Source organism: Cardiocondyla obscurior, unplaced genomic scaffold (assembly GCF_019399895.1).
Source record: "Cardiocondyla obscurior isolate alpha-2009 unplaced genomic scaffold, Cobs3.1 scaffold43_0_327834, whole genome shotgun sequence".
Taxonomy (NCBI): domain Eukaryota; kingdom Metazoa; phylum Arthropoda; class Insecta; order Hymenoptera; family Formicidae; genus Cardiocondyla; species Cardiocondyla obscurior.
In genome coordinates this window covers 10,483-82,571 of record NW_027228793.1, presented here as the reverse complement: position 1 = coordinate 82,571, position 72,089 = coordinate 10,483, and the positions used below count along the sequence as shown (strand labels likewise).

Below are 72,089 nucleotides of genomic sequence, written 5' to 3'. Positions count from 1 at the left end.
AATTGAAAAAAAAAGATTTTTTTTTATATTCTAGAAAGATTTCTAGAATATAAATATATATAAAATGATAGCCTAAAAAGAAAATAAAGAAATGTGAGTTCTTAGAACTAAGTATGAAACTACGAAAAAAAGAGAACTCTTTATTCTATGCAAATGTTGTGAATTAAAGCCCCAACATTTGTCTAAGTCGGGGGGTGTTACGTCTCCGACTCCGCGTCTCTTTTTTTCGACGTATATTAAAATTTTAGTTAAGGGGAAGGTAGACCGTAGTCCATTGTAATATAAAAAAAAAGGAATTTCAGAGTCTTTCAGAAAATAAATTCAATAGACGTCCACATATTCCGGGACAATTTGTTGCGTGGAAGCATAAAAAACATGTAACAAATTGCGAACGGGCGCCAACAGGATGTCAGACAAAGAATTTGTCTAGACATAACACAAAAAAAATCAAAATTTAAGAGCTCATAAATATTTCAACTTTGATAACCTGTCTGTCATAGGGAAAGAAAAATAACTTTTTCTTAAAATTGTAATTGCGTACCGATCCCGAGCTTTAGAAAAACCAAGGGCGCGAGAGACCCGAAATTACCGGAGTATGTGACGCAGGCAAAGGCAATAAAGCCAGGTAACCATATGTCATATGGAAAGTAAGAGTTACCTAACCATCTCTCGATGGAAATGATAGAAAAATTCTGGAAGGCTCGGAAGGGGTAACTCGTTGAAGCGGGGGTGCTTCGTAGGCACATTACTTCCTTAAAACCAATGGATTTCGGGAACTCCTCACCAAAATCTAGAAACTAAGGGCGAAAACTTAAAATAGAGAAGGGATGAAGTGCGAGTGCCCAATAATTTTAAGATAGGAAAAGTGGAGGAATAAGCTCTGCAAATGAGAGATTAGAATCTCAGAAAAATGAAAATTCGGGAAGAGTCCTCCCCTTTTCCGAGCTTATAAAATCTTGTGCTCAGGCTGAGCACGCTCTCTTGCATCTTAGCTACAACCGAATAAGTTTTACTAAAACCTCACGTGAGTGTCTTGAGTGTGCAAGCCAATCTGAAGAAGCAGTTTGAAGATCTCCTAAAAGTAAGTTCCAACGATTTTAATATGTATCTGGGCGAAAAACACGATTCCACTAAATGTATTTATCTTAATTAATTGTTTTCAAGTGTTGTCTGAGAGAAAGAAATGTCTGAGTCGAGGCTCCGCGGTTTTGATTTTGTGCTGATTGTTCCTGTGATCTGTTAAATGTGTGAGAATATCTGCTCCCGAACATCGGTTGAGACATGCTGTCGAAGAACTAGCGATTTTCTGTGGTCAACTCCGCGAAATATCGCTGGAACTTTGGCGACTGTTCTCGGCTAAAGAATCGGCAAGCGGTTCTCGCCAAAGATAGATTATGCGGAATCTTTCATGGGCGGATCGAGACCTTCGGAATTCGTCGATGACGAATCTCCTTCCCTCCATTGTTATTAAACATTCCAAAAATTCAATTCAGATTTAATTAAAATCAATTAATAATTTTAGTGGAATCTCTCAATAAGAAAACGTTGAGGAAGAGTCGGGCGCGGCGGAATAAGCAGATCAAAAATCTGAGGGAGTTAGTCCGCCGCTTCTTCGTACAATACCTTCTCGCGGCGGCACCAAGTGAAGAGGTTTTTGTGTCTCCCGCGCGCCACGAGGAGAGACCTTGGTCTCCTCGTCCAGGCCCACCGCCACCATCTCCTATCCGCGGCGATCCGGAGCCGTTATTCGGCTATTTCCCGGAAGAAGAGGAGTCAGTTGCAAATCCTTCCGACGACCGAAATCTTTCGTCTCAGTCCACGGAGCCTGGATCGGAATTATTCCGCCCCACGACTCCTTCTTATACTCCGAATTCTTCCCTCATCTCCGAGCCACGGTTTCCCGGAGATGAGCCAAGAGCCTGCTCCTCTCCTCTTTCACCACCTCCTTTTCCCTTCGAACCTGAGGAAGCCGACTCTCTGGGTGAAGATGACTCAATCTCTCTCCCAGGAGTAGACTTCCCCGATCAACCTCCATCTCCAGTCCCGAGTATAGAGATCCTCGAGGAGCATCCAGAACCGAGAGAGGTTATAGATCCTCTCCTGGAGCTCCTCCGCAGGGCCTGTACTCCGTGGACAGATCCTGTCCCGGAAAGGGCCTTCTCCATCGGCCCTGACCATTTTGAGCCAGAGCAGATCAGGATTCAGGCAGCTCGGTCTGATCCTGACTCTTACTTTTTCATTTATTATCCCGGGGTGGAATTTCCTTTCCTGGCTCCGATGCGATTAATTGACCTTGTTTTCCCGAGATCCACGGCGAGGGTGGTGGAAATCGAAGAGGTCACCATAGATTAATACACACACACACACACATGCACACCCTTACACTCATGTAAATATTGTAAAATACTCGACACCGCCATGTTAAAATTATATCTATTCATTCGTATATTACCGTTTTCTTACTATTTGATTTGTTCAGTAAAAACTTTTACTCTATTTTTATATTTTAAACGAACTGTATGAGTTTTTGAATTGCTTATTTGTCATCTATGGATTATTTTCGATTTTTGTAATTAAAGTCATTTATTTTTTATTAAAATGTTAATTTAGTGTTATTAAAATCGTGGGCTAATTATTTAATTACTACCCTAAACTATCCTGTCTAAGCGATCAATCACGCCCGGTTCTATCCCAGAGAATAAGGATTCATTTCCTTTCTCTAAAAAGAACCACTTACGCGCTCAAATTAAAAATCCGAATAATTATCTGCGCGTAAAATCGTGTAGATTCGAATTTCGAATCACACATAAATTCGGTGGTACGTCACCTCTCTACCCTACCGGCAAAGACCATTCCGAGGAATTCCTTCCAATTAATTAATTAAATAAAATTAATCCTCCTGACGTAACAACGTAATTAAAATATTTTTAGATTGGTCCGTATTTTTTGCCGGCAAGATTGACAGGGCTAGAGTATCGAGATTTTATTCGGACAAGTTTACCAGTTCTTCTCGAAAATGTGCCGCTCAAAACAAGAAGAAACATAATATTTCAGCACGATGGAGCACCAGCACATTCCTGTCGAGCAGTGCGAGAGGAATTAAATTTGAGATTCCCGGAGAAGTGGATAGGACGCGGAGGACCAATAGCGTGGCCAGCACGAAGCCCAGATTTAACGGTTTGCGACTTTTTTTTATGGGGGTACATCAAAAGTTTAATTGACACTCAGCGAAATGGTACCGCAAATGAGGTACGTGAATCTATTATTGCGGCCTTTGGAACCGTTTCGCCAGATACAGTGCTTTGTGCATCACGCGATGTTGTTCAAAGAGCCGAATTCTGCATACGACAGAGAGGAGGTCACTTTGAACAACTTTTGCATTAAGTACAACAAGTGGATTAGGCCTACCGGGGATACCACTAAAAAAAAAACGCACTATGCTATCTACCGCAAGGTGGTGAGGAAATGATAGCGCATCATTTTCCTAACATTGAAAAAGTGTTAAAAAAACGTTCGCGATAATCAGATAATTTTATATTAATTGTTGAAAAAAATAATAAGCAGAAACGACCATACTAAATGTTAGGTGAAACGCATTCTCAGACGCAAGCCCTCGAAAGGTTGTTTGTTTATAAACAATAAATTACCGCTGAATAATATATTAGTATTTTTCATAACGCGCGCAGTAATTTTTCTTATCACACCACGCGTTGACTCCTCCCACCCCCACCCTACACATGTCGCGCGGCGTTAATTCCTGGTTCTCTCACTAAGGCCCACCCGCTCTCACCTGCCGCGCCCGACTCATTACATGCTCCGCGCTAATTCGTCAAAATTAAATAATTTTTTACTCGGTAACGCTTACGAATTTCACAAAATGGTATTTAACTTTTTGATTTGTATTTTCCATATCTATTTACAGTTTCCGGGAAGGAAACCTTATTTCAAACACCCTGTATATATACATATATACATACATATATACATATAGAATACATTACCTTTTTATAGAATATGCTGTTAATTATTCTGGTCTCCTCACTCCAATGTGTGTACGGACTAATCGGTTATGACTGTGCTGGACAACACCTGAACATTACCACCGTATCATTATTGGGAACCAGCGAGTGCGACCTAGGACACCAAAAACCTAATTCATCCCACGTTTATGTCCAACTTCTTTAACTCTCTGAGTATAATTATGCAGAAATTTATCAATGCAAAATTGAGTTATCTAGAACGGTTCAGTATTGCGGCATGCATTCGCATATTTCTGCAGTAAGTAATGGGAGAATGGAATACCTCTTAGAAATTTCTCCATCGAAGTACTCACGTGCTATACAAGATGGCATTTTTTCTTTGGGAACTGATGGAGAAATCAACGGGTTAAAACCGAATTCCACTAACACGCACAGTTTCATGCTTGCTGATACAGTCGGATATGACGGTCGATGCGAAGGAACTCAATATTCTGATCCCTACGGCACCTGGAGTAATGTCATTGTCGACGCTTTAATTCGAATCACTCTGAAAACAGCGTATGTACTTGTAAATTTAAACTCAGGTAAAATTATGTTAAAATCCGGTACTGTATGTGACTTAACCAGAGGAACTTGCGTTGACTCTGAGAATGGGCACACATTCTGGAAGCCTATGCCTACCTCTTCTTGTAACTTCCACCAATATGATGTATTATATGAAGGGCTAACAACCAAATTAACTAGCCAAGCGGAGGACTCTACATATGCCACGATTTATTCTCTGGTGACTCAAGATCTTACCTTTGCCTTGACAGCTGCCCATCAACAGTCATTATGCGGATACACTCTGCATAACACAGAACATCCAAAATTGTTCATATTGGAAACTGTGAAGGGTAACACCTTTACCCATCGAGGATCAATTCCTGTAGGAAATTTAGACATATTTACTTATGTTAATTCTAAATTTGTCTATGTGGAAAAACATATTAAACAACAGATGACATCTCTTTACCACAACGTTATGCTGCAACGATGTGAGTTAGAGAGAGAGGTAATCAAAAATACACTCTCTTTTGCTTCCTTACAACCAGATGAATTCGCATATCGCTTGATGAAAGGACCTGGATATATGGCAGTAAGTGCTGGAGAAGCTATCTATGTGATAAAGTGCATCCCAGTAACCACCACTATTCGACGAGTCAAGGAATGTCATCTTGAACTTTCTGTAACCATAAGGAATAATTCATATTTCCTAACTCCAAAATCAAGAATATTAGTTAAAAGCAGTACCGTACGAGAATGCAGTTATGAATTACCTACCTTGTACTTCATAGAAGACACTTGGGTACAATTTACTCCAGAGGCACATGTGCGTGAAACAACACCTCAACAATTACAACCTATGACTTCTCTTACTTGGAAGTATCTCACGCCTGGAACATTAGCAACTAGTGGAATATACTCCCAAGCTGACATCGACAAGCTTCGCAATCACATCATGCTTCCCGCCGAGAAGCCTGCGCTTCTTAACACTACGGCACGTGGAATGACCAGTCAAAATATTGATGGTGAATCAGTATCATTGTACCATCTCCTCGATGAAGCATCACTAAAGAAAATAGCTGATAATACAGCTGCCCGCATCTGGAGCAACTTTGTCACTTTTGGATCTGCAACCGCAGGAATATTCGGAATAATGATCATTGTCCGCCTCATCAAGCTCGCCATCGACACTCTGATCCATGGGTATGCTCTTCACTCAGCGTATGGATGCAGCCTCTACGTTCTTGGAGCTATCTGTAGTTCACTCACCAATTTACTAGTACACTTTGCACGAGCACCACCCAAACCCAAGCCAAACACACCTGAGCACGAGGTAGATGATGTACACTCGCCACTTCCCATAACAATACAGCCTAACCGCGATTTTCCCGAAGTACCAGAATCTTTAAACACCGGGAATAGAAATCAAAGTGTAGGCACAAACACTACACCTATTGTTTACACAAGCCTGACGGAACGTTTAAACCAAATCGATTTAAATGAATGAATTACTCCGAAATCATCGTAAATTCGTTCTTAATTAAGGAAGGGTTGTGACGTCAGAAATTAAAATTTCCACTAAATAAAGTTCCTAGATCCTAGTAAAATCGATTCGACCAATAGCATGAAAGTGAGGATTCTCAACCTAGTCTTTTGGATAGACGGTCCCTCTCTGTAAGAAATAATCTATGGTAGACTTTAAGAATAATAACCAATATGTTAATGATAAAACAGAACATATAGCGACATCCTAAAATATTTACGCATAATGTCAATTTAAAAGAACTTGATTACATTAATATATAATTTTTCCACATATTAACAATTCATGAGCGACTCATTCTCTTACACCGCCGTATACTCTCGCGCTTTCGAAAAACCTGTTCTATTAAATTGATAAAATGCAATGCGTTCCGCCAAATAATCATAGATTATTAGAATAAGTATTTTTCCTTTGAACAAAGGGCCAGCCAAGAAGGCGCTAAAAGCCAAGAGCGCGAACAATAAACAACCCGAGATATCGGATCCTCGAGTCGCACACGACGCGGTCCCTAATTGCTTAATTTGTAATGAGATATACAAAATGGAGGCGCCACGCTCTACCTGCTGACATATGATAAACATTACGGCTAACCCGATGTCTCTGGCTGACTATTGAACGCCAAAGGAAATTCTATTGTTAAAACTCTAAGAACACGTGGAATAAACTAAATTCAATAATTTAATAAATTTAATGATTGTAGAAATTGACAATCACTTACTGAATTTTGTAATATTAAATCTGTATCACTTTCGCCTGCACTGCCACCTTTTCTTAGAGTTTACCAAATTTAATACTTTTAGTGATATCGAACGATCATATTTAAGGATATTTTACTTAAATACTAAAATTACTTTTAAGAAAAAAGACCACCCATGTTGCCGTATTAGAGCACCCCAGTACATGTATTCAGCGCCTTCCGAATGGCTAACTGGCAACCATGCTTGTCAGCCGAGCTGCCATTCCACAGGCGCAGCGTTGCGATAATTATAAGCGCGCCGATAATTATTGTTAAAATTACTTGTCACAATTATATCTCGTCCATTGTAAATGCACGTACATATGAGCGCATATATCTTTTTCTTTTTGCAACATTGAATTTAAGAATAATAACGTGTCTACTTTCATATGTACCTGCATAATTTTTATAAATAATTATTCTAATACACCCGCAAGATTTATCTGTGACTCTGAATGCTTAAAACTTAAATCGCGTGGGAATAAACTTTTACACGGCATTGGATCAGTCGCCAATTCTAGGAACGCATAGTTTCGCGATATCTAACAATAACATTCAGAGCTACAGGTTTCAATCGCACCGCTATCAGCGCTAGGGGACCGAAACCCCCAAATTAATAAACAGTACATGTACGAAGAAATTCCATACTCTTTCTCCGCCGCTAGTCGCGTCATAACGAAAATCTAAGACGCAAAGCCCCTTCCCTGTCGTCTAAGACAAGGGATGCTAGACCTATATAAATGGGCCCGCGGCCCGAGCGAGCGTTCAGTCTTTTTTCAAAATCTACGAGAGTCAATCTCTGTAAATTTGAAAGCCACCCGAGGGTTACGAAGACGCTTCCAGCTGACAATTGTAACACGATCACGCTGCGTCTGCCTGGACCAACCGAACCATCCGATTTTGTAAAGGCGCTGCGTCTACTCGTCAATAAAATTAAAATAAGTTAATTGAAATTTTGAAACAATTCTTCCCATTTCCAAACTTGATCCTTTTAGCATTGAGAGAAATCGATGTAACTGTTTATTGGTACATCTACAAGCCCTTGGAGTTTAAAGAGAATGATCAAAGCGTAAAATTAATATTGGCCGCTAAGTCGTTCTTCTCTTCCTCCTCTGTATTAAACCATACCCTTATTCCTGAATAAATTATTAAACTAATTGCTCAAAAGTGCAGATTTGTTTTTTCGCTGCGAAGCTTGCATTACGACCTGAGAGTTGTCTGCAGTACTCGCCATCTCAAATACAAATCCTCGCATTTTGCAAATCAGATCCCTTTTACTCCTTAACATTTGCTTAATAGTACAGATTTGTTATTTCGCTGCGAAATGTGCATTATGACCTGAGGGTTGTCTGCAATACTCGCCATCTTAATTAATAAATTTTAACTTTTTGCAAATCAAGCCTTTCCTATTTCAACCATTAATTGCTCAATAGTGCGGGATCAATTTTCGCTGCGAACAGTCCATCACGATCTGAGGGTCGTCTGCAATACTCGCCATCTTAAATACGAATCCTGGCATTTCGCAATTTAATTTCTTTCCTCTCACAATCGTCTGCATCTTACTGCACCACGATTCCCCCTTCTCCCTAAAATTGTCTGCAAGCATGTGCATAATCGAAACGCAGATGCACAATTGCATTACGATCTGAAGGATTGTCTGCAAATACGTGCAACTCAACCTCGATCAGCATACTTCTGCATTACAATTTCCTTTCTCTCCAATTGTCTGCGAATAATGTGCTTAATTGATATTTTGATGCATAGCCGCATCACGATCTGAACGGTCGTCTGCGATCCATGCAATTCAAAAACAATAGGCATACCTTCCGCATCACAATTTCCCTCTCTTATTTCATAAAATCATTTGCTTAATAGTGCAAGTTCGATGAAAATCGTCTGCATTTACGCATTATGATTCTAGATGGTATGGAGGAAAAAATATAGAGGCGGGAAGAAAAAGCGCGAAAGGGCGGAGATTTATCGGCGCTTAAGAGATCTCATCGCCGCAAAAAAAGCAGCCGCCAATCAACCTTCAAGTTTTCCCCCTTTCAGTTCGTTCGGGGCACCCGAAAAGACCGCCCCGAAAGACCCGCAGCCTGGGCCATCTAAGCCCAGAGGCCTCCGAATACTCAGTATTCAGAAGGGGCACTTTATTACCGTTCATCGTCCGCCACGAATAGTGGAAACAATAGATTTTACCATTTTGGATACCGAAGTGGAAGTCTTGGGCGAAAACCCCCCAAATAAAACTATCGACCGGCTTTTTAATAAAATCATCAATAATTGTACTCCGAAAGAGAAATAAATGTTAAGATAAAAAAGATTTATTCTTTTAACTTCCCATGATAAGGCAGAAACGGCTCTTGCCATCCCGGGGTGTAATCGGTGCATGCAGATTGCCCCTTAAACTAAAGAAGAGCAACTCCAACCTAGACCTTAGGATACCTAGAGTGGAGAAATAAATATCGACGCTCTGGTCCTTTTCAGTATTTCCCCTAGAAATCCCTAAATCCACAAACCGAGACGTCACAACAGAAAGGCAGTTTCGACTTCTTATATGTAGACAGTTTAGACGACAATGTATATAAAATGTACACATGCTAACGATACAATGACAGTTTTGACGACAGTGTATATAAAATCTACAAGTGCTTACAATGCAATGGCAGTTTTGACGACACTTTTGTTGCATCGAGGCGGTGCACGGGGTCCGTCCTCCGAATATTACACGTTTCGGTGTAAGAGGATGACGGCGTGGAGTAAATAAATGTCTTTCCAATCGTTCAATATATATATATGTTTGCGTTTTATTCTTCCTGTGTGTTTCGGTGATAGAGTTACGAGTCGCTACCTCGTACTCTCGAACTGACTTGCACGAGCTTCGGAGCTCGTGCATTATATATTATTATTTTCGGTCTTGTCAGCGAAATAGCAGAAGGAAGTGGCCGCGTGCCCTACTGCCTTCTGCTGATAGCGCGCGATGTCGAAAGGCTGACAAGACGGATTCTTAGGCTCAGCAGATTCCAACAGTTTGGCAATCTGCTGAGTTGTGTATAAAAATGTGACGCATATGGTGGTCAATGACCAGCGTGCGCTGTCGGGTTACAACATCCTTCCCCCCTAGGGGAAAAGAAAAAGAGTGAGTATTTGTAACTCAATCTTTTTCTTTTTTACAATTCATAATTATTATATTTTACAATTTTTTTAGGCTTCTTCGTTCTCCGTCGCAGCGGAGTATTTTACCTTTGGTTTTAGCGTTCGCGGCGGAAGAGCAAAAGTTTTATTTCTATTACATTTCCTAACTATTGTGATAGTAATGATTACAATGATGGTTACTGTTATGAGGAATGTACCGCCGTTGGTAGAGTACACAAATATTTTATGTATAGGTATCTCGTTTGCCTTATCTACTTCGTTGTCTAACTCGTCGAGGCTATTAGTTAATTGTTGCAGCTCTCGCGGGTTAGATATAAATGTTTCGCCTTGTAACTCATTTTGTTTTAATTGAAGATTTCTTAATATAATGTTTTTTCGGTCGACTGTCAGGTTGTATGCGGGTAAACGTGCCATGATATGTGATTCATGCACGCTTTTGGTTCGTATTGATATGTCAGCTGTTATTACCTGACATTCGCCGAAAATAGTAAGTTTACCGGTGTTCTTGATTTTAATAATATTCTTCGGGTGGTTTAAGCAAAATATTTGGATCTCCTGTTCTTCAGTAGTTGAGGATATCCATGATTGAGCTTCGTGTAGGGAGATCCATATGGTCGCTCTTGATAGAAGGTGTCGGGTTTTGCACTGCGTCGTTTGTTGATCCGGTCTCGTGAGTGCTTGTATTTCGCACGGGGCATTTGCCTTTGCGTGGTATATCGGATGGCTTTGAGTGCACACGTACTGTTTGTCGCTGCGTTTGCATTTTTCTAATTCGGTCGCGGTTAATTTTAGGTAGTTATTATTTTCTTTGTCGAAAGCGATTATTTCATTGTCGTTATTTATGACGTTGAATATGTTTTCACTACTATACACGGGAATTGCCGTGACTCGCATTACTTCAAAATTTTCATATCCCACTATCGGGAATTTTATAATTGTTATTATTGTATTTTCTTTATAATACGCGCTGATCTCTGCGTATTCGTGGATATTGTACCAAATTTGTTCGTTGATACGAAATGGGAAGTGATTTCTCCTTCTTAATTTTTCTGCGGCTTCCTTTAGTTCCGCTAGTTTTTTTTCTAACGGGAATAATCGTAGATTCAGCATATCGGATTTTGAATGTGTCAAGAAATGCGTGATGTCGTGCACATCATTTAATGTGTCTGTGATTAATGTTCTTACTATAGACACGAAATCTAACGCGTACAGTCGGCGTGTTATCTGGTCGAGTTTCAAGCTCACTGCCGCTGTCGCGTTTGCTAGATTTTTAATATGTTGGTCCATCTTACTTTCTGTTTCTCGGATGTGACCTATCGTTGTGTTCAGAATTTTTATCTGATTTTTTGCGATGTGTTGCAGAGTCTGTTGTTGCGAGTGTAGTATTTGCAGTTGTTTCGCGATTTGTTTCTCATCGTCTACGTCCATCAAGCCGAATAATGCTTTTCCCGCTTTCCCGACAAAATCAATTAAGCCTCTCTTCTGTGTTGCGGACCCATATATAACTTGCAGCCGGTTTATTGCGGTTGTTAATTTGTCGTATTCGGCGAGCGTTGTATATAATAGCTCGTTGCACTTGCCACCTATGTTTTTATCGTGTGCCTCATGGAAGTAATTGCAGAGTTTTTTTGCTTTTTCCGTGTAATTTCGTATCTTCCTGTATCGTTCTTTGATGGTTGAGACATCTGTCATAATTACGAATTTCCATGTAGACGTTGCCATTTGCAGAAATCCCTGGCTCTCATAATATAATAAGGGGGTGTGTGTAAACCGGGCGATAGAATACGGTGGTGTGCGTGTATTCGTGTTTTCTCCTATGTTCCTGGCTTGCGTTACGGTGAACGCAAGTCTGAAAAATGAGTAGCCTTTCCTACTGTGTGTTAGTTTTGATTTTATATTCGTATGTGAAAGTGTCTGTCAGTGTCGTGGTGTCCAACGTCTACAGTGGGAACGTCTTTTTGATGAGGTAAGTGCATATTACGATTAAAATTTCACTTATCTAAACTTTTTATTTTTTGCACGACTTAAGTTCTTCTTTCCTTTACTGCTGCTTTCTAATTTCAGAGACTTTTTAGTCTGTCTCGAGCAGTCTATCGTTAACGAGTCCGTTTTTGCGTTTTCTTTTTTCAAAAAAAGTGTTACGTCCTGTAACTCCACATCTCCTTTTTCCGACACATGGTAGATAAAATAGATAATAAAAAGTATACCGAATGTATTGGGATCAAAGGAGACGGTTCTAAGTTTCCAGAAAAATAACTCTAACTGACGGAATATCCTGAATCGCCAGATGTATAAAATAAAGAAGGAACCAAAACAATTGTACAACAGATGTGGAATATAAAAAATCGAAACGAAAGGATTTGTCAAAATATTCATAAAACATTAATAGCTCGGAAAGACTTGGAATATCTTAAACTAACAATAAATGTCTGGCGGTACACAAGGGAAATTCTGGAAGAAAAAACAATTCAGTAAAATCAAATTTCGCCGCAGATCCTAGGGATTAGAAAAAAGGAGGCAAAAAGCCTGTAATAATAAAATTGGGATACGCGGCTGGAAACTATAAAACTCAGGCAGCAATTGCACGCTGCCGATAAAAAAAGAGTTACCTAAGCTTTTTCGAATCTGTTATCTGGAAGCTTGGAAGGGCTAAAACCATGTAGAGGGGAGCTCATAAACATTTTCTCCTGGACCAATAGATATCGGGAACTCCTCACCAAAAATTAGAAACTAAGGGCGAAAACTTAGAAAATTAAGGAAACTGAGAGAAGGGCGACCAATAATTGCGAAGACGGAAAAGTGGAGGAATAAGCCTAACGAATAGAATTCAAATTTTGGATAAGACTTAGAATCTGGCGCTGGTCCTCCCCTTTTCCGAGCTTATAAAACCGAGCGCTCCGACGACGCTCGCTCTCAATTCTGTTCTAAAAATCCAGTTTTCATCAGTTCACTCAGTTACTCAAAATTTCAAGTGTTTGTGATAATTTGGTGTGGACGAAATAAAGAATCATCTCGAGATCTCATCCGAGTGAATTTGAAGACATCAAGTAGTAAGTGGCATCATTTATTTATTCCCCTTTTTCCTTTAATTTTGAAACGGTTCCACTAAATAGTTTTATTTGATTTGTATTCATATATTTATATATGTAAAAAATGAAAATTGAGGGAATAGTCAGGGTGCCGTTCACGCTTAATTGTTTCGCTATCTCTCTCGAATCCCCCGTTTTTCGGGTGCCTCAACCTGTCTAGCGGGCTACCTTTTGTCGGGGGTTGCGATATGCCGCCAGTAAATGGTGACTATCAAAACCTTGACTTGAGTAAGGCTCCATTCGGCTAGAGGAACCAGAGAAACTTAGGGTGACAACGGAGAGATCCGAAAGGAGCTGTGAGACGTGATGCCCAGCCATATTCTCCTCCAAATATCATTTATTAATTTAATTCATTAAAATGAAATCCTTTTAGTGGAATCATCGAACTTAAGAACCCTAAAGAAAAGCCGGGCTCGCCGAAATCGGCAAATTCGGAATTTGAGGGGCCTTATCCAGTCCTTCTTTGTGCAATATTTATTCGCGGCGGCGCCAGGGGAGATAAGAACCGACCCTCCCCGAAGAAGAGGAGAGAGGTCGTGGTCCCCTCAACCCCCAGCTCCCCCGACTTCGCCGGCTCCCGAAGAAGTTCCTCTGAACGTCGAAGAACCCAGGGAACTCCCCCCTTCTCCGAATACGCCGAGAACAAGCGTCAATGCGACCGAACCTGAGCCTGATTTGGAGCAGTTCCGCCCTACGACTCCTTCCTATTCTCCGGACATCTCGATTCATTCTCCAGGAGCTGCACCTAGAGCATGCTCCTCTCCAATTCCGTCCCCGATACCTCATCCTGGGGAACCTGAGGAGGTCGACTCCTTTGCTGATGACGATACCGTCTTTTGGCAAGAGTCTGACGGCCCAGAGCCTTCCCCCTCCCCCGCCCCGAGCGTGGAGTCCCTCGGCGGGCAAGAGGAACCCAGAGCGATCATAGATCCTCTCCTCGAGCTCCTCCGGAGGACTTGCTCTCCGTGGACGGATCCCGTCCCCGAAAGGGCCTTCACGATAGGCCCTGATTCCTTTGATCCTGAGGAGATCAGGAGAGAAGCCAGCAGGGCATCTCCTGATCAGAACGTCCTCATATTCTATCCCGGGGTGGAACACCCCTTCTTAGCTCCGATCAGGCTGATTGATCGTGTATTTCCGAGATCGTCGGCCAAGATCTCGGAAATAATTGAAATCGACTTAGATTAAATATTATTATTTTGGAATTTTTTATGTTATTCCCGCGTACCCTTGTTAAATAATAAAAATGTGTTGTCTTTTACTTAGTATATTAATTGAATTTTCTTTTTTCTTAGTTAAAATCTCTTTGGTTTACCATTTTATTTAATTTTTAATTATATTCAATCATCTCTATTTAACATCAATTGAAAAATAAAGAAATGTTAAATTAAATCTCGCTAAAACAGATTTCTGCAATTTTCTTTTAATGAACCTTTTTAGCTCCATTTATTGCGAAAAACATTTCCGGTTCTTTCTCTGGGAACAAGAAGTAAAATTCTTTCCCTCAAAAGAACAAAAATCGCGCTAATTCAAATCTTTTCTCGTTCTAATACATTCCTAGCGCTTAATACGCGTGACGTTGTCTCGCACGCGTCACGCAAGAATTGGTAGTTGCGTCTCTCTCTCTCTACCCTTTACCTGCTCTCGATCCATTTCCTAGTCATTGAGAACCGGTAATCCTTCCATTAAAATTATTCCTAAACCTGACGTAACATACTACCGATTTTTGGGGGCTCGTCCGGGATAGTGAGCGTGGTTTTTCGCAAATGGAGACCAGAGCAAAATCCGATAAAGAAGAAGTAGATAAAAACTATAAAGCTGCGGTAGAACAATCGTCTAAACCAAGACAGACACAAACTCAGATACACACCTCGACACCTACTGTGTCCAAAAATCCACAACCTAAACAACCTATTCCTTTACAAACCATTACTGAAAGCGTATCTACTCCTTTGCCTGATATATCCGAGATAACGGAGGGATCTACAATTAAATTAGACGATACCCGAATACCCCTGGCGCCAAAGCAACTACAAGCGTATTATAGCAAAGTTGAACCCGTAGTAGAACCTAAGAAAATGGCGAATACAAATCCGTTCGCCACATTAAAATACGCGGTAGAGGCGGTTCCCTTCTTTGATGGCAAAAACATCTCCATAAATTATTTTGTGGAAGGATGTGAGGAGGCAAAGAATATGTTGCCTCCCGAAGCCGAGGAACAATTCGCGAAAGTAATTCGAACGCGGATAACAGGCGAAGCTCGACGAACGATCCAGGGGATGGAATTTGATACTGTGGCTCAATTAACCAAATTTTTGGAGAACATTTTTGGACAAGATAAAAATGTTTACCAACTACAGGGGGAATTGGGCAGAGTATATCAAAAAAACGAAGAAGACGTAATCACGTATGCTAACAGAGTGAGACTTCTGGGAAACAGAATAATGGACGTGCACAAAAGAATGATTGATGATTATGAGCAATTAGCCGAAATTAGAAATACTTTAGAAATACTTTAGAAAAAGATGTATGCAAATGTTTTATACGAGGGTTAAAAGCAGAAATAGAACAAAGGGTAAAAAGGGATTTAGATGTGCACGAAACCGTCAATGATGCTTTAAATATAGAAAGAGAGCTACGTGAAATTACCGAAATACGACACGGTAAAGTCTCAGCCACCCCTAAATTATCGAATACAGATCGTTCTCGAGAAATTTGCCAGCTATGCCTCAAAGAAGGGCATGTTGCCTCGAACTGTAGGAAGTTAATGATACAAACAGGAAACCATTTAAATGCCCCAAACGAGATTTTAATTTGTCAAATCTGTAAAAAACGCGGACATAGTGCCGAAAAATGTCGGTTACGCGAAACTAATAACCGCCGGTTTATAAACTTAATTCAGGAAAATAAATTCAATTGTCAAATTTGTAATAAACCCGGTCACAATGCAAGAAATTGCAGATTTAATAATGGCAACGGTAACAATAACAATCAAGTCAGAACAACATTAATCTGTCAATGGTGCGACAAATCGGGGCACACCGCAAATAATTGTTGGAGGAAACAGCAAGAATCGAGAACAACTGAGCATAAAACACGAATAACGTGTCAAATATGCGAAGGATTCGGTCATTCGGCCAAAGAATGCCGAAATAATGCGAGGCAAAACAGCTCTAAGGAGGTAGAGCACTGCCGCTACTGTAAAAAGGAAGGGCACACGTTAGATAATTGCGAACTAAGGATTGCTAATAACAAAAGGCGTGAAGCAATAAGTGCGGGAAATGCCAGTGGCCCCTCAAAGATGGGTGTGCAGCAGGGGTCCGGACGGATCTCACACCCAGTGGTAACTCTCCGGAAATGAGTCAAAGAATGGAGCCCGAAATTCGGCCGGTCACCGTAAATTTAGATAGGCATAGTCATGTACCCACGATACAGGTGAAATTAAATAACCGAAATCAAAACGCGACTTTTATGTTAGATACAGGTTCAGGCCCGAATATAATTAAAGAAAATTTAATTTCAGGTAAATTAAAAATCGATTACGGAAATATTTTGAGATTGAACGGAATAAATGATTATCCGGTGTATACTCTAGGAAGAGTAATAATGCCGTTATTTAAAAAACAAGTAATTTTTCACATTGTATCAAAAGATTTTCCGATTTCTCAAGCCGGAATATTGGGTAATGATTTTTTCAAACAAACAAATTCGCGAATAGACTATGCTGAAGGACATTTAGAAATATCGGGGGAAAGAATTTCATTTTCTACTCCCGAAACAATTACTGTTCCACCGCAGGGCGAATCTCTATTCTTTGTACGAATTTCAAATCCAGAGATTGAGGTCGGATATGTACCGCGAATGAAAGTCGTTCACGGTATTTATCTGGGAGATACCGTCGCCACCAATGAAGACGGAAAAGCTTATCTAAACATAATCAGTACACGGAGTGAACCTATTGAAGTTCAGGTACCTACAATACAACTACTACCGTTAAGCGAGATGCAGGTAGGAAACATCGAGAAGTATAATAAAGAATGGCAGACCGTTGAAATGTCACGAGACTCCGAAGTCAAGAAAATCTATGACGAAGAAAATCATGATAGCAACGATCTCTGTCATCAAGACTTCATCGATGGAAAACTTCTTGAAGACCAAATCCAAAAGAAAATTAAAAAGAGAGAGAAAAACAAAATAAAAATTACACAGGAGAAGGATGCGAAGACATCGCCTGGTAAGAACCTTAATGAAATAAATAATGGGGGAAATTTCCAAACCCCGTCCAAAGAAGAAAAATATATAAATTTAATTGCCCAGGAGAAGGATGCCAGGACATCGCCGGGAAATATAATAAATAAAGAGGTAAATCTCCAAGCCTCACAAATAGAATCTAAAATTTCCAAAGATTCAACTCCTGTCAATCACGAGGAGGGAAATTTCCAAACCTCACTACGTGATCTGACCTTCTCCAGTAATTCTAGAATGGATCCATTGAAAACAATAAAAGAATTAAAATTTCCGCGAGTCAGAGAACCCGGAAATAATGAAGATACTCTCTCTCACATTACCTTCGAAGAAATAGCGAAGAAGTTGCATTTATATGATAAATGTAAAATTAATAATAATAAAAATAAAATAACAGTAAATAAACCGTCTTCAAGAATATCAACCTCCATGGAAAAACAGTCTCAACAAATAATAGAAGAATCTACGATCTCCCGTTTGGATAAAAAGAAAAGGAAAGATAAAATTAGTGCGCAATGCCTAGCCATAATAAATGAGCAGGAAAATAAGCGCCTTTCTGAGATAATGAAATTATTACGCTTAGAACATGTAAGCGCCACCGAAAAAGAAAACGTAACGAATCTCATTAAAAAGAGCCAGGATAGATTTCACATACCCGGAGAGAAGCTGACCTTCACTCAGGTACTGCAACACCAAATACCCACAACGGATGACCAACCTATTAACACCCGGCAGTATCGCTTTCCACAAAAACATAAAGAGGAAATAAATAAACAGGTGGACGAACTGTTGAAAGGAGGAATAGTAAAACCTTCGCAGTCACCGTACAATACGCCCATATGGATCGTGCCAAAGAAGGACGATTCACAAGGAAATAAACGATGGAGAATGGTGCTGGATTTTAGAAGCCTCAATGAGAAGACAATCGGAGACGCTTATCCATTACCCAACATTGTTGATATACTGGATCAATTAGGCGGTGCTAAATATTTTTCCGTCTGTGATCTAGCTTCCGGATTCCATCAAATAAAAATGGATCCGAAGGACAGCCATAAAACGGCTTTCACAACTCCGTTCGGGCATTATGAGTTTGAAAGAATGCCCTTCGGATTAAAAAACGCACCTGCCACTTTTCAGAGGTTAATGGATCTTGTGTTAATGGGATTGCAGGGCCGAGAATTATTTGTATATATGGACGATATAGTCATATATGCAAAAACATTAGAAGAACACGAACGAAAATTCAATCAATTAATACAGCGGTTGCGAGAGGCGAATCTGAAATTACAGCCGGATAAGTGTGAATTTTTGAAATCAAAAGTAACTTATCTCGGTCATGTAATTAGCAAAGACGGCGTAACACCAGATCCGAAAAAGCTGGAAGCCGTCAAATCATTTCCGCGACCAAAAACGCCTAAGAATATTAAACAATTTCTGGGTTTGGCGGGATATTACCGCAGGTTCATACCTAACATCTCAAAACTGGCTAAACCATTAACCGCTTTATTAAAAAATGACACAGCATTTGAATGGACTTCAAATCAAGAGGAAGCATTCGAATCGCTGAAGCAAAAATTATGTAAAGAACCCGTATTACAATATCCGGATTTTTCACAACCGTTCATCTTAACCACGGACGCCTCAGGAATAGCTGTAGAATTTTGTCACAGGGAATAATAAACAAAGATCAACCCGTGGCATATGCATCACGAACATTGACGGAGAATGAGGTAAAATACGACACGTACGAGAAAGAAGCACTAGCAATAGTCTATTGTGTGAAACATTTTCGACCATACCTATACGGTCGAAAATTCACTTTAGTCACGGATCATAAACCATTGCTTTGGTTCAAAAATGCGCAAGATGCAAATATGCGGATATTACGATGGCGATTAAAATTAGCCGAGTATGACTACGATGTAGTATACAAGGCCGGAAAAACGAATGTAAACGCAGATGCATTGTCAAGAAATCCTGTAGAAGAAAAGTAATGCAACATAATTAAGCCTATGAAAAAATTAAATCCGAATGATCCTAAGGATGCTGAATTAATCGCGCAAATGCTAGAAGAATCTGATAATGACAGTGAAGAAGACGACGATTACAAATTATATTTATCTGATGAGGAAGAGATAGAAAAGGAAATTAATAAAAATGAAATAAGCAAAAATGATTCAATACCATTTACGGAACAGGAATTAAATGAACCATCACAGGAGATTGTGGAAAAAGCGTTAATTCATGAACCACCAGAAGAACACCGAATACAAACACGAAGCCTTACAGCAAAAAAGGCAAGGACAGAACTATTAAAAGACAAGGAAATCAAAAAGGAGGACGAGCAGGTAGATGAATCTGACAAGGAAAAAGAGAGCGACAGTGGAAGTGAAGATGAGAGTGAGACAGAGGAAAATAGAAATTTACCCGTTGTTACAAATATTCAAGATATACCTAACAACATAATTGAAACACGCGACTTATTATTCTTACGAAAAGATAATATCACATACTTCACTGACATTGAAGGAAATCCTTTGGATTCTGGTTCACAAAAATTATTTGAGAGAAATGAATTACCGAAAATTAAAACGCTTGCTCTAGGAGAAGCGCAACCGATAAAATACAAGAAATATTATCACATTATTTTACCAATCAGCGAAGGAGTCCGGGAAGGACCAACTTTAACTTTGCAATACATATCTACAGCCATAAAAAATTTGCGAATAATCTCCGATGAACTAAATTTGCAAACAGTTAGTATTGCGAAAACCGATCTAATAAACAATGTACCTTGGGGCGAAATTAAAAACTTGCTACATTTAATTTTCTTAAACTCACCTACGAAATTAATAATTTGCAACGGAGCAATAAAATATCCTCCCAGAGATCTCCGATCGTCAATAATCGGAGAAATGCATTGTTCACCAACGGGGGGGCATCGCGGAGTAAATAAAACATATAATAGAATTAAACATAAATACTACTGGGAAAATTTAAAACAAGAAGTTCAACTATATATTCAGCAATGTCTACAGTGTCAGTTAAAAAAATTAGTCAGGGTAAAAACCAAACAACCCATGCTAATAACTGACACACCAGGAGCATCTTTTGACAAAATTGCCATGGATATTGTAGGGCCTCTGCCAAGAACAGACAGAGGAAATGAATATATTCTGACCATGCAAGACCAGCTGACAAAATTCTGCATGGGCGTACCATTACAAAATCAGACATCCGAAACAATAGCCGAAGTATTTGTAGACAGATTTATCTGTGTATTAGGCGCCCCAAAGGCAATTTTAACCGATCAAGGAAGGAATTTCGTGAGTGAATTAATCAAGAAAGTGGCGAAAATATTTAGAATACGAAAATTTCGTACCACAGCATTTCACCCGCAATCAAACGGCTCGTTAGAGAGGTCTCACCACGCTCTTGGCGAATATTTAAAGCAATACGCCAATGAACAAAAGGAATGGCACAAATGAGTCGGACTCGCCATGTTCAACTATAATACTTGTGTACATGAAGCAACAAAACATACACCATACGAACTAGTATTCGGGAAAATAGCCAGAGTACCGACGGACGAACCACTCGGTCCGGAGGAAAAATTAGCCAATTACGATGATTATTTGATAAGCTTAGTTACACAACTCCATAATTTGCAGGTTAATGCCTTCAGAAATGTAACTGAAGCAAAAGAAAAATCTAAAAAACATTACGACAAGAAAATAAATCCGAAAATTTTTAAACCCGGCGACTATGTATTTTTATTAAAAGGGCCAAAGCCAGGAAAATTTGGCAATCAATATACAGGGCCCCACGAAGTTTTAGAAATCTTAAATAAAAACAATGTGAGAATAAGAATTAAGAAAAATACGAAAGTAGTACATCCAAACAGACTCCGAGTATCATATATAAAACCGAACGGATAAGAATAAAAAAAAAAATTATATTTTCAGATGGATTCGAGATTTAAATGGATTATTGTCACGGTCATCTTAGCACATATTACTAAAAAAGCATACGGGATAATCGGTTATGATTGCGGATCGGCGAATTTAAATATTACAACCCTATCGTTACTGGATGTTGAAAACTGTAATATACCGTTAACACAGCCTCAGGTAGACCGAACCTACATACAACTGCTGCAATTATCTAAATTCGAGGGAATACCTGTAATACAGTGTAAAGTTTCAATAAATCGAAATGTATACCATTGCGGAATGCACTCACATATTTCAACAGTAGCCAACGGGCAAGCCGAATATATTTTCGAGACTACAGTCGATCAATGCAAGAAGATGCACGCAACAGGATCATTCTCATTCTCAACATATAATCACGTTTACGGATTAAAAGTAAATCAAACGGTAATGCGACCGATTACGCTTGCAGGAACTGCAAGTACCGACGGACATTGTTCCGGCAGTTATTATTCAGACCCTTACGGAAGCTGGGACAATGTTGTTGTACAAGCCATAATAACAATTACTTTAATTACTCATCAAGCTACTGTTAATTTGGAGGCGAATCAGATTCGCCTAAGATCAGGAACTGTATGTACTTATACAGATAATAATTGCATCGATATCGATGGGGGTTATACATTCTGGCAAACATTACCGACCGATTATTGCAAATTTAACAACTACGATATTTTATATGAAGGATATGCAAACCGAATGCTCAATACACTCTATGAAAAACCGCAAGTAGTATATTCATTATCTACGCATGATATAACATTTGCATTAACCAAGACAGGAGAAGAACCGTTATGTGGATATACTTTGACAAAAACCGAGCATCCTAAATTATTAATTTTGGAAACCACGAAAGGAGATTCATTTGCACAAAAGCGACCATTATCCGTCGAAAATTTAGACATATTTACTTATGTAAACTCAAAATTTGTATACGTAGAAAAACATATCCGCTCGCAAATGAATTCATTATATCGAGATGTACTAAAACAACGCTGCAATTTAGAACAACAAGTATTGAAAAATGCATTAAGTATCGCAGTAAATTCACCTGACGAATTTGCATATCAAATAATGAAAGGGCCTGGATATATGGCTGTTATCTCCGGAGAAGTTGTACACATAATAAAATGTACACCTGTTGATGTAAAAATTCAACATATAAAAGAATGTTATTCCGAATTGCCAGTACTTAAAAATAACGAAACGTATTTCTTATCACCACGAACTCATATATTAACCAGAACCGGAACTCAAATCTCATGCAATCGAGTAATACCTCCTATGTATTTCTTAAACGACGGATGGTATCGAATGATACCCACACCGGAACGAACCTTACCCCCCACCACAATAAAGCCTATGACTAAACCAACATGGCATTATACAAATCCAGGATCACTTGCAGCCAGCGGAATTTACAGTGAAAAAGATCTCGAACATCTAAGAGATCACATAATGTTCCCCGCAGAACGACCTGCGCTACTTAATACAGTAGCAAGGGGAGTAATGGGAGAACCTACAACGATACATGGAGGGTTAATTTCTAATCTCATGGACGAGGCATCAATAGAGAAAGTAGCAACCTCCGCATGGAATAAAATGTGGAGTAAATTTTTGGTTTTCGGAAATATCAGCGCCGGAATGCTAGGAATATTTCTGTGCATTCGCGGAGTTAAATTAATTCTCGACACTCTCGTTCATGGGTACGTGCTGCATACGGTATACGGATGGTCTCTGTATTTAATCGGAGCCATCTGGGACTCACTAACACAACTATTATTACACTTAGGAGAAAAGAGACAAAAATATGAAAAACCAAGCGCACCGAAAATGCCTGAGCCAGAGATTGAAAAACAACAAAAAAATGAATTGCCTCCTATTGAAGAACTTGAAATGAATCACGAGGAGGAACAGGAACGACATTATCCTCTTCTTCCAGCCCGAGAGAATGCAACTTATTCTCTACAACTACGACACTAAAAAACTTCAATTTGATCATATTACATGTAATTCCATACATGCATCAGATTTTCCTTCATGACTGAATTTACCTCGTGTATTTCCGTACACGCAACAACCTTTCATTTTCTTTATAATTTATTTCTATAGAATCTTTTAAACAACAATTGGAATATCTTTTCTTTATTATTAAAGGAACACTTTGTTTTAGAGCAAGAAGTAAGAAAGAAGAAAGAAAAATCAAGAAGAATGGCAACTGTTTCGTACATTGATACGCATCAGCTGACCCGCTCTCCGCTTGAGGTGCAGGTACTGGAGGTTGAATCGCCGACCCTCTTTTGGGTGAAACTCAAGAACGGAGAGGGAGAGCTGAACGAGCTCCTCAGGTACCTGACGCTACGGATGACCCGCATAGGGAAAAACCTTACGCTAGCGCCGGACTGCGTAGAAGTAGGAACGCTGGTCGCCGTCAAGGAGAAGGGACGGTGGCAGAGAGGAATCGTGACGGAGGTAACGTCACACACCGACGTCACGATCCATCTGCGAGATTGGGGGCGAAAAATCCACAGGCGAAAGTTCGATTGCTGTCGCCTAGAAGAGCGATTCATGGAACAGCCGTGGCAAGCTGTACCATGTGGAATACACGGCGTCAAGCCCACCGACCCATCTGGGTGGACCGAGCGGGACATCGCTCTAGTCCGGCTGCTGATAGAGAAACAGTGGGGGCGGATTTCAATTCGTCGGGCTTGTTGGGGCGAATTCGCTGAGGTAGATTTCTCCATCAGGAAGAAAGGAGACCTATTGATCCGAAATTTGGCGAATATTTTGGAGTCTGCAGGGGCCGCCTACAAAAGCACAGGCGTGATGATCAATTATAAATTGGGACTGAATAACGTGGAGCAAAAACCCACTATGCGTCGCATACGGTTCCCAAGCCAAATTAAGATTTAAGTCATCATATTATCATTATCATCGTTTTCTTATTTTATTTTTTCTCTTAGTTTTACATATATAATCATAATCGTAAGCAATTATAATCACACGTTACATTTGTCAATAAGCTAAGGCCTTTAATATTAAGTATATAGTAATCAATTATACCTTATAAAAATATATAAGCACTCCTTAGAATTGTAATAATTTTTAATTTTTTCATTTCTCTTTTCCTTTATCTCTTACTTTCCTTTAAGAAGCACCAATCTTTTTCAAATAATCTTAGGTATAAAATAAAAAAAAAAAAAAAAAAAAAAAAATAATATGTATATTGTACACATATATAAATATATATATATATATATATATAATGACGTGAAATAAATAGACTAGTTGAAAAAAAAAAAAAAAAAAAAAAAAATATTCTTATTTTTGAAAATAACATAAGGGACTGCAGGGGGAAAGAAAGGGAATGATACCGCCACTCAAGGAGAGTGGTGGGAAACAGACGCGTGCCGGCGGAATGCTACAAGAAGGTTATGGACGAATAGATAAAAATATCCTCCACATGTTTGACGAAATTGACCGAGGTACCTGAAGGACCTATCGAGGAATGAGATTCAAACGTGTAAGTAATAAAGATGCTGCACGGTCTCCCTTGAGCTAAGATGGTCCAGGAATGTTCGAAATCATAAATCGAACCATTCAAAACTCTTTCCATCAAGAGAAAGTCCCAACCTTCACGTCACATGCAAACTAACTGAACACGTGCAAGGAATATAAAATAAAATAAAAAAATAAAAAAAATCTTTTTCTAAAAATTACTTAAAATAAAAGTATGTTAAATATACATATAAATACACAAAAACATAATCATATATATATATATACATATATTCAAAAGGATTCATTTACGTAATAATCAATAGAATAAAATAAAAAAAAAATGTGAAGTGTCGAAAAAAGGAGATATTTTTGTCTATGCAAATGTTGCGTAACCTACCCCAACATTTGTCTAAGTCGGGGGGTGTTACGTCCTGTAACTCCACATCTCCTTTTTCCGACACATGGTAGATAAAGTAGATAATAAAAAGTATACCGAATGTATTGGGATCAAAGGAGACGGTTCTAAGTTTCCAGAAAAATAACTCTAACTGACGGAATATCCTGAATCGCCAGATGTATAAAATAAAAGAAGGAACCAAAAACAATTGTACAACAGATGTGGAATATAAAAAATCGAAACGAAAGGATTTGTCAAAATATTCATAAAACATTAATAGCTCGGAAAGACTTGGAATATCTTAAACTAACAATAAATGTCTGGCGGTACACAAGGGAAATTCTGGAAGAAAAAACAATTCAGTAAAATCAAATTTCGCCGCAGATCCTAGGGATTAGAAAAAGGAGGCAAAAGCCTGTAATAATAAAATTGGGATACGCGGCTGGAAACTATAAAACTCAGGCAGCAATTGCACGCTGCCGATAAAAAAAGAGTTACCTAAGCTTTTTCGAATCTGTTATCTGGAAGCTTGGAAGGGCTAAAACCATGTAGAAGGGAGCTCATAAACATTTTCTCCTGGACCAATAGATATCGGGAACTCCTCACCAAAAATTAGAAACTAAGGGCGAAAACTTAGAAAATTAAGGAAACTGAGAGAAGGGCGACCAATAATTGCGAAGACGGAAAAGTGGAGGAATAAGCCTAACGAATAGAATTCAAATTTTGGATAAGACTTAGAATCTGGCGCTGGTCCTCCCCTTTTCCGAGCTTATAAAACCGAGCGCTCCGACGACGCTCGCTCTCAATTCTGTTCTAAAAATCCAGTTTTCATCAGTTCACTCAGTTACTCAAAATTTCAAGTGTTTGTGATAATTTGGTGTGGACGAAATAAAGAATCATCTCGAGATCTCATCCGAGTGAATTTGAAGACATCAAGTAGTAAGTGGCATCATTTATTTATTCCCCTTTTTCCTTTAATTTTGAAACGGTTCCACTAAATAGTTTTATTTGATTTGTATTCATATATTTATATATGTAAAAAATGAAAATTGAGGGAATAGTCAGGGTGCCGTTCACGCTTAATTGTTTCGCTATCTCTCTCTCGAATCCCCCCGTTTTTTCGGGTGCCTCAACCTGTCTAGCGGGCTACCTTTTGTCGGGGGTTGCGATATGCCGCCAGTAAATGGTGACTATCAAAACCTTGACTTGAGTAAGGCTCCATTCGGCTAGAGGAACCAGAGAAACTTAGGGTGACAACGGAGAGATCCGAAAGGAGCTGTGAGACGTGATGCCCAGCCATATTCTCCTCCAAATATCATTTATTAATTTAATTCATTAAAATGAAATCCTTTTAGTGGAATCATCGAACTTAAGAACCCTAAAGAAAAGCCGGGCTCGCCGAAATCGGCAAATTCGGAATTTGAGGGGCCTTATCCAGTCCTTCTTTGTGCAATATTTATTCGCGGCGGCGCCAGGGGAGATAAGAACCGACCCTCCCCGAAGAAGAGGAGAGAGGTCGTGGTCCCTCAACCCCCAGCTCCCCGACTTCGCCGGCTCCCGAAGAAGTTCCTCTGAACGTCGAAGAACCCAGGGAACTCCCCCCTTCTCCGAATACGCCGAGAACAAGCGTCAATGCGACCGAACCTGAGCCTGATTTGGAGCAGTTCCGCCCTACGACTCCTTTCTATTCTCCGGACATCTCGATTCATTCTCCAGGAGCTGCACCTAGAGCATGCTCCTCTCCAATTCCGTCCCCGATACCTCATCCTGGGGAACCTGAGGAGGTCGACTCCTTTGCTGATGACGATACCGTCTTTTGGCAAGAGTCTGACGGCCCAGAGCCTTCTCCCTCCCCCGCCCCGAGCGTGGAGTTCCTCGGCGGGCAAGAGGAACCCAGAGCGATCATAGATCCTCTCCTCGAGCTCCTCCGGAGGACTTGCTCTCCGTGGACGGATCCCGTCCCCGAAAGGGCCTTCACGATAGGCCCTGATTCCTTTGATCCTGAGGAGATCAGGAGAGAAGCCAGCAGGGCATCTCCTGATCAGAACGTCCTCATATTCTATCCCGGGGTGGAACACCCCTTCTTAGCTCCGATCAGGCTGATTGATCGTGTATTTCCGAGATCGTCGGCCAAGATCTCGGAAATAATTGAAATCGACTTAGATTAAATATTATTATTTTTGGAATTTTTTATGTTACTTCCCGCGTACCCTTGTTAAATAATAAAAATGTGTTGTCTTTTACTTAGTATATTAATTGAATTTTCTTTTTTCTTAGTTAAAATCTCTTTGGTTTACCATTTTATTTAATTTTTAATTATATTCAATCATCTCTATTTAACATCAATTGAAAAATAAAGAAATGTTAAATTAAATCTCGCTAAAACAGATTTCTGCAATTTTCTTTAATGAACCTTTTAGCTCCATTTATTGCGAAAAACATTTCCGGTTCTTTCTCTGGGAACAAGAAGTAAAATTCTTTCCCTCAAAAGAACAAAAATCGCGCTAATTCAAATCTTTTCTCGTTCTAATACATTCCTAGCGCTTAATACGCGTGACGTTGTCTCGCACGCGTCACGCAAGAATTGGTAGTTGCGTCTCTCTCTCTCTACCCTTTACCTGCTCTCGATCCATTTCCTAGTCATTGAGAACCGGTAATCCTTCCATTAAAATTATTCCTAAACCTGACGTAACAAAAGTAAAAAAAAATTTTTTATTTATTGTGTTTTTTTTTTCTTTTTTTTTGATATATATACATATATGTGGTGTGTGGTGGTCGGTTTTTTATAAATTTCTTCTTGTTTTTAGTGAGTGAGAACGTGTCATCGGGATGTTATCGGTGCGACGAGTCCCGATTTGCCCCCCTGTGCTTAGGATACAGTATGTCGCGGGCCTGCCTGCATTTTTGCCCGCGGTGCCGAAGCACCTATAGCCCTCGGTACTGCAAGGAGTGCTCCGTGGCTACCTTGTCGCCTAGCTCTACGGCGACAACGGTGCCGGAGCACTTGGCAGGCCCATCGACGTCGACCGGGGGGGCACCCGTGGGGCTGCCGCCCCCTTTGTATATGCCGCCCATTGGTGGATTCCCTCCGATGGTCTGCAGGGAGCTTATTACCGGGGGGATAATGGTGGAAGAGATACCGGAGTTTTCCCATCTTCCACCCTACCCCTGGAGAGTCAACCGTCTAGCCCCCTGCCATCGGAGGTATCTTCGCGGATGTCGTCACCGGTGGAGCCGAGAACGCCCTATACTGATCCTCCGGCCTTGAATTTTTCTTTTCGGTCGCCGCTCCCCGAATCGCCGCCGCCACCGTATTCTTTGGTGGCCTATCGTTCGGGGGTGTCTGCGGCCCCAAACCCAGGGCCATCGCCGGCGTCCACCTTCGAGCTGCGTGAGGTGATCACCCGGGTGGAGGACCGGGACCTGTGCGTGCGGCTCTCCGAAGATGGGTCTCGCACTGTCGACATCTTGCAGGCTGGTGAGTGATTTTTATTTGCCGCTTTTGGGCTTTGAACTCCGTTCCTTCAGGCTGCTGATCCGTCGTCCAGTCCCCTCATCCAATGCTCCTGGGTATCAATTTTCTGTTTGCTCTGTGGCATGACTCTTCTTTTGCTTGTTCCCTCTCTCCCTGTTTTACCGACTCACTATCTGCTTTTCTTCTTAATGTTTGATAAATAGTTTTCACCGATTAGCGTGAACGCGAATGGTTTTCCTTCCCTTTTTTATTGTATAATTTATTTCGCCGTGTTTTTCTATTATTACATATGGTCCTACCCATTGCTTGTCGAGTTTTTTTGATCGCCCTCGCCGTACTGTTTCGTCGTGTAATAGTACGGAATCTCCGACTTTAAATGATTTAGGGTTTGTTCGTATGTCGAAGTTTATTTTCGCTTTTAATTTTTCCTCCTTAGCGTGTTCTTTTGCTAAGAAATTTGATGCTCGTTGTCGTTCTCGGAGCTCTTGTACGTAATCTTCGTACGAATACGTTTGCTTCGGTGTGCCTGACACTGCTGTAGGCAGCAAAGCTTGATGTCCATAGATGAGTTCGAATGGTGTGAAACCTGTAGCTGTGTGTGGCGTGGTATTATACGTGAACATAGCATACGGTAACCATTCGTCCCAATCTGTTTGTTCCTCGTTTAGATAATGTTTTAGATATTCGGCGAGTGTTCTGTGCGATCTTTCCAACGCGCCATTTGTTTCGGGGTGGTAGGCGGTTGTTTGTATTTTTTCAATTTTTAGTAACTTGCAGGTTTGTTTAAACATTTCGCTTGTAAAATTCGTCCCTTGATCCGTGAGTAGTTTCTCCGGTATTCCATGCTCGAATACGATCTTCGTTATAAATGCTTTTGCCACTGTTAGCGCTTCTTGGTTGGTAATCGGAATCGCCTTACTAAATTTTGTTAAGGCGTCTTGGAACGTTAATATATATTTGTTCCCTTCGTTTGACACGGGGAGTGGCCCTACAATATCCAGGGCGCATTTCTCAAAAGGTCGTTTAGGCGTATCCGTGATCGTCAGTGGCATTTTTGTTTGCCTACTTAATTTATTTTTCTGGCATGTTTCACATCTCTTTATGTATTTTTCGACATCCTTTGTTAGTCCGTGCCAGTTATGTTTTAATCTCAATCGATTTATTGTTCGTGATACTCCCTGGTGTCCTCCCAGTAGAAAGTCGTAATATTCTTTTAAAATTTTTTTTTTTCTTCCGTCGTATATTCTTGTGTTTCAACGGTTGTAATTATACTGACAGTTTTTTCGAACGGCGGGTTTCTACTGAGCGCGTTTGCGTTCGTATTTTTCTTTCCTGCTTTGTGTAGAATTTCGTACGTATATTTTTCTAATTTTAGTCGCCATCGGATTAATCGCGACCCTGGATCATTTACATTAAAAAGCCACGTTAGGGATTTATGATCCGTAATGATGGTGAATTTTGTTCCGTAGATGTATGGTCTAAAATGTTTGACGGCCCAGACTATGGCTAGTAATTCTTTTTCAGTCGTTGTGTAATTCTTTTCCGCTTTATTCAATATGCGGCTTGCATACGAGATCGGCCTGTCTTCTCCGATTTCACCTTGCGAAAGTATGGCTCCGATTGCTTGGTCGGAGGCGTCCGTTGTGATTAGAAATTTTTTCGTAAAATCTGGGTAATTTAATACCGGTGCGGTAGTTAATTTTTCCTTGAGCATTTCAAAAGCTTGCTGCTGCTCTATCTCCCACTTAAATTCTTGGCCTTTTCTAATTAGATTTGTTAATGGTTTTGCTATTTTTGAGAAGTTAGCGATGAATTTTCTATAGTATCCGGACAATCCGATAAAAGATTGAATATCCTTGATTCTTTTCGGAGTCGGATAATTTCTTACGACGGATATTTTAGACGGGTCTGGCCGTATTCCGTCTTCTGCTATTATATGTCCCAAGTACAGGACTTCTTTTCGTAGAAATTCGCATTTCTCCGGTTGTAATTTTAGATTGTGTTCTCTTAGCCTTTTAAAAACTTCCGGTCCTTTTCGTGCATCGGAATCTGATGATATCCCGATGCTAAATCTAATGTGGAAAAGTATTTTGCTTGTCCTAGTTGATCTAGTATGTCTGTGATGTTAGGAATCGGAAATGAGTCTCTGATTGTGATCTCATTTAATTTTCGAAAGTCCACCACAATTCGAACTCTTTGATTTCCGTTTTCATCCGCTTTTTTCGGTACTACCAGAATGGGTGCATTCCATTGGCTGGTACTCCCTCGTATTATTTTTTCTTGTAACATTTTTTGTATTTGATTGTTTACCTCCGTTTTATGTCGTTCAAACAGTCTGTATGGTCTACTATTTATTGGTTTAGCTTTTTCGTCCATTGAGATTTCATGTGCTACCGCTTTCGTACATGTTAAGGTATCTCCGTCTAAGTAGAATGTGTCACAAAAGTTATCACACATTTCTAATAGAGACTTCTTTTCTTCCTCGTTTAAATGTTCGGTGCGTAAAGAGTCTCTTAATCTTTTTTGTTGTGACTGTATGGGCTCCGAGTCACGCGTTCCGTGCAACGTGAGTACTTCTTCTGTGTCAGCGGTTTTAATTCTTTTTATATCGACGTTTGGCGTGCTAAAGACAATTTCGTTGTCCGAAGTATTTAATATACTTACCGGACAAATATTATTTATGGGTTCAACCAGGCAGCTCCCATGAATACTCCGGGTTTGCATACTCTCGCCTGAATGATCCCGATGTGATCTGTATTGGTGATGGCTCGGCAGATTGTCTCGCTGCGAGGTGGCAGAAGGATCTGCTCGTACGGCATTAACTTTTATACGGCGTTACCCATCGTAAGAGTGCTCTTTTTTAGATCGCATACTGCTCCTTGTTTTTCCAGGAAGTCCATCCCTAGTATTCCCTCATAATCCACGGGGAAATTATCTTTTACTATATGTGCTTTATGTATTATTTTTGTGCGGCCTAAGTTAATTGTGGCTTTGATTCGTCCTAGCGTGATTGCCTTATGTCCGGTTACGCTTGTTAATGTTAGTTCGAGTTCATTTAAGGGGGTGTTTCCCTTCAATTTTCCCACTTTTATTATTGTTATGGTTGCACCTGAGTCTAATAGGAAAGTAATTTTCTTTTGCTTCGCTTCTTTTACTGGCAAAGTGATTAATTTTAGCCCGCGCGCTTTTTCCTGTGTCATTATTTGCGACACTTGATGCTTCCTTACCGTATGCGTGGCCCACGTTGTCGAGTATCTCTCTTCGTCGCTGCTATCGGCGTCTTGTGTATATGCTCGTGTCGTGGTATTCACTTCGCGTTTTCTACGGTTATTTGATGCTTCGCGCGTGGCGCGGGTCGGGTTACGCGAGGTTGTTGGTCGTCCGTGGATCTTTCAGCAGTCTTCGCGTATATGCCCGTTGATATTGCAATGCGTGCAATATTTCGAGGTCGCATTTACCTCTTCGTTTGCGTCGGCTCGCGGTAACGAGAATCGGTTTGCGTGGCGGCTATTTTTACATTCGCGTCCCGTATGTCCCGTTTTCCGCATTTTTGGCAATTTATGTTGCTCCGTGAATTTACAGGCGGATATGATTTTTCGTGTTCTGAGTAAACCCGCGCGGGGGTTTCCCGTTGTCGTTCTTCAATTGTGGCTCCCGCGACTGCCTCAGAGAGGGTCGAGAATTACGGGAACGTATAATTGTTTGGAGATGCGGGTGCAATCCGTTTTGATATGTGACCAGCACTTGTTTTTGTAGAGAGTTCCATATACCTAATTTTTGTTCGTGAGAGTATGCGGTATCATCACTAAATGCGTCGTATAAGTTCGTAGTTAGTCGATCTGCTCTTGCTCCAAATGCTTGGGCGTTTTCGCCTGCTCGTTGTTTTAATTTAAGGAAATCGACTTGTAAGTGTACAACTCCTTCTTTTTGTAAGTATGCTTCTTCTATTGCTTTTATGAATTGCCGGAAATTTGTTATTTTCTTCGTTTCAAATCACATTAGGGCGCGTCCCCTTTATTTTGTATATAATACTTCGGCTAGTAATAACTTTACTTGCGTTGGTTTGATTCTACGTGCGTCGAATTCGCAGGATCGCGTAAAGTCGCGGATCTCTCTTGCGTCTCCGTAAAAAGTCGGGACTATCTTTACTGCCTCTTTTAATGATATAAATTCATCCGACTGATCGAGTGTAAGTCTCGCGTTTTCGTCATCGTCCTCTTGCGGTATTTGATCTATCATTCGCGTAAGCTGTAATTCGGTTCTTGGCGCGTCACGACCGGCGTCCAGTCGATCCATCCTTTTGTTTATCTTTTGCATGGTTTTTAGTAGCATGAGAGTGGTTTTGTTTTACGAGATCTCGGGTTTCGAGTTCGTGATAGGCGAGGAATGAGCGTGTTCGGATCGCTCTTCTTCCTCTGTATTTTCTTGAGGCGGATTTGCATTTCCCGAAGGTCCGGGATTTTCAGTCTGGTGTCCTTCGTCAGTATTTGTCAGCATAAAATTTTTTCCGTTAGCTGTGCGGATAGTCGTTTGTGCGGAGGGACGCGTTTGTCTGTCAAGTCTCTCAATATTTTCGTACGTTGCTCCTGTCGGATCGTCGTCAAATTCGTCACTCGAATCATTAAAAACGTCCGCATGCCATGTGGCAGTAGGTTTCGCAGCGTGCTTTTGCGACATTTTAATTTTCAAATTTTTGTACTCTGCGTATTGCACGGTCGCGTTTGTTTATAGCGTCTGCCAAAACAGGAAGTCAGTCGTTTGGTTTTGTAAGAAAAGTTTTTTCGTTAACTTACATTAATAGTATAGAATGCATGTTGTCTTCTGCTGGGTCTTTCCTTTCGCTTATGCTTGTGTATTTGGCGGGTACTGTAACGTGAGCTGCTTGGCTGTCTTTATCGTTGACGTTGTCCTCACCTTGTTTTATCTTTCTGTTTCAGCCGTATACTACCAACAGCACCGGGCGGTGTAAGGGCGAAAAATGCAGGTCGCCTTTTCTTCGAGGGGCGGATCCCACCGTTGCCACCAAATTGTTGCACCGGAGCGGTGCACGGGGTCCGTCCTCCGAATATACACGTTACGGTGTAGTGGATGGCGGTGTTTAATAAATGTATATATGTTTTCAATCGTTTAATGCGTTTATTCTTCCTTTGTATATCGGCGATAGAGTTACGAGTCGCTACCTCGTACTCTCAGACTGACTTGCACGAGCTTCGGAGCTCGTGCATTATATATTATTATTTTCGGTCTTGTCAGCGAAATAGCAGAAGGAAGTGGCCGCGTGCCCTACTGCCTTCTGCTGATAGCGCGCGATGTCGAAAGGCTGACAAGACGGATTCTTAGGCTCAGCAGATTCCAACAGTTTGGCAATCTGCTGAGTTGTATACAAATATGTGGCGCATGTGGTGGTCAATGACCAGCGTGCGCTGTCGGGTTACAACACCTGCTTCCGAATACCGGCCAGGATACGCTGTCGAATAACCAGCAATTTTCGGTGGTTTACGCCGCGATATACTGCTGGAAGTTTGGCGACTGTCCACGGCTAAAGAATCGGCAAGCGATTTTCGCCAAATGTAGATTACGTGGATTCATTCATGGACCAGTCAAAGGCTTCGGAAATCGTCAATGACGAGTCTCCTTCGCCCTTTTCTTTTTTAATCTTGTAAATTCTGTTCGAATAAAATTAAAAGTAAATTATGAATTTTAGTGGAATCTTTAAATAAAAAAACTATTAAGAAGAGCCGGGCGCGAAGAAACAAACAGATACGGAATCTGAGGGAGTTGGTCCGCCGCTTCTTTATTCAATATCTGCTCGCGGCGGCACCAAGCGAAGAGGTATTCGTTTCTCCTGCGCGCAACGAAGAGAGACCGTGGTCTCCTCGGCCGGGCCCTCCGCCATCGTCGCCTATCCACAGAGACCTGGAGCCTTTATACGGATATATCCCGCAAGAGGAAATCTGAAGCATCCAACTCGAAAATTCGGCCGCTGATCTTAACCTCTTGAGCCAGTCCACGGAGCCGGGATCGGAACAATTCCGCCCCACGACTCCATCGTACACTCCGAATTCATCCCTCATCTCCGAACCACGTTTTCCCGGAGGTGAGCCATGAGCCTGTTCCTCTCTTCTCTCGCCGCCTTTTTTTCCGTTCGAACCTGAGGAAGCCGACTCTCTGGGCGAAGATGAATCCATCTCTCTCCCAGAAGTAGACTTCCCCGATCAACCTCCATCTCCCGTCACGAGTATCGAGGTTCTCGAGGAGCGTCCGGAACCAAGAGAGGTTAGAGACCTTCTCCTGGAGCTCCTACGCAGGGCCTGTACTCCGTGGACAGATCCTGTTCCGGAAAAGGCCTTCTCCATCGGCCCTGACCACTTCGAGCCAGAAGAGATCAGGAGGCAGGCAGCTCGTTCCGCTCCTGATTCTCATTTTTTTATTTACTATCCCGGGGTGGAATTTCCTTTCCTGGCCCCGATGCGACTAATTGATTTGGTCTTCCCGAGATCCACAGTGAGGTTGGTAGAGATCGAAGAGATCACATTAGACTGAAGAAGTTATACAAATACACGCACACACACAGACACACATATTTTGTAAATACTCTCGTTTCTCTGCCATGTTAAATCTATACTTATTTATCCGATTACAATCTTTCTCTTATTATTTGATTTTTTCCGCTAAGACATTAACTTTATTTTTATATTTCAAACGAAACAGCTAAATAATAAAAATTGTTAACTCTGCTTACTTTAATGATCAATTCTTTTTTTTTTGTAATTTCGAACATCATATTTAGTATTAAATTTGTTATTTTGTGTTATTGAAATTATGATTTGATTATTTTATAATTACCCTAATTATCCTCCAAAAGCGAACAATCACGCCTGGTTCTATCCCAGAGAATTAGGATTCATTTCCTTTCTCTAAATAGGAACCACTTACGCGCTCAATCTGAATTCGAAATTTTGAAATAATTAATCTGCGCGTAAAATTGCGTGGATTCGAATCTCGAATCTCACGTAAATTCGGTGGTACGTCATTTTCCTACTTTACCCACAAATACCATTCCCGAAGATTTCCTTCAATTAATCATTTAATTAAAAAATAATTTTTTTGACGTAACAACTACCGCAAATTAATTATACTCTTGTTACTAACTATATCGATCTCTTCTACCCATGGGATAATAGGATATGATTATGGCTCAGCAGCAGCTAATTTGACGACGCTATCTTTTATTGACATAGAAGAATGTGATATTCCGACTGTTTCAATAAATACTACACAAATTTATCTACAGCTACTTCAAATAGACGACTTTACAAATGTAAAAATTATACTGTGCAAAGTGGAAATAGACCGAATGATTAAAAAATGCAAAATGTTTTCACACACCATGGAAGTGCATAACGGAAAATATTCATATATACATGAAGTCGTTATAGAAGTATGTCAACATATGCATCTAGATGGAACCTTTACAATTGGAAACACTCTAATAACCGGATTAAAACCGAATGCCACTGCAAGCCGCCCTGTGGTCCTGGCCGGAAGTGTGGACAACGACGGAGTCTGTTCCGGAGCTGCCCACTCCGATCCTTACGGAACATGGGAGCAAGTCATCGTATTAAGCACCATTAAAATAACTACAAGATTATTCTGCAAACATTCGACTAAATTCTAATCAAGTGTTATTAAAATCTGGAGTTGTGTGCGAATTAAAAGCTACACACTGCACCGACATGAAAGGAGGAAATACTTTCTGGGATCCTCAGCCGAGCGACACTTGCAATCTTCGAGGATACAGTCTTTTATACAGAGGAATTGCCGAAAGCATAACTGACCATAACATGGAACCACCTCAGATCGTGTATACCATAAACCAACGAGATATAGTATTTGCCTTAACCAGAACGGGCAAATATACAAGCTGCGGATTTACATTAACGCAGACTGAACATCCGAAATTAGTAATATTTTGAACTGATCCGAATGGATATATATTTAAAAATTACAGATCCTCGGCATCCTACGATTTATTCACATACGTTAACTCAAAATTTGTTTACGTAGAAAGACATGTACGGCAGCATATTAATTTATTATACAGAAATGTAATTTTGGAACAATGTAGATTAGAATTGCAATTATTAAGAAACTCTTTGGCAATAGCGACGCAATCACCAGACATTTTCGTTTTCCACTTTATGAAAGGACCAGGATACATGGCCGTATCAACAGGAGAAGTAGTTCACATTATAAAATGTGTACCCACAGAAGTAAAAATTGCAAGCACAGACGAATGTTATGATCAACTTCCAGTAATACGAGGAAACGAAACCTATTTTCTAACACCACAAACACATATATTATTACAGTAAGAAACTCAAATAAATTGCAACCCTTTAGCTCCAGCAATGTTCAGACTAGATAATTCTTGGTACAAATTTTTGCCGAGACCAGTGGAATCAGTGCGTCCTACTGTCATGAAACCAATGACAAGACCGACTTGGAAGTATGTGAGCCCAGGATCATTAGCTACAAGCGGAATATATACACAAACGGATTTAGATGATTTGAAGAACCACATAATGTTTTTAGCCGAACGACCAGCAATTCTTAACACCCTTGCAAGAGGAATCATGGGCGAACCAACATTAGTCCATGGAGGCTCAATTTCAAATTTAATTGACAAAGCATCAATAGAAAAAATCGCAATATCAACCGGGCAAAAATTTTGGAGCAAATTTTTAATTTTTGGCAATATTAGTGTAGGATTAATGGGAATATATCTCGCTTGCAGAGCCATAAAATTGTTAATAGATACTCTCGTACATGGCTATGACTTACACACGGTTTATGGATGGTCAATCTACCTTATAGGAGCAATCTGGGACTTTATAACCAACCTACTACTACATCTGGGAAAAGGAAAAAACGAATACAGGAAGGCCAGCGCTCCTAAGCAAGCTCCAGAAACAACGTTCACCCAGAATCATCTGGAGATGGAAAATTTACATCCAAAAGTTTATCCAACCATTACAGTAGAAAAAACAGCAACGTATACGTTCGAATTAAAAGAATAAAAAATATATAATAAAAAAGAAAACAAAATAAAAAAAATATAATAATAAATAAAAAAATAATAAATAAAAAATTTAAAATATATATATATACAGGGTGTTTGATTCGAGGTGTCACGCCCGAAAAATTTAAATAGAGAATTAAATTTTAAGAAAAAAAGTCCTTTACAATTTTTTAAAATTTTTTACCGTTTTTGAGAAAAAAATTAAAATATGTTAGCGTAAGAGTGACAAGGAGGACACGCGGACTGAGCGCGACAGACGACGGCTAGTATTTTTAAGAATGATAGTAAACCGAGCGGCGATAAGAGAGTCGCGGCGAGTCTTCGCGGCGAAGACAAACAAACGCGTTCGCACGATCGATATCATTCACACCGATACTTTAAGGTCGCATCTTATTTATTGTTCACAACGTTTTTAGTAATTGAACGTAAAATGAGAAGGAAATAATGCGCTATCATTTCCTCACCACCTTACGGTAGATAGCATGGTGCGTTTTTTTTATAGTGGTATCCCCGGTAGGCCTATTCCACTTTTAGCGCTTAATGTAAAAGTTGTTCGAAGTGCCCTCCCCTCTGCTGTAAGCAGAGTTCGGCCCTTCGAACAACATCGCGCGTCGCACGGTGCACCATTTCCGGTGAAATAGTCGCAAACGCCGCAACAATAGCTTCGCGTACGTCATTAACAGTTCTGTTTCGTTGGGGTTCTACTAGATTTTTAATATGACCCCATAAAAAAAAATCTAATACGGTCAAATCTGGTGACCGTGCCGGCCAGGACATTGGGCCACCACGACCCATCCATCTGTCGCCGAAATGCGCATCCAAAACTTCGCGCACTGCCAGGCACGAATGAGCCGGTGCTCCGTCGTGCTGATAGATTATTCGCCTTCTTGTTTCCAGAGGCACGTCTTCTAATAGTCCCGGTAACACATTTTCTAAAAAATGCTGGTAACTTTCTCCGGTTAATCGCGGAGGAAGGAAATGTGGACCGATCTGAATTGAATAAAAGAAAATATGCGTTACAAAATGTTTAATAAAATAATCTGTTATCTGTTTATACTTACCACTTGATTACCGACGACTCCCGCCCATACATTCACGGTCCATCGATACTGGAATGCTCCTTGTCGTATCATATGCGGATTTTCGTCCGACCAATACAAGTGGTTTCTTGAATTAAAAACACCGTTCGGTGTAAATGTAGACTCGTCGGTCCATAAAATAATATCGGGAAACGATGCGTTTCGCCGACATTTTGCAAGGAACTCTGTAAAATAAATGATTTTTTTAACAATTATTATTCTCTTTAAAATTAAAACAAAAATAAATTATTAATAAAAATACCTTCGCAAAACCGGAGCCGTGATCCAAAATCCCTCGGTAAAAGCTGCTGTACTCGTTGATCGTGGTACGGGTGTAACATATTTTCTCGAAGAGTATTGTGCACCGTGTATGTTGATAAATGAAGATGATGTGCCGCACGACGTACACTCATTCTCGGCTGATCAGAGAATAAGTCGAGCACTCGTTCTTCATCTTGCACTTGATGTCGCGCAGGTGCATTATTTCGATTATGCACAAGACATCCCGTCTCGCGTAATCTCTGCACTACGCGGAAAATTGTCCGGTTGCACGGATAATGTGCTCGCCCAGGAAACCGTTCGATGTACAATTCGGCAGCACGAGTGGCGTTTTCACCGGCTAGCCCATAGGCTATTATCATATCCGTATATTCTTGTGGAGTATAACTTCCCATTTTAACAGATTGTCACACCACGAATACTAGATGACTAGTGACTGCTTTAAAAAATTTTGTTATCACAATTCTTGACAAAAACAATTGTACGTAGATTTTTGATCGGTTTTTATCTACGTGTAAATTTTCCGATCAAAAATCTACGTACAATTGTTTTTGTCAAGAATTGTGATAACAAAATTTTTTAAAGCAGTCACTAGACAAAACAATTGCAATGCGTGTATTTTTGACGTGGTTTTATCTACGTGTAAATTTTTCCGATCAAAAAATCTACGTACAATTGTTTTTGTCAAGAATTGTGATAACAAAATTTTTTAAAGCAGTCACTAGTCATCTAGTATTCGTGGTGTGACAATCTGTTAAAATGGGAAGTTATACTCCACAAGAATATACGGATATGATAATAGCCTATGGGCTAGCCGGTGAAAACGCCACTCGTGCTGCCGAATTGTACATCGAACGGTTTCCTGGGCGAGCACATTATCCGTGCAACCGGACAATTTTCCGCGTAGTGCAGAGATTACGCGAGACGGGATGTCTTGTGCATAATCGAAATAATGCACCTGCGCGACATCAAGTGCAAGATGAAGAACGAGTGCTCGACTTATTCTCTGATCAGCCGAGAATGAGTGTACGTCGTGCGGCACATCATCTTCATTTATCAACATACACGGTGCACAATACTCTTCGAGAAAATATGTTACACCCGTACCACGATCAACGAGTACAGCAGCTTTTACCGAGGGATTTTGGATCACGGCTCCGGTTTTGCGAAGGTATTTTTATTAATAATTTATTTTTGTTTTAATTTTAAAGAGAATAATAATTGTTAAAAATCATTTATTTTACAGAGTTCCTTGCAAAATGTCGGCGAAACGCATCGTTTCCCGATATTATTTTATGGACCGACGAGTCTACATTTACACCAAACGGTGTTTTTAATTCAAGAAACCACTTGTATTGGTCGGACGAAAATCCGCATATGATACGACAAGGAGCATTCCAGTATCGATGGACCGTGAATGTATGGGCGGGAGTCGTCGGTAATCAAGTGGTAAGTATAAACAGATAACAGATTATTTTATTAAACATTTTGTAACGCATATTTTCTTTTATTCAATTCAGATCGGTCCACATTTCCTTCCTCCGCGATTAACCGGAGAAAGTTACCAGCATTTTTTAGAAAATGTGTTACCGGGACTATTAGAAGACGTGCCTCTGGAAACAAGAAGGCGAATAATCTATCAGCACGACGGAGCACCGGCTCATTCGTGCCTGGCAGTGCGCGAAGTTTTGGATGCGCATTTCGGCGACAGATGGATGGGTCGTGGTGGCCCAATGTCCTGGCCGGCACGGTCACCAGATTTGACCGTATTAGATTTTTTTTATGGGGTCATATTAAAAATCTAGTAGAACCCCAACGAAACAGAACTGTTAATGACGTACGCGAAGCTATTGTTGCGGCGTTTGCGACTATTTCACCGGAAATGGTGCACCGTGCGACGTGCGATGTTGTTCGAAGGGCCGAACTCTGCTTACAGCAGAGGGGAGGGCACTTCGAACAACTTTTACATTAAGCGCTAAAAGTGGAATAGTCCTATCGGGGATACCACTATAAAAAAAACGCACCATGCTATCTACCGCAAGGTGGTGAGGAAATGATAGCGCATTATTTCCTTCTCATTTTACGTTCAATTACTAAAAATGTTGTGAACAATAAATAAGATGCGACCTTAAAGTATCGGTGTGAATGATATCGATCGTGCGAACGCGTTTGTTTGTCTTCGCCGCGAAGACTCGCCGCGACTCTCTTATCGCCGCTCGGTTTACTATCATTCTTAAAAATACTAGCCGTCGTCTGTCGCGCTCAGTCCGCGTGTCCTCTTTGTCACTCTTACGCTAACATATTTTAATTTTTTTCTCAAAAACGGTAAAAAATTTTAAAAAATTGTAAAGGACTTTTTTTCTTAAAATTTAATTCTCTATTTAAATTTTTCGGGCGTGACACCTCGAATCAAACACCCTGTATATATATATATATATATATATATATATATATATAAAATAATAAAACAATAAAATTTTCTTTTCCTTTTCCTATAAATAAAACTCCTACTAATCTTAAAATAAAATAAAACTAACTAACACCATCACATCTTTAGAAAATGAGTACCGAATCAAGAATTGTGCACATCAACACCAAGTTACTAACCAGAGGAAAACTCAAGACCCGGATAATCAAGGTCAGCTCCCCCTCGCTCTTCTGGGTACAGCTGCTTAACAGCCAGGAGGAACTGGAAGAACTGACAGAAGACCTGACCAGAAGAGTGGAAAGAAAAAGCAAGTTGATGCACATTCCGCCCGACCAAATCAAAGACAACATCGTGGTAGCGATAAAAGAAGAACACATATGGAGACGGGGAGAGGTTCTCTACACCATCGACAAGACGGTATACGTCGCCTTGCGGGATTGGGGCCGAACCATCAAGGTCCCGTTCTTCGAGATTTACCTCCTGGAGGACCGTTTCTGCCATCTCCGTTGGCCAGCCATCCCCTGCGGCCTCGCCTACCTGCGACCACTGAACGAAAAGCACGAGTGGTCCGAATGAGCCATAGCGGTATCTAAGGCCTTCTTCAAAGGACTAATGGGATGGATAAAAATCCGCCGTCACCTACACGAGACCAGCGCAGCCATCACCTTCAGGATCGACCATAAAAACGAGGTAGCCGTCGACGACCTTAAGGAAATGGTCATCCGGCTCGGATTCGGGCAAGATTCATTTCAAATAATCGGGACTTGTTATCCCAGTATATAAATTTTTTTTTTCTCTATATCAATATACATACGTTTTTATAAATAGAAAATATATAAGAAACCGTGGTTACTTTCAGATAAAACATCAAAAAAATCTTTTAAAAGATAAAAAAAAAAATCTTTTCTTATTTACTGATAAAAACGTTTTGTCTGGAACTAAAAACAACCAATTAATTTAAGATATCTTTTAAGTTATTCGCGAAAAAAAGAAATTAACCCTCTCATTTCCATCTCGCAAATGCCGAGCTCTCAAACCTCAGCATTTGTCTAAGGCCGGGGGTGTTACGTCCACCCCTTTTTAATTTCTTTCTTTCTAGAACATTCCGAATCCACAAAGATGACTAATAATAAATGAAAGGTCAAGTGGATTGTTTTTAAGAAAAGAGTTATTATCTATAACAACGGAAAATTTGGAAAAATGATTCAGACGGCCCTATGATAAGCGGTGCGCGTGGCATCCGTAAACAACGCCCTTTTGAATTGTATAAAAAGCGCGAGCTGGCGGAACAGAAACTCACTATCAAAAAGTCTCTTGGCACCTGGCATTATTTTACCCGCGATTCGTGTGACTACTCCGAGTGTTCCGAACCGAAGGACGAACCAGCCGATCCGCTAGCCGCTCAAACCAACCGATCCGCTAGCCGCTCAAATCCGCCGATCCTCCGGACGCACTAATCCACTAGTCTCACGAATTTGCTGATCCGCCAGAAGGACGATTAGACGCCAAAGCCAATTTCAACGCTCGATCAGCCTTTGTTAAAAAACCGCTTTAGTAGTAAGTCGAACTCTCATTTTTTCGAAATACAGTCTTCTATTTCTAAATTGAAAATCGCTCATTTATAGTGAGCTGAACGCAACCACGCTCTTCCGCTGAGTCTAATAACCATACGTCTGACTACGATTACTTACTTGTTGAACTTAAAAGAAAACTTCCTATGCCATGCGGCGGAAGTTACGATTGTAAAGTGTGCTACCCCGAACACCGACTTTACGCGGATTATTGCGAGGCCCAAGGCCCATCGTATTCTCCAACTCCGATCGCATCACCACACCGCCTTGCTTCGTTTGCCTCTCTTACTCCCCCACCGGTTCCTCTCCCAAATTTTTCACATTCTTTCTCTTCTCTTTTCTCTCCTTTGCCTAATCATCGATACCGACATTTCCTTGATCAAGTAGCAACCAAATATCCTCACCCGCCTCAAGAACCTCAGGAACCTCAATCCTTCCCTCTTCCAACCGTCAAATCCGAATTATCCGATAACGATCCTGTCATTTACGTTTATCATCCCGATCATTCTATTTCTTTCATTCTTCCGGAATCACAACTGTGAAATTTCTATTCCCCTCCAGTTTCTTAGCATCTTTGTGGATTATAATTATAATATTATACTATTAGTCAAATTTGTTATTAATTTCACTTATACATTTTTCTATTGTAATCTTACGGAAATATACTTGTTTTTGTTTTTTTTATAAATCTGACTTTTCTAATTATTTTTACCTTAAGTCGCACCGGCCCCATCCCTGATAACAGATGATTTTTCTATCACCTTATCAAAATAAGCGGCCACCGGTCACGCAGCTTAAATAAGATGTCATATTGTCTCTCTAAACATTGACTCTTATCGCAGCTTTCGGTTGTGTATCTCGAGATTATAAGGTCAAGTTACCCAGACCTGCCTCATCCTTTTCCTTCTATCTCTAATCATCAACGGTCAAATAATATACATAGAACACTTTTTAACAAGCAACTGTTAATTCGTCATCAAATGAAACGGGTATCGATCATATACTACTCTAATAACATCACAAAACAGATCAAAGATTAACGAGAGTGGTAACCTTAATTTTCAGCACGAAATGTGGCATTTTGTTACAAATACGGCTTGAAATATTTGCAAAATTGACGCTAGCTTTGATATTAATAACGTAACCCGTCTACAATTTTGTACATCAATTTAGAGGGTAAATTTGACCCTTTCAAACTTGAAAAAAATTTGCAATAAGATTTCCATCGGGTTTCGATGTATTGAAATATTTGGTACATCTCAAATGTTACAGTAAGATGTACTTATTTCTAATTTTAGTATTGCGTTATTTGACCCGTTCTATCACTATTTCTTAACTTTTTTACATATATATCTACAATATATTTTACATACAAGTATGAGATTAATAATTGTTTTTTTTTTTTTTTTCAATTTGGAGCAATTTTATATTTCATGCTGCATCAAAGTTTCCTGGTGTCAATGTGACTTAAATTATTTGTGAAAATGATTTTAGCTTGGATATAAGTTACGTTACCTGTGCCCACAATTTTGTAAAACAATTTGGAGGGTGACTTAGCAACTTTTTAACTTTAAAAGAATTTTGCAGCAAACTTTTCATCAATTCACGATATACTGATATTTGCTAAATCTGAGATTTTACATTAAGATGTGGATTTTCAAAATTTCAGTTTTGCGTTATTCGACCAGTTCTATCAGTATTTCTTTAGTTTTTACATATAAATCTACAAAATTTTCTACATACAAGTTTGAGATAAATAATTTTTTTTTTTTTAACTTGAAGCAATTTTATATTTTATGTTGTATCAAAGTTTTTTGGTGTCAATGTGACTCAAATTATTTGTGAAATTTATTTTAGCTTGGATGTTAGTTACGTTACCTGTCCTCAATTTTGCAAAACAATTCGGAGAGTGAATTAGCAATTTTTAAACTAAAAAATAATTTGCATTAACATTTTCATCTTAGTTTCAGTTTTCAGATATATGTTAATCTCAGATTTTACTGTACGATGTACTTTTTCCAAATTTCAATTTAGCGTTATTTGACCCGTTCACTCACTACATCTTCTTCCTCTTTTAAGCAATTCTACAAGATTTTATTATATTAGTATCAAATTAATAATTGTACTTTTCAATTTTGGCTACCTTATGTTTCATGATAAATTAAAGTTTACTTGTGCCGATGTGATTTAAATTGTTAGTTATTTTGATTTAACTTCGACATTAATTTCGTTACATGATTACAATTTTGTAAATCAATTTGGAGGATGTATTAGCATCTTTTAAATCATAAAAGTATTTGCAGAAAGATTTTTGTCTATTTTTAATGTACAGCCAGTTGCTAAATCTCAGATTTTACAGTAAGATGTATTTTTTTTCAATTTAAATTTTGCGTTAATCGACCCGTTCTTCACTATTTCTTTATCTACTTTTAAATATATATTGAAATGATTTATGTTATCTAAGTGTCAAATTAATAATTTTTTTTTTTAATTCAGGCAACTTTATTTTTTATTTTAAATCTGTGTTTTCTGTTGCCGATGTGGGTTTATTGCTTAATAAAATGGATTTTAACATTGTTGTTATCAACGATGTTGCTGTGCAAATCTGCTCTGCAATTTTAAGTGTAGATTAGCAACTTCATACAAAAAAAAAACTTTTCATAGAAGTTTTAATCTACAGCCAAACTTTTGTGGCTTGAATATTAACTTACAATGCTCAGGTTACATTAATGTAAATTTAATACTTTTCACTATTAACTCTACGCTTTGAACTTTCTTTGTCGTCATTTTGCAATTACTCTCAGTAATATTTATCACATTATTCCGAATTGAATCGTATATAATTTTTTTTCAAGACATAAATTATCTGAGACGAGCTTCATTGAAATAGTCTTTAATATACGTTAACTTTTTAACACACCGGGACAGTCACCGTCAACGCAAAGTCTCTCGAGTAATTGTTAGCATCGTGATATTTCAGCATATGTAGAAAAACCTTTCTCGAAAGAAGGTAGCCTACCGATGTATAACCTAGAAATTTTGACTTACTACTTACTGCGAAATATATGCGATTTATTACATCGATTGTTTTAAGATTCTTTCCTACCTTACTCTGACTGATGTGTCGTCCATTTGTATAGGAAATTTCTACTTCTCAATTGCGATGTATGCATGACGTACTTTTATGTGGCAATCCCGATTTCGTACTAAATATGACTACGCGACGATGTACGCGTTTCAGTTAGTAGCCGCGAGCACGCCCTCGAACAAGCAGCGGCTAGACGATGAACTTGCTACCGACAAAAAACTGGTAGCAAAGAAATAAGTATTCCGCAGAAATTTTTGATTTTAGAATTAAATATATTAAGAGCACATAACAAAATCACGCAGGTGCTGACATAAACATGAAATAACATTTGGAACCAGTTAAAGTTTACAGTGCCAGATAATATACATAGAACACTTTTTAACAAGCAACTGTTAATTCGTCATCAAATGAAACGGGTATCGATCATATACTACTCTAATAACATCACAAAACAGATCAAAGATTAACGAGAGTGGTAACCTTAATTTTCAGCACGAAATGTGGCATTTTGTTACAAATACGGCTTGAAATATTTGCAAAATTGACGCTAGCTTTGATATTAATAACGTAACCCGTCTACAATTTTGTACATCAATTTAGAGGGTAAATTTGACCCTTTCAAACTTGAAAAAAATTTGCAATAAGATTTCCATCGGGTTTCGATGTATTGAAATATTTGGTACATCTCAAATGTTACAGTAAGATGTACTTATTTCTAATTTTAGTATTGCGTTATTTGACCCGTTCTATCACTATTTCTTAACTTTTTTACATATATATCTACAATATATTTTACATACAAGTATCAGATTAATAATTTTTTTTTTTTTTTTTTCAATTTGGAGCAATTTTATATTTCATGCTGCATCAAAGTTTCCTGGTGTCAATGTGACTTAAATTATTTGTGAAAATGATTTTAGCTTGGATATAAGTTACGTTACCTGTGCCCACAATTTTGTAAAACAATTTGGAGGGTGACTTAGCAACTTTTTAACTTTAAAAGAATTTTGCAGCAAACTTTTCATCAATTCACGATATACTGATATTTGCTAAATCTGAGATTTTACATTAAGATGTGGATTTTCAAAATTTCAGTTTTGCGTTATTCGACCAGTTCTATCAGTATTTCTTTAGTTTTTACATATAAATCTACAAAATTTTCTACATACAAGTTTGAGATAAATAATTTTTTTTTTTTTAACTTGAAGCAATTTTATATTTTATGTTGTATCAAAGTTTTTTGGTGTCAATGTGACTCAAATTATTTGTGAAATTTATTTTAGCTTGGATGTTAGTTACGTTACCTGTCCTCAATTTTGCAAAACAATTCGGAGAGTGAATTAGCAATTTTTAAACTAAAAAATAATTTGCATTAACATTTTCATCTTAGTTTCAGTTTTCAGATATATGTTAATCTCAGATTTTACTGTACGATGTACTTTTTCCAAATTTCAATTTAGCGTTATTTGACCCGTTCACTCACTACATCTTCTTCCTCTTTTAAGCAATTCTACAAGATTTTATTATATTAGTATCAAATTAATAATTGTACTTTTCAATTTTGGCTACCTTATGTTTCATGATAAATTAAAGTTTACTTGTGCCGATGTGATTTAAATTGTTAGTTATTTTGATTTAACTTCGACATTAATTTCGTTACATGATTACAATTTTGTAAATCAATTTGGAGGATGTATTAGCATCTTTTAAATCATAAAAGTATTTGCAGAAAGATTTTTGTCTATTTTTAATGTACAGCCAGTTGCTAAATCTCAGATTTTACAGTAAGATGTATTTTTTTCAATTTAAATTTTGCGTTAATCGACCCGTTCTTCACTATTTCTTTATCTACTTTTAAATATATATTGAAATGATTTATGTTATCTAAGTGTCAAATTAATAATTTTTTTTTTTAATTCAGGCAACTTTATTTTTTATTTTAAATCTGTGTTTTCTGTTGCCGATGTGGGTTTATTGCTTAATAAAATGGATTTTAACATTGTTGTTATCAACGATGTTGCTGTGCAAATCTGCTCTGCAATTTTAAGTGTAGATTAGCAACTTCATACAAAAAAAAAACTTTTCATAGAAGTTTTAATCTACAGCCAAACTTTTGTGGCTTGAATATTAACTTACAATGCTCAGGTTACATTAATGTAAATTTAATACTTTTCACTATTAACTCTACGCTTTGAACTTTCTTTGTCGTCATTTTGCAATTACTCTCAGTAATATTTATCACATTATTCCGAATTGAATCGTATATAATTTTTTTTCAAGACATAAATTATCTGAGACGAGCTTCATTGAAATAGTCTTTAATATACGTTAACTTTTTAACACACCGGGACAGTCACCGTCAACGCAAAGTCTCTCGAGTAATTGTTAGCATCGTGATATTTCAGCATATGTAGAAAAACCTTTCTCGAAAGAAGGTAGCCTACCGATGTATAACCTAGAAATTTTGACTTACTACTTACTGCGAAATATATGCGATTTATTACATCGATTGTTTTAAGATTCTTTCCTACCTTACTCTGACTGATGTGTCGTCCATTTGTATAGGAAATTTCTACTTCTCAATTGCGATGTATGCATGACGTACTTTTATGTGGCAATCCCGATTTCGTACTAAATATGACTACGCGACGATGTACGCGTTTCAGTTAGTAGCCGCGAGCACGCCCTCGAACAAGCAGCGGCTAGACGATGAACTTGCTACCGACAAAAAACTGGTAGCAAAGAAATAAGTATTCCGCAGAAATTTTTGATTTTAGAATTAAATATATTAAGAGCACATAACAAAATCACGCAGGTGCTGACATAAACATGAAATAACATTTGGAACCAGTTAAAGTTTACAGTGCCAGATAATATACATAGAACACTTTTTAACAAGCAACTGTTAATTCGTCATCAAATGAAACGGGTATCGATCATATACTACTCTAATAACATCACAAAACAGATCAAAGATTAACGAGAGTGGTAACCTTAATTTTCAGCACGAAATGTGGCATTTTGTTACAAATACGGCTTGAAATATTTGCAAAATTGACGCTAGCTTTGATATTAATAACGTAACCCGTCTACAATTTTGTACATCAATTTAGAGGGTAAATTTGACCCTTTCAAACTTGAAAAAAATTTGCAATAAGATTTCCATCGGGTTTCGATGTATTGAAATATTTGGTACATCTCAAATGTTACAGTAAGATGTACTTATTTCTAATTTTAGTATTGCGTTATTTGACCCGTTCTATCACTATTTCTTAACTTTTTTACATATATATCTACAATATATTTTACATACAAGTATGAGATTAATAATTTTTTTTTTTTTTTTTTTCAATTTGGAGCAATTTTATATTTCATGCTGCATCAAAGTTTCCTGGTGTCAATGTGACTTAAATTATTTGTGAAAATGATTTTAGCTTGGATATAAGTTACGTTACCTGTGCCCACAATTTTGTAAAACAATTTGGAGGGTGACTTAGCAACTTTTTAACTTTAAAAGAATTTTGCAGCAAACTTTTCATCAATTCACGATATACTGATATTTGCTAAATCTGAGATTTTACATTAAGATGTGGATTTTCAAAATTTCAGTTTTGCGTTATTCGACCAGTTCTATCAGTATTTCTTTAGTTTTTACATATAAATCTACAAAATTTTCTACATACAAGTTTGAGATAAATAATTTTTTTTTTTTAACTTGAAGCAATTTTATATTTTATGTTGTATCAAAGTTTTTTGGTGTCAATGTGACTCAAATTATTTGTGAAATTTATTTTAGCTTGGATGTTAGTTACGTTACCTGTCCTCAATTTTGCAAAACAATTCGGAGAGTGAATTAGCAATTTTTAAACTAAAAAATAATTTGCATTAACATTTTCATCTTAGTTTCAGTTTTCAGATATATGTTAATCTCAGATTTTACTGTACGATGTACTTTTTCCAAATTTCAATTTAGCGTTATTTGACCCGTTCACTCACTACATCTTCTTCCTCTTTTAAGCAATTCTACAAGATTTTATTATATTAGTATCAAATTAATAATTGTACTTTTCAATTTTGGCTACCTTATGTTTCATGATAAATTAAAGTTTACTTGTGCCGATGTGATTTAAATTGTTAGTTATTTTGATTTAACTTCGACATTAATTTCGTTACATGATTACAATTTTGTAAATCAATTTGGAGGATGTATTAGCATCTTTTAAATCATAAAAGTATTTGCAGAAAGATTTTTGTCTATTTTTAATGTACAGCCAGTTGCTAAATCTCAGATTTTACAGTAAGATGTATTTTTTTCAATTTAAATTTTGCGTTAATCGACCCGTTCTTCACTATTTCTTTATCTACTTTTAAATATATATTGAAATGATTTATGTTATCTAAGTGTCAAATTAATAATTTTTTTTTTTAATTCAGGCAACTTTATTTTTTATTTTAAATCTGTGTTTTCTGTTGCCGATGTGGGTTTATTGCTTAATAAAATGGATTTTAACATTGTTGTTATCAACGATGTTGCTGTGCAAATCTGCTCTGCAATTTTAAGTGTAGATTAGCAACTTCATACAAAAAAAAAACTTTTCATAGAAGTTTTAATCTACAGCCAAACTTTTGTGGCTTGAATATTAACTTACAATGCTCAGGTTACATTAATGTAAATTTAATACTTTTCACTATTAACTCTACGCTTTGAACTTTCTTTGTCGTCATTTTGCAATTACTCTCAGTAATATTTATCACATTATTCCGAATTGAATCGTATATAATTTTTTTTCAAGACATAAATTATCTGAGACGAGCTTCATTGAAATAGTCTTTAATATACGTTAACTTTTTAACACACCGGGACAGTCACCGTCAACGCAAAGTCTCTCGAGTAATTGTTAGCATCGTGATATTTCAGCATATGTAGAAAAACCTTTCTCGAAAGAAGGTAGCCTACCGATGTATAACCTAGAAATTTTGACTTACTACTTACTGCGAAATATATGCGATTTATTACATCGATTGTTTTAAGATTCTTTCCTACCTTACTCTGACTGATGTGTCGTCCATTTGTATAGGAAATTTCTACTTCTCAATTGCGATGTATGCATGACGTACTTTTATGTGGCAATCCCGATTTCGTACTAAATATGACTACGCGACGATGTACGCGTTTCAGTTAGTAGCCGCGAGCACGCCCTCGAACAAGCAGCGGCTAGACGATGAACTTGCTACCGACAAAAAACTGGTAGCAAAGAAATAAGTATTCCGCAGAAATTTTTGATTTTAGAATTAAATATATTAAGAGCACATAACAAAATCACGCAGGTGCTGACATAAACATGAAATAACATTTGGAACCAGTTAAAGTTTACAGTGCCAGATAATATACATAGAACACTTTTTAACAAGCAACTGTTAATTCGTCATCAAATGAAACGGGTATCGATCATATACTACTCTAATAACATCACAAAACAGATCAAAGATTAACGAGAGTGGTAACCTTAATTTTCAGCACGAAATGTGGCATTTTGTTACAAATACGGCTTGAAATATTTGCAAAATTGACGCTAGCTTTGATATTAATAACGTAACCCGTCTACAATTTTGTACATCAATTTAGAGGGTAAATTTGACCCTTTCAAACTTGAAAAAAATTTGCAATAAGATTTCCATCGGGTTTCGATGTATTGAAATATTTGGTACATCTCAAATGTTACAGTAAGATGTACTTATTTCTAATTTTAGTATTGCGTTATTTGACCCGTTCTATCACTATTTCTTAACTTTTTTACATATATATCTACAATATATTTTACATACAAGTATGAGATTAATAATTTTTTTTTTTTTTTTTTTCAATTTGGAGCAATTTTATATTTCATGCTGCATCAAAGTTTCCTGGTGTCAATGTGACTTAAATTATTTGTGAAAATGATTTTAGCTTGGATATAAGTTACGTTACCTGTGCCCACAATTTTGTAAAACAATTTGGAGGGTGACTTAGCAACTTTTTAACTTTAAAAGAATTTTGCAGCAAACTTTTCATCAATTCACGATATACTGATATTTGCTAAATCTGAGATTTTACATTAAGATGTGGATTTTCAAAATTTCAGTTTTGCGTTATTCGACCAGTTCTATCAGTATTTCTTTAGTTTTTACATATAAATCTACAAAATTTTCTACATACAAGTTTGAGATAAATAATTTTTTTTTTTAACTTGAAGCAATTTTATATTTTATGTTGTATCAAAGTTTTTTGGTGTCAATGTGACTCAAATTATTTGTGAAATTTATTTTAGCTTGGATGTTAGTTACGTTACCTGTCCTCAATTTTGCAAAACAATTCGGAGAGTGAATTAGCAATTTTTAAACTAAAAAATAATTTGCATTAACATTTTCATCTTAGTTTCAGTTTTCAGATATATGTTAATCTCAGATTTTACTGTACGATGTACTTTTTCCAAATTTCAATTTAGCGTTATTTGACCCGTTCACTCACTACATCTTCTTCCTCTTTTAAGCAATTCTACAAGATTTTATTATATTAGTATCAAATTAATAATTGTACTTTTCAATTTTGGCTACCTTATGTTTCATGATAAATTAAAGTTTACTTGTGCCGATGTGATTTAAATTGTTAGTTATTTTGATTTAACTTCGACATTAATTTCGTTACATGATTACAATTTTGTAAATCAATTTGGAGGATGTATTAGCATCTTTTAAATCATAAAAGTATTTGCAGAAAGATTTTTGTCTATTTTTAATGTACAGCCAGTTGCTAAATCTCAGATTTTACAGTAAGATGTATTTTTTTCAATTTAAATTTTGCGTTAATCGACCCGTTCTTCACTATTTCTTTATCTACTTTTAAATATATATTGAAATGATTTATGTTATCTAAGTGTCAAATTAATAATTTTTTTTTTTAATTCAGGCAACTTTATTTTTTATTTTAAATCTGTGTTTTCTGTTGCCGATGTGGGTTTATTGCTTAATAAAATGGATTTTAACATTGTTGTTATCAACGATGTTGCTGTGCAAATCTGCTCTGCAATTTTAAGTGTAGATTAGCAACTTCATACAAAAAAAAAACTTTTCATAGAAGTTTTAATCTACAGCCAAACTTTTGTGGCTTGAATATTAACTTACAATGCTCAGGTTACATTAATGTAAATTTAATACTTTTCACTATTAACTCTACGCTTTGAACTTTCTTTGTCGTCATTTTGCAATTACTCTCAGTAATATTTATCACATTATTCCGAATTGAATCGTATATAATTTTTTTTCAAGACATAAATTATCTGAGACGAGCTTCATTGAAATAGTCTTTAATATACGTTAACTTTTTAACACACCGGGACAGTCACCGTCAACGCAAAGTCTCTCGAGTAATTGTTAGCATCGTGATATTTCAGCATATGTAGAAAAACCTTTCTCGAAAGAAGGTAGCCTACCGATGTATAACCTAGAAATTTTGACTTACTACTTACTGCGAAATATATGCGATTTATTACATCGATTGTTTTAAGATTCTTTCCTACCTTACTCTGACTGATGTGTCGTCCATTTGTATAGGAAATTTCTACTTCTCAATTGCGATGTATGCATGACGTACTTTTATGTGGCAATCCCGATTTCGTACTAAATATGACTACGCGACGATGTACGCGTTTCAGTTAGTAGCCGCGAGCACGCCCTCGAACAAGCAGCGGCTAGACGATGAACTTGCTACCGACAAAAAACTGGTAGCAAAGAAATAAGTATTCCGCAGAAATTTTTGATTTTAGAATTAAATATATTAAGAGCACATAACAAAATCACGCAGGTGCTGACATAAACATGAAATAACATTTGGAACCAGTTAAAGTTTACAGTGCCAGATAATATACATAGAACACTTTTTAACAAGCAACTGTTAATTCGTCATCAAATGAAACGGGTATCGATCATATACTACTCTAATAACATCACAAAACAGATCAAAGATTAACGAGAGTGGTAACCTTAATTTTCAGCACGAAATGTGGCATTTTGTTACAAATACGGCTTGAAATATTTGCAAAATTGACGCTAGCTTTGATATTAATAACGTAACCCGTCTACAATTTTGTACATCAATTTAGAGGGTAAATTTGACCCTTTCAAACTTGAAAAAAATTTGCAATAAGATTTCCATCGGGTTTCGATGTATTGAAATATTTGGTACATCTCAAATGTTACAGTAAGATGTACTTATTTCTAATTTTAGTATTGCGTTATTTGACCCGTTCTATCACTATTTCTTAACTTTTTTACATATATATCTACAATATATTTTACATACAAGTATGAGATTAATAATTGTTTTTTTTTTTTTTTCAATTTGGAGCAATTTTATATTTCATGCTGCATCAAAGTTTCCTGGTGTCAATGTGACTTAAATTATTTGTGAAAATGATTTTAGCTTGGATATAAGTTACGTTACCTGTGCCCACAATTTTGTAAAACAATTTGGAGGGTGACTTAGCAACTTTTTAACTTTAAAAGAATTTTGCAGCAAACTTTTCATCAATTCACGATATACTGATATTTGCTAAATCTGAGATTTTACATTAAGATGTGGATTTTCAAAATTTCAGTTTTGCGTTATTCGACCAGTTCTATCAGTATTTCTTTAGTTTTTACATATAAATCTACAAAATTTTCTACATACAAGTTTGAGATAAATAATTTTTTTTTTTAACTTGAAGCAATTTTATATTTTATGTTGTATCAAAGTTTTTTGGTGTCAATGTGACTCAAATTATTTGTGAAATTTATTTTAGCTTGGATGTTAGTTACGTTACCTGTCCTCAATTTTGCAAAACAATTCGGAGAGTGAATTAGCAATTTTTAAACTAAAAAATAATTTGCATTAACATTTTCATCTTAGTTTCAGTTTTCAGATATATGTTAATCTCAGATTTTACTGTACGATGTACTTTTTCCAAATTTCAATTTAGCGTTATTTGACCCGTTCACTCACTACATCTTCTTCTTCTTTTAAGCAATTCTACAAGATTTTATTATATTAGTATCAAATTAATAATTGTACTTTTCAATTTTGGCTACCTTATGTTTCATGATAAATTAAAGTTTACTTGTGCCGATGTGATTTAAATTGTTAGTTATTTTGATTTAACTTCGACATTAATTTCGTTACATGATTACAATTTTGTAAATCAATTTGGAGGATGTATTAGCATCTTTTAAATCATAAAAGTATTTGCAGAAAGATTTTTGTCTATTTTTAATGTACAGCCAGTTGCTAAATCTCAGATTTTACAGTAAGATGTATTTTTTTCAATTTAAATTTTGCGTTAATCGACCCGTTCTTCACTATTTCTTTATCTACTTTTAAATATATATTGAAATGATTTATGTTATCTAAGTGTCAAATTAATAATTTTTTTTTTTAATTCAGGCAACTTTATTTTTTATTTTAAATCTGTGTTTTCTGTTGCCGATGTGGGTTTATTGCTTAATAAAATGGATTTTAACATTGTTGTTATCAACGATGTTGCTGTGCAAATCTGCTCTGCAATTTTAAGTGTAGATTAGCAACTTCATACAAAAAAAAAACTTTTCATAGAAGTTTTAATCTACAGCCAAACTTTTGTGGCTTGAATATTAACTTACAATGCTCAGGTTACATTAATGTAAATTTAATACTTTTCACTATTAACTCTACGCTTTGAACTTTCTTTGTCGTCATTTTGCAATTACTCTCAGTAATATTTATCACATTATTCCGAATTGAATCGTATATAATTTTTTTTCAAGACATAAATTATCTGAGACGAGCTTCATTGAAATAGTCTTTAATATACGTTAACTTTTTAACACACCGGGACAGTCACCGTCAACGCAAAGTCTCTCGAGTAATTGTTAGCATCGTGATATTTCAGCATATGTAGAAAAACCTTTCTCGAAAGAAGGTAGCCTACCGATGTATAACCTAGAAATTTTGACTTACTACTTACTGCGAAATATATGCGATTTATTACATCGATTGTTTTAAGATTCTTTCCTACCTTACTCTGACTGATGTGTCGTCCATTTGTATAGGAAATTTCTACTTCTCAATTGCGATGTATGCATGACGTACTTTTATGTGGCAATCCCGATTTCGTACTAAATATGACTACGCGACGATGTACGCGTTTCAGTTAGTAGCCGCGAGCACGCCCTCGAACAAGCAGCGGCTAGACGATGAACTTGCTACCGACAAAAAACTGGTAGCAAAGAAATAAGTATTCCGCAGAAATTTTTGATTTTAGAATTAAATATATTAAGAGCACATAACAAAATCACGCAGGTGCTGACATAAACATGAAATAACATTTGGAACCAGTTAAAGTTTACAGTGCCAGATAATATACATAGAACACTTTTTAACAAGCAACTGTTAATTCGTCATCAAATGAAACGGGTATCGATCATATACTACTCTAATAACATCACAAAACAGATCAAAGATTAACGAGAGTGGTAACCTTAATTTTCAGCACGAAATGTGGCATTTTGTTACAAATACGGCTTGAAATATTTGCAAAATTGACGCTAGCTTTGATATTAATAACGTAACCCGTCTACAATTTTGTACATCAATTTAGAGGGTAAATTTGACCCTTTCAAACTTGAAAAAAATTTGCAATAAGATTTCCATCGGGTTTCGATGTATTGAAATATTTGGTACATCTCAAATGTTACAGTAAGATGTACTTATTTCTAATTTTAGTATTGCGTTATTTGACCCGTTCTATCACTATTTCTTAACTTTTTTACATATATATCTACAATATATTTTACATACAAGTATCAGATTAATAATTGTTTTTTTTTTTTTTTCAATTTGGAGCAATTTTATATTTCATGCTGCATCAAAGTTTCCTGGTGTCAATGTGACTTAAATTATTTGTGAAAATGATTTTAGCTTGGATATAAGTTACGTTACCTGTGCCCACAATTTTGTAAAACAATTTGGAGGGTGACTTAGCAACTTTTTAACTTTAAAAGAATTTTGCAGCAAACTTTTCATCAATTCACGATATACTGATATTTGCTAAATCTGAGATTTTACATTAAGATGTGGATTTTCAAAATTTCAGTTTTGCGTTATTCGACCAGTTCTATCAGTATTTCTTTAGTTTTTACATATAAATCTACAAAATTTTCTACATACAAGTTTGAGATAAATAATTTTTTTTTTTAACTTGAAGCAATTTTATATTTTATGTTGTATCAAAGTTTTTTGGTGTCAATGTGACTCAAATTATTTGTGAAATTTATTTTAGCTTGGATGTTAGTTACGTTACCTGTCCTCAATTTTGCAAAACAATTCGGAGAGTGAATTAGCAATTTTTAAACTAAAAAATAATTTGCATTAACATTTTCATCTTAGTTTCAGTTTTCAGATATATGTTAATCTCAGATTTTACTGTACGATGTACTTTTTCCAAATTTCAATTTAGCGTTATTTGACCCGTTCACTCACTACATCTTCTTCCTCTTTTAAGCAATTCTACAAGATTATATTAGTATCAAATTAATAATTGTACTTTTCAATTTTGGCTACCTTATGTTTCATGATAAATTAAAGTTTACTTGTGCCGATGTGATTTAAATTGTTAGTTATTTTGATTTAACTTCGACATTAATTTCGTTACATGATTACAATTTTGTAAATCAATTTGGAGAATGTATTAGCATCTTTTAAATCATAAAAGTATTTGCAGGAAGATTTTTGTCTATTTTTAATGTACAGCCAGTTGCTAAATCTCAGATTTTACAGTAAGATGTATTTTTTTCAATTTAAATTTTGCGTTAATCGACCCGTTCTTCACTATTTCTTTATCTACTTTTAAATATATATTGAAATGATTTATGTTATCTAAGTGTCAAATTAATAATTTTTTTTTTTAATTCAGGCAACTTTATTTTTTATTTTAAATCTGTGTTTTCTGTTGCCGATGTGGGTTTATTGCTTAATAAAATTGATTTTAACATTGTTGTTATCAACGATGTTGCTGTGCAAATCTGCTCTGCAATTTTAAGTGTAGATTAGCAACTTCATACAAAAAAAAACTTTTCATAGAAGTTTTAATCTACAGCCAAACTTTTGTGGCTTGAATATTAACTTATAATGCTCAGGTTACATTAATGTAAATTTAATACTTTTCACTATTAACTCTGTGCTTTGAACTTTCTTTGTCGTCATTTTGCAATTACTCTCAGTAATATTTATCACATTATTCCGAATTGAATCGTATATAATTTTTTTTCAAGACATAAATTATCTGAGACGAGCTTCATTGAAATAGTCTTTAATATACGTTAACTTTTTAACACACCGAGACAGTCACCGTCAACGCAAAGTCTCTCGAGTAATTGTTAGCATCGTGATATTTCAGCATATGTAGAAAAACCTTTCTCGAAAGAAGGTAGCCTACCGATGTATAACCTAGAAATTTTGACTTACTACTTACTGCGAAATATATGCGATTTATTACATCGATTGTTTTAAGATTCTTTCCTTCCTTACTCTGACTGATGTGTCGTCCATTTGTATAGGAAATTTCTACTTCTCAATTGCGATGTATGCATGACGTACTTTTATGTGGCAATCCCGATTTCGTACTAAATATGACTACGCGACGATGTACGCGTTTCAGTTAGTAGCCGCGAGCACGCCCTCGAACAAGCAGCGGCTAGACGATGAACTTGCTACCGACAAAAAACTGGTAGCAAAGAAATAAGTATTCCGCAGAAATTTTTGATTTTAGAATTAAATATATTAAGAGCACATAACAAACTCACGCAGGTGCTGACATAAACATGAAATAACATTTGGAACCAGTTAAAGTTTACAGTGCCAAATAATATACATAGAACACTTTTTAACAAGCAACTGTTAATTCGTCATCAAATGAAACGGGTATCGATCATATACTACTCTAATAACATCACAAAACAGATCAAAGATTAACGAGAGTGGTAACCTTAATTTTCAGCACGAAATGTGGCATTTTGTTACAAATACGGCTTGAAATATTTGCAAAATTGACGCTAGCTTTGATATTAATAACGTAACCCGTCTACAATTTTGTACATCAATTTAGAGGGTAAATTAGACTCTTTCAAACTTGAAAAAAATTTGCAATAAGATTTCCATCGGGTTTCGATGTATTGAAATATTTGGTACATCTCAAATGTTACAGTAAGATGTACTTTTTTCTAATTTTAGTATTGCGTTATTTGACCCGTTCTATCACTATTTCTTAACTTTTTTACATATATATCTACAATATATTTTACATACAAGTATCAGATTAATAATTGTTTTTTTTTTTTTCAACTTGGAGCAATTTTATATTCCATGCTGCATCAAAGTTTCCTGGTGTCAATGTGACTTAAATTATTTGTGAAAATGAGTTTAGCTTGGATATAAGTTACGTTACCTGTGCCCACAATTTTGTAAAACAATTTGGAGGGTGACTTAGCAACTTTTTAACTTTAAAAGAATTTTGCAGCAAACTTTTCATCAATTCACGATATACTGATATTTGCTAAATCTGAGATTTTACATTAAGATGTGGATTTTCAAAATTTCAGTTTTGCGTTATTCGACCAGTTCTATCAGTATTTCTTTAGTTTTTACATATAAATCTACAAAATTTTCTACATACAAGTTTCAGATAAATAATTTTTTTTTTTAACTTGAAGCAATTTTATATTTTATGTTGTATCAAAGTTTTTTGGTGTCAATGTGACTCAAATTATTTGTGAAATTTATTTTAGCTTGGATGTTAGTTACGTTACCTGTCCTCAATTTTGTAAAACAATTCGGAGAGTGAATTAGCAATTTTTAAACTAAAAAATAATTTGCATTAACATTTTCATCTTAGTTTCAGTTTTCAGATATATGTTAATCTCAGATTTTACTGTACGATGTACTTTTTCCAAATTTCAATTTAGCGTTATTTGACCCGTTCACTCACTACATCTTCTTCTTCTTTTAAGCAATTCTACAAGATTTTATTATATCAGTATCAAATTAATAATTGTACTTTTCAATTTTGGCTACCTTATGTTTCATGATAAATTAAAGTTTACTTGTGCCGATGTGATTTAAATTGTTAGTTATTTTGATTTAACTTCGACATTAATTTCGTTACATGATTACAATTTTGTAAATCAATTTGGAGAATGTATTAGCATCTTTTAAATCATAAAAGTATTTGCAGGAAGATTTTTGTCTATTTTTAATGTACAGCCAGTTGCTAAATCTCAGATTTTACAGTAAGATGTATTTTTTTCAATTTAAATTTTGCGTTAATCGACCCGTTCTTCACTATTTCTTTATCTACTTTTAAATGTATATTGAAATGATTTATGTTATCTAAGTGTCAAATTAATAATTTTTTTTTTTAATTCAGGCAACTTTATTTTTTATTTTAAATCTGTGTTTTCTGTTGCCGATGTGGGTTTATTGCTTAATAAAATTGATTTTAACATTGTTGTTATCAACGATGTTGCTGTGCAAATCTGCTCTGCAATTTTAAGTGTAGATTAGCAACTTCATACAAAAAAAAACTTTTCATAGAAGTTTTAATCTACAGCCAAACTTTTGTGGCTTGAATATTAACTTATAATGCTCAGGTTACATTAATGTAAATTAATACTTTTCACTATTAACTCTGTGCTTTGAACTTTCTTTGTCGTCATTTTGCAATTACTCTCAGTAATATTTATCACATTATTCCGAATTGAATCGTATATAATTTTTTTTCAAGACATAAATTATCTGAGACGAGCTTCATTGAAATAGTCTTTAATATACGTTAACTTTTTAACACACCGAGACAGTCACCGTCAACGCAAAGTCTCTCGAGTAATTGTTAGCATCGTGATATTTCAGCATATGTAGAAAAACCTTTCTCGAAAGAAGGTAGCCTACCGATGTATAACCTAGAAATTTTGACTTACTACTTACTGCGAAATATATGCGATTTATTACATCGATTGTTTTAAGATTCTTTCCTTCCTTACTCTGACTGATGTGTCGTCCATTTGTATAGGAAATTTCTACTTCTCAATTGCGAAGTATGCATGACGTAGTTTTATGTGGCAATCCCGATTTCGTACTAAATATGACTACGCGACGATGTACGCGTTTCAGTTAGTAGCCGCGAGCACGCCCTCGAACAAGCAGCGGCTAGACGATGAACTTGCTACCGACAAAAAACTGGTAGCAAAGAAATAAGTATTCCGCAGAAATTTTTGATTTTAGAATTAAATATATTAAGAGCACATAACAAACTCACGCAGGTGCTGACATAAACATGAAATAACATTTGGAACCAGTTAAAGTTTACAGTGCCAAATAATATACATAGAACACTTTTTAACAAGCAACTGTTAATTCGTCATCAAATGAAACGGGTATCGATCATATACTACTCTAATAACATCACAAAACAGATCAAAGATTAACGAGAGTGGTAACCTTAATTTTCAGCACGAAATGTGGCATTTTGTTACAAATACGGCTTGAAATATTTGCAAAATTGACGCTAGCTTTGATATTAATAACGTAACCCGTCTACAATTTTGTACATCAATTTAGAGGGTAAATTAGACTCTTTCAAACTTGAAAAAAATTTGCAATAAGATTTCCATCGGGTTTCGATGTATTGAAATATTTGGTACATCTCAAATGTTACAGTAAGATGTACTTTTTTCTAATTTTAGTATTGCGTTATTTGACCCGTTCTATCACTATTTCTTAACTTTTTTACATATATATCTACAATATATTTTACATACAAGTATCAGATTAATAATTGTTTTTTTTTTTTTCAACTTGGAGCAATTTTATATTCCATGCTGCATCAAAGTTTCCTGGTGTCAATGTGACTTAAATTATTTGTGAAAATGAGTTTAGCTTGGATATAAGTTACGTTACCTGTGCCCACAATTTTGTAAAACAATTTGGAGGGTGACTTAGCAACTTTTTAACTTTAAAAGAATTTTGCAGCAAACTTTTCATCAATTCACGATATACTGATATTTGCTAAATCTGAGATTTTACATTAAGATGTGGATTTTCAAAATTTCAGTTTTGCGTTATTCGACCAGTTCTATCAGTATTTCTTTAGTTTTTACATATAAATCTACAAAATTTTCTACATACAAGTTTCAGATAAATAATTTTTTTTTTTAACTTGAAGCAGTTTTATATTTTATGTTGTATCAAAGTTTTTTGGTGTCAATGTGACTCAAATTATTTGTGAAATTTATTTTAGCTTGGATGTTAGTTACGTTACCTGTCCTCAATTTTGTAAAACAATTCGGAGAGTGAATTAGCAATTTTTAAACTAAAAAATAATTTGCATTAACATTTTCATCTTAGTTTCAGTTTTCAGATATATGTTAATCTCAGATTTTACTGTACGATGTACTTTTTCCAAATTTCAATTTAGCGTTATTTGACCCGTTCACTCACTACATCTTCTTCTTCTTTTAAGCAATTCTACAAGATTTTATTATATCAGTATCAAATTAATAATTGTACTTTTCAATTTTGGCTACCTTATGTTTCATGATAAATTAAAGTTTACTTGTGCCGATGTGATTTAAATTGTTAGTTATTTTGATTTAACTTCGACATTAATTTCGTTACATGATTACAATTTTGTAAATCAATTTGGAGAATGTATTAGCATCTTTTAAATCATAAAAGTATTTGCAGGAAGATTTTTGTCTATTTTTAATGTACAGCCAGTTGCTAAATCTCAGATTTTACAGTAAGATGTATTTTTTTTCAATTTAAATTTTGCGTTAATCGACCCGTTCTTCACTATTTCTTTATCTACTTTTAAATGTATATTGAAATGATTTATGTTATCTAAGTGTTAAATTAATAATTTTTTTTTTAATTCAGGCAACTTTATTTTTTATTTTAAATCTGTGTTTTCTGTTGCCGATGTGGGTTTATTGCTTAATAAAATTGATTTTAACATTGTTGTTATCAACGATGTTGCTGTGCAAATCTGCTCTGCAATTTTAAGTGTAGATTAGCAACTTCATACAAAAAAAAACTTTTCATAGAAGTTTTAATCTACAGCCAAACTTTTGTGGCTTGAATATTAACTTATAATGCTCAGGTTACATTAATGTAAATTTAATACTTTTCACTATTAACTCTGTGCTTTGAACTTTCTTTGTCGTCATTTTGCAATTACTCTCAGTAATATTTATCACATTATTCCGAATTGAATCGTATATAATTTTTTTTCAAGACATAAATTATCTGAGACGAGCTTCATTGAAATAGTCTTTAATATACGTTAACTTTTTAACACACCGAGACAGTCACCGTCAACGCAAAGTCTCTCGAGTAATTGTTAGCATCGTGATATTTCAGCATATGTAGAAAAACCTTTCTCGAAAGAAGGTAGCCTACCGATGTATAACCTAGAAATTTTGACTTACTACTTACTGCGAAATATATGCGATTTATTACATCGATTGTTTTAAGATTCTTTCCTTCCTTACTCTGACTGATGTGTCGTCCATTTGTATAGGAAATTTCTACTTCTCAATTGCGAAGTATGCATGACGTAGTTTTATGTGGCAATCCCGATTTCGTACTAAATATGACTACGCGACGATGTACGCGTTTCAGTTAGTAGCCGCGAGCACGCCCTCGAACAAGCAGCGGCTAGACGATGAACTTGCTACCGACAAAAAACTGGTAGCAAAGAAATAAGTATTCCGCAGAAATTTTTGATTTTAGAATTAAATATATTAAGAGCGCATAACAAACTCACGCAGGTGCTGACATAAACATGAAATAACATTTGGAACCAGTTAAAGTTTACAGTGCCAAATAATATACATAGAACACTTTTTAACAAGCAACTGTTAATTCGTCATCAAATGAAACGGGTATCGATCATATACTACTCTAATAACATCACAAAACAGATCAAAGATTAACGAGAGTGGTAACCTTAATTTTCAGCACGAAATGTGGCATTTTGTTACAAATACGGCTTGAAATATTTGCAAAATTGACGCTAGCTTTGATATTAATAACGTAACCCGTCTACAATTTTGTACATCAATTTAGAGGGTAAATTAGACTCTTTCAAACTTGAAAAAAATTTGCAATAAGATTTCCATCGGGTTTCGATGTATTGAAATATTTGGTACATCTCAAATGTTACAGTAAGATGTACTTATTTCTAATTTTAGTATTGCGTTATTTGACCCGTTCTATCACTATTTCTTAACTTTTTTACATATATATCTACAATATATTTTACATACAAGTATCAGATTAATAATTGTTTTTTTTTTTTTTTCAATTTGGAGCAATTTTATATTTCATGCTGCATCAAAGTTTCCTGGTGTCAATGTGACTTAAATTATTTGTGAAAATGAGTTTAGCTTGGATATAAGTTACGTTACCTGTGCCCACAATTTTGTAAAACAATTTGGAGGGTGACTTAGCAACTTTTTAACTTTAAAAGAATTTTGCAGCAAACTTTTCATCAATTCACGATATACTGATATTTGCTAAATCTGAGATTTTACATTAAGATGTGGATTTTCAAAATTTCAGTTTTGCGTTATTCGACCAGTTCTATCAGTATTTCTTTAGTTTTTACATATAAATCTACAAAATTTTCTACATACAAGTTTGAGATAAATAATTTTTTTTTTTTAACTTGAAGCAATTTTATATTTTATGTTGTATCAAAGTTTTTTGGTGTCAATGTGACTCAAATTATTTGTGAAATTTATTTTAGCTTGGATGTTAGTTACGTTACCTGTCCTCAATTTTGTAAAACAATTCGGAGAGTGAATTAGCAATTTTTAAACTAAAAAATAATTTGCATTAACATTTTCATCTTAGTTTCAGTTTTCAGATATATGTTAATCTCAGATTTTACTGTACGATGTACTTTTTCCAAATTTCAATTTAGCGTTATTTGACCCGTTCACTCACTACATCTTCTTCCTCTTTTAAGCAATTCTACAAGATTTTATTATATTAGTATCAAATTAATAATTGTACTTTTCAATTTTGGCTACCTTATGTTTCATGATAAATTAAAGTTTACTTGTGCCGATGTGATTTAAATTGTTAGTTATTTTGATTTAACTTCGACATTAATTTCGTTACATGATTACAATTTTGTAAATCAATTTGGAGGATGTATTAGCATCTTTTAAATCATAAAAGTATTTGCAGGAAGATTTTTGTCTATTTTTAATGTACAGCCAGTTGCTAAATCTCAGATTTTACAGTAAGATGTATTTTTTTCAATTTAAATTTTGCGTTAATCGACCCGTTCTTCACTATTTCTTTATCTACTTTTAAATATATATTGAAATGATTTATGTTATCTAAGTGTCAAATTAATAATTTTTTTTTTAATTCAGGCAACTTTATTTTTTATTTTAAATCTGTGTTTTCTGTTGCCGATGTGGGTTTATTGCTTAATAAAATTGATTTTAACATTGTTGTTATCAACGATGTTGCTGTGCAAATCTGCTCTGCAATTTTAAGTGTAGATTAGCAACTTCATACAAAAAAAAAACTTTTCATAGAAGTTTTAATCTACAGCCAAACTTTTGTGGCTTGAATATTAACTTATAATGCTCAGGTTACATTAATGTAAAGTTAATACTTTTCACTATTAACTCTGTGCTTTGAACCTTCTTTGTCGTCATTTTGCAATTACTCTCAGTAATATTTATCACATTATTCCGAATTGAATCGTATATAATTTTTTTTCAAGACATAAATTATCTGAGACGAGCTTCATTGAAATAGTCTTTAATATACGTTAACTTTTTAACACACCGGGACAGTCACCGTCAACGCAAAGTCTCTCGAGTAATTGTTAGCATCGTGATATTTCAGCATATGTAGAAAAACCTTTCTCGAAAGAAGGTAGCCTACCGATGTATAACCTAGAAATTTTGACTTACTACTTACTGCGAAATATATGCGATTTATTACATCGATTGTTTTAAGATTCTTTCCTTCCTTACTCTGACTGATGTGTCGTCCATTTGTATAGGAAATTTCTACTTCTCAATTGCGAAGTATGCATGACGTAGTTTTATGTGGCAATCCCGATTTCGTACTAAATATGACTACGCGACGATGTACGCGTTTCAGTTAGTAGCCGCGAGCACGCCCTCGAACAAGCAGCGGCTAGACGATGAACTTGCTACCGACAAAAAACTGGTAGCAAAGAAATAAGTATTCCGCAGAAATTTTTGATTTTAGAATTAAATATATTAAGAGCACATAACAAAATCACGCAGGTGCTGACATAAACATGAAATAACATTTGGAACCAGTTAAAGTTTACAGTGCCAAATAATATACATAGAACACTTTTTAACAAGCAACTGTTAATTCGTCATCAAATGAAACGGGTATCGATCATATACTACTCTAATAACATCACAAAACAGATCAAAGATTAACGAGAGTGGTAACCTTAATTTTCAGCACGAAATGTGGCATTTTGTTACAAATACGGCTTGAAATATTTGCAAAATTGACGCTAGCTTTGATATTAATAACGTAACCCGTCTACAATTTTGTACATCAATTTAGAGGGTAAATTAGACCTTTCAAACTTGAAAAAATTTGCAATAAGATTTCCATCGGGTTTCGATGTATTGAAATATTTGGTACATCTCAAATGTTACAGTAAGATGTACTTTTTTCTAATTTTAGTATTGCGTTATTTGACCCGTTCTATCACTATTTCTTAACTTTTTTACATATATATCTACAATATATTTTACATACAAGTATCAGATTAATAATTGTTTTTTTTTTTTTTTCAACTTGGAGCAATTTTATATTCCATGCTGCATCAAAGTTTCCTGGTGTCAATGTGACTTAAATTATTTGTGAAAATGATTTTAGCTTGGATATAAGTTACGTTACCTGTGCCCACAATTTTGTAAAACAATTTGGAGGGTGACTTAGCAACTTTTTAACTTTAAAAGAATTTTGCAGCAAACTTTTCATCAATTCACGATATACTGATATTTGCTAAATCTGAGATTTTACATTAAGATGTGGATTTTCAAAATTTCAGTTTTGCGTTATTCGACCAGTTCTATCAGTATTTCTTTAGTTTTTACATATAAATCTACAAAATTTTCTACATACAAGTTTCAGATAAATAATTTTTTTTTTTTTAACTTGAAGCAATTTTATATTTTATGTTGTATCAAAGTTTTTTGGTGTCAATGTGACTCAAATTATTTGTGAAATTTATTTTAGCTTGGATGTTAGTTACGTTACCTGTCCTCAATTTTGTAAAACAATTCGGAGAGTGAATTAGCAATTTTAAACTAAAAATAATTTGCATTAACATTTTCATCTTAGTTTCAGTTTTCAGATATATGTTAATCTCAGATTTTACTGTACGATGTACTTTTTCCAAATTTCAATTTAGCGTTATTTGACCCGTTCACTCACTACATCTTCTTCCTCTTTTAAGCAATTCTACAAGATTTTATTATATTAGTATCAAATTAATAATTGTACTTTTCAATTTTGGCTACCTTATGTTTCATGATAAATTAAAGTTTACTTGTGCCGATGTGATTTAAATTGTTAGTTATTTTGATTTAACTTCGACATTAATTTCGTTACATGATTACAATTTTGTAAATCAATTTGGAGAATGTATTAGCATCTTTTAAATCATAAAAGTATTTGCAGGAAGATTTTTGTCTATTTTTAATGTACAGCCAGTTGCTAAATCTCAGATTTTACAGTAAGATGTATTTTTTTCAATTTAAATTTTGCGTTAATCGACCCGTTCTTCACTATTTCTTTATCTACTTTTAAATATATATTGAAATGATTTATGTTATCTAAGTGTCAAATTAATAATTTTTTTTTTTAATTCAGGCAACTTTATTTTTTATTTTAAATCTGTGTTTTCTGTTGCCGATGTGGGTTTATTGCTTAATAAAATGGATTTTAACATTGTTGTTATCAACGATGTTGCTGTGCAAATCTGCTCTGCAATTTTAAGTGTAGATTAGCAACTTCATACAAAAAAAAAACTTTTCATAGAAGTTTTAATCTACAGCCAAACTTTTGTGGCTTGAATATTAACTTACAATGCTCAGGTTACATTAATGTAAATTTAATACTTTTCACTATTAACTCTACGCTTTGAACTTTCTTTGTCGTCATTTTGCAATTACTCTCAGTAATATTTATCACATTATTCCGAATTGAATCGTATATAATTTTTTTTCAAGACATAAATTATCTGAGACGAGCTTCATTGAAATAGTCTTTAATATACGTTAACTTTTTAACACACCGGGACAGTCACCGTCAACGCAAAGTCTCTCGAGTAATTGTTAGCATCGTGATATTTCAGCATATGTAGAAAAACCTTTCTCGAAAGAAGGTAGCCTACCGATGTATAACCTAGAAATTTTGACTTACTACTTACTGCGAAATATATGCGATTTATTACATCGATTGTTTTAAGATTCTTTCCTACCTTACTCTGACTGATGTGTCGTCCATTTGTATAGGAAATTTCTACTTCTCAATTGCGATGTATGCATGACGTACTTTTATGTGGCAATCCCGATTTCGTACTAAATATGACTACGCGACGATGTACGCGTTTCAGTTAGTAGCCGCGAGCACGCCCTCGAACAAGCAGCGGCTAGACGATGAACTTGCTACCGACAAAAAACTGGTAGCAAAGAAATAAGTATTCCGCAGAAATTTTTGATTTTAGAATTAAATATATTAAGAGCACATAACAAAATCACGCAGGTGCTGACATAAACATGAAATAACATTTGGAACCAGTTAAAGTTTACAGTGCCAGATAATATACATAGAACACTTTTTAACAAGCAACTGTTAATTCGTCATCAAATGAAACGGGTATCGATCATATACTACTCTAATAACATCACAAAACAGATCAAAGATTAACGAGAGTGGTAACCTTAATTTTCAGCACGAAATGTGGCATTTTGTTACAAATACGGCTTGAAATATTTGCAAAATTGACGCTAGCTTTGATATTAATAACGTAACCCGTCTACAATTTTGTACATCAATTTAGAGGGTAAATTTGACCCTTTCAAACTTGAAAAAAATTTGCAATAAGATTTCCATCGGGTTTCGATGTATTGAAATATTTGGTACATCTCAAATGTTACAGTAAGATGTACTTATTTCTAATTTTAGTATTGCGTTATTTGACCCGTTCTATCACTATTTCTTAACTTTTTTACATATATATCTACAATATATTTTACATACAAGTATCAGATTAATAATTGTTTTTTTTCAATTTGGAGCAATTTTATATTTCATGCTGCATCAAAGTTTCCTGGTGAGTAGATGGGTATAGGCCGGTTCTGGACCAATTCGTATTAGTGTGTCCGTGTGACTTAGGGCGAGGGGTAATGACGTCACGCGGGGAGGGGTGTTTTTCCAGGAATCGCTTCTTTGTTTGCGATTCTCGGAATCGATTGTTTATAAATATAACAATAACATAAAAGTTATTTAATTTGATATTTTAATTACGTAATTTGATATTTTAATTACGTAATTTGATATTTTAAAAAATAAGTGCGTTATCGCGCCGCGGTATTTTCCTGCGGCATCGCGAATTTCAAAGGGTTGGAATTTTTTCAAAGGGGAAAGGGGGTGTCTTATTTTTACAGGGGTAAGGGGGGTGTTGGGGTGATCACGCGAGTCTTAGTCATGGCGTCAGCGGCGGCGAGCGGGTCGGCGGCGGATCGCAAGGATCGCGCGCCCATCGTTCCGTCTCGCTCGCACCCGTTCGCGCCGCCTATTGTTCCCTCTCGCTCGCTCTCGTTCACGCGTTCGTCACCATCGACTACGACTCGCTCGCACCCGTTCGCGCCGCCTATTGTTTATAAACAATTTAGTACACGCTCATACGATTCGAATGCGGGTGACGCTGCGTACACCCCGGCTAATCGCCTCCTTATTATCTGATTTCTCTCTCACTCAGATACGTATGTTGCATACGAACGAGGCGGACTCACAATTATAATAAAATGAAGGATGGAATAGAAGCGATTAAAAATGATACGTGCCGATTACAAAAGTATATATTTATTTTATGAATATGCGTTAAAATATATTACACATTTTTCACGCGAGTCTTAGTCAAGGCGTCAGCGGCGAGCGGCGGGCGGCGGATCGCAAAGTATCGCGCGCCCATCGTTGCCTTTCGCTCGCACTTGTTCGCGCCGCCTATCGTTCCCTCTCGTTCTCGTTCACGCGTTTGTCACCATCGACTACGACTCGTAGTTTTCATGCGTAGTATGCCGCTTTGAAATATAATATTAAACAAAAGTTGACACTATGAGGATGCACAACTGTCGGCTCGAGTGTATTTTCCTCTTCTTATTATTCTTACAATAAGAAAAAATTTTAATAGGTTGCGTTGGAGTTTTATACCGAGAGGGTATCTTTTTTAATCAATCGCTAATGTCGTGTTTATCAATCGCTCATGTCGTGTTTATCAATCGCTCATGTGGTATTGATTCCTTGCCCAAGACAATCATCGAAGAGCTGTGCGATTCATGTAATCCGTAAATGGTAAGTATAAAGATAAATAAAATAAAAATATTTTTATTCGTACGAATAGTAGCCGTAAAATTTTAATATTACAGAAGGACAATTTTGCGTAAAGCCAACGTCACCGGCGTCTTCATTGCAATCATCATCGTCGTCATCGTCATCGTTGCTCGCATTATATCGATTGTATAAGATAATATCGTTAAAATATAAAATTAGTAAAAAATTGTATTTTCTCGTTCAAGTGCCATTCGCGCTCTCGCTCACACCCTTTCACGCTCTCACTCGCATTCTTTAGTTATCGTTTGCAGATGCGTAACATGCTATCGCTAGATTCTTTTCTATATACCCGTGTGGTCAAAAAAATCTTTTGCGTTTGTATGGGCTTCAAACGTTGTAAAAAAATCTTTTTGCGTTTTTCTCTTGGTCAAGTGTCGTTCATGCTTTTCTAGTAATCGTTTCAAGATGCCTTCGTTAGATATGGACGATTCTTTCTACACGCCTATGCGACAAAAATCTTTGGCGTCTGGAATCTTTTGTATCACGTTTCGTTTTCGTTGGCCCGGCGTCTATTTTCTTTGTTTATTGATGAGAACGACGACGACGACGACGACGACGATGTGACCATGCCTCATTCTCAGTCTCGCATCTGTACGTGCAGGAGCTCTTTTTCAAAGACAGTCGAGAACAGTGAAGAAAACTTTAGTAAAAATGGCATATTTTGGGGAACCAGGTATGTATTATAATAGAATTTATAATACAATTTAGAAAAATAATTTAATCTGTTATAAAATGATATATAATATGTATTTTTATGTTTTTAGCTCAAAAACAACAGCTCTGCCGCGACTTCCAGCGAGGCCTGCTCTAACAGTTATTGCGCGTTTGTGCACCCTTACAGGTATTGTTTCAATTACCAAACAAAAGTGCACAAACGCGCAATGCAAATTTTTGCACGTAACGAGCGTGGAGCAGGCTCGTTACGAGAGTACCGGCCTAACATCAGAGAAGTTGCGGTACGAAGTTGGACGCACCCTGCAGAATTCCATCATCTGCGGGGACTATAAGGCCGGCAGGTGCAACAGGACGGACTGCCAACGTCGGCATATCGGGCACGACGAAAAACTGGAATGCATAGTGTGTTGTACGGAAATTGTGTTGGACACGTTCGGGGCGTCCAGTTGCGGGCACGTGTATTGCTACACGTGTGCCCTGAAGTG

The 72,089-nt window shown here is 36.6% G+C and overlaps 2 protein-coding genes, 2 long non-coding RNA genes and 2 pseudogenes across 4 annotated transcripts; 3 read left to right on the top strand and 3 right to left on the bottom strand.

Moving 5' to 3' along the window:
• The first annotated feature begins 4,005 nt into the window (after window positions 1-4,005).
• Window positions 4,006-6,033, top strand: LOC139112704 (uncharacterized; annotated as a pseudogene).
• A 1,550-nt stretch (window positions 6,034-7,583) lies between these two features.
• LOC139112720 (uncharacterized) lies at window positions 7,584-12,270 on the bottom strand. Its single transcript, XM_070673790.1, has one exon. It carries the CDS (start codon window positions 11,681-11,683, stop codon window positions 10,010-10,012), a length of 1,674 nt encoding a protein of 557 aa, XP_070529891.1. The 5' UTR covers window positions 11,684-12,270; the 3' UTR covers window positions 7,584-10,009.
• Window positions 12,271-21,452: 9,182 nt separating this feature from the next.
• Window positions 21,453-24,097, top strand: LOC139112702 (uncharacterized). The gene has a single exon (XM_070673775.1). It carries the CDS (start codon window positions 21,528-21,530, stop codon window positions 23,268-23,270), a length of 1,743 nt encoding a protein of 580 aa, XP_070529876.1. The 5' UTR covers window positions 21,453-21,527; the 3' UTR covers window positions 23,271-24,097.
• Window positions 24,098-36,360: 12,263 nt separating this feature from the next.
• Window positions 36,361-37,740, top strand: LOC139112703 (uncharacterized; annotated as a pseudogene).
• A 5,479-nt stretch (window positions 37,741-43,219) lies between these two features.
• Window positions 43,220-57,747, bottom strand: LOC139112701 (uncharacterized). Its single transcript, XR_011547412.1, has 2 exons — window positions 46,206-57,747; window positions 43,220-46,129 (listed from the first exon to the last, which is right to left on the bottom strand). It is a non-coding gene; the product is annotated as an uncharacterized lncRNA (long non-coding RNA).
• A 10,616-nt stretch (window positions 57,748-68,363) lies between these two features.
• On the bottom strand, window positions 68,364-69,590 carry LOC139112719 (uncharacterized). Its single transcript, XR_011547413.1, has 2 exons — window positions 68,795-69,590; window positions 68,364-68,718 (listed from the first exon to the last, which is right to left on the bottom strand). It is a non-coding gene; the product is annotated as an uncharacterized lncRNA (long non-coding RNA).
• Window positions 69,591-72,089: the final 2,499 nt, after the last annotated feature.

Excerpts from the sequence above, each read along its gene's own strand:
- LOC139112720 (XM_070673790.1), bottom strand. The coding sequence starts at position 11,683 with ATGGCAACGTCTACATGGAAATTCGTAATTATGACAGATGTCTCAACC.
- LOC139112702 (XM_070673775.1), top strand. The coding sequence starts at position 21,528 with ATGCACTCACATATTTCAACAGTAGCCAACGGGCAAGCCGAATATATT.